The 70,397-nt window shown below is 41.7% G+C and overlaps 6 protein-coding genes and 1 pseudogene across 11 annotated transcripts; 5 read left to right on the top strand and 2 right to left on the bottom strand.

Annotated features, from left to right (window-relative positions):
• Positions 1–9,756: 9,756 nt before the first annotated feature.
• Positions 9,757–16,190, top strand: LOC4330142 (kinesin-like protein KIN-7C). Its single transcript, NM_001416788.1, has 14 exons — positions 9,757–9,993; positions 10,523–10,821; positions 11,385–11,474; positions 11,562–11,662; positions 11,746–11,859; positions 11,946–12,027; positions 12,115–12,182; positions 12,517–12,582; positions 12,676–12,800; positions 13,291–13,618; positions 13,839–13,940; positions 14,028–14,732; positions 15,045–15,340; positions 15,451–16,190. Exons 2-14 carry the CDS (start codon positions 10,575–10,577, stop codon positions 15,779–15,781), a joined length of 2,655 nt encoding a protein of 884 aa, NP_001403717.1. The 5' UTR covers positions 9,757–9,993; positions 10,523–10,574; the 3' UTR covers positions 15,782–16,190.
• Positions 16,191–19,908: 3,718 nt separating this feature from the next.
• Positions 19,909–20,870, top strand: LOC4330141 (RING-H2 finger protein ATL74). Its single transcript, XM_015769564.3, has one exon. The coding sequence runs from the start codon at positions 19,992–19,994 to the stop codon at positions 20,583–20,585; it is 594 nt and encodes a 197-aa protein (XP_015625050.1). The 5' UTR covers positions 19,909–19,991; the 3' UTR covers positions 20,586–20,870.
• Positions 20,871–28,455: 7,585 nt separating this feature from the next.
• LOC4330140 (magnesium/proton exchanger 2-like) lies at positions 28,456–32,572 on the top strand. The gene is made up of 9 exons (XM_015768748.3): positions 28,456–28,847; positions 28,928–29,103; positions 29,189–29,307; positions 29,422–29,570; positions 29,674–29,795; positions 30,439–30,655; positions 30,746–30,875; positions 30,983–31,045; positions 32,285–32,572. Exons 1-9 carry the CDS (start codon positions 28,487–28,489, stop codon positions 32,517–32,519), a joined length of 1,572 nt encoding a protein of 523 aa, XP_015624234.1. The 5' UTR covers positions 28,456–28,486; the 3' UTR covers positions 32,520–32,572.
• A 643-nt stretch (positions 32,573–33,215) lies between these two features.
• On the top strand, positions 33,216–42,184 carry LOC4330138 (palmitoyl-acyl carrier protein thioesterase, chloroplastic-like; annotated as a pseudogene). The gene is made up of 12 exons (XR_010739313.1): positions 33,216–33,894; positions 34,020–34,204; positions 34,616–34,741; positions 36,717–36,835; positions 37,109–37,166; positions 37,268–37,493; positions 37,993–38,575; positions 38,679–38,812; positions 40,599–40,712; positions 40,851–41,037; positions 41,179–41,247; positions 41,623–42,184. The product of XR_010739313.1 is annotated as a palmitoyl-acyl carrier protein thioesterase, chloroplastic-like (transcript).
• A 751-nt stretch (positions 42,185–42,935) lies between these two features.
• LOC4330137 (pentatricopeptide repeat-containing protein At2g26790, mitochondrial) lies at positions 42,936–49,448 on the bottom strand. 5 transcript variants are annotated; one of them, XR_010739312.1, is made up of 7 exons: positions 49,224–49,448; positions 45,781–48,375; positions 45,317–45,583; positions 44,656–44,786; positions 44,482–44,553; positions 44,256–44,389; positions 42,936–43,411 (listed from the first exon to the last, which is right to left on the bottom strand). XR_010739312.1 is itself a non-coding variant. In XM_015769904.3 (7 exons), the coding sequence occupies exon 2, from the start codon at positions 48,304–48,306 to the stop codon at positions 45,844–45,846; it is 2,463 nt and encodes an 820-aa protein (XP_015625390.1). In that variant the 5' UTR covers positions 48,307–48,375; positions 49,224–49,448; the 3' UTR covers positions 42,936–43,411; positions 44,256–44,389; positions 44,482–44,553; positions 44,656–44,791; positions 45,317–45,583; positions 45,781–45,843. The 5 variants fall into 5 exon arrangements, 4 of the variants coding, with proteins under 4 accessions (XP_015625390.1, XP_015625392.1, XP_015625391.1 ...); XM_015769904.3 differs by having other exon boundaries at positions 44,656–44,791; XM_015769906.3 differs by having other exon boundaries at positions 44,656–44,735.
• Positions 49,449–54,105: 4,657 nt separating this feature from the next.
• LOC136355155 (uncharacterized) lies at positions 54,106–57,335 on the bottom strand. Its single transcript, XM_066307411.1, has 3 exons — positions 57,100–57,335; positions 54,714–55,566; positions 54,106–54,606 (listed from the first exon to the last, which is right to left on the bottom strand). The coding sequence occupies exons 1-2, from the start codon at positions 57,134–57,136 to the stop codon at positions 54,743–54,745; spliced, it is 861 nt and encodes a 286-aa protein (XP_066163508.1). The 5' UTR covers positions 57,137–57,335; the 3' UTR covers positions 54,106–54,606; positions 54,714–54,742.
• Positions 57,336–62,146: 4,811 nt separating this feature from the next.
• LOC4330136 (putative inactive kinesin-like protein KIN-7B) lies at positions 62,147–66,308 on the top strand. The gene is made up of 9 exons (XM_026023097.2): positions 62,147–62,162; positions 62,306–62,367; positions 62,687–62,752; positions 62,846–62,970; positions 63,461–63,788; positions 64,009–64,110; positions 64,198–64,902; positions 65,215–65,510; positions 65,621–66,308. Exons 1-9 carry the CDS (start codon positions 62,147–62,149, stop codon positions 65,949–65,951), a joined length of 2,031 nt encoding a protein of 676 aa, XP_025878882.1. The 3' UTR covers positions 65,952–66,308.
• The last annotated feature ends 4,089 nt before the right edge of the window (positions 66,309–70,397 follow it).

Genomic DNA, 70,397 nt, shown 5'->3' with positions numbered 1-70,397 from the left:
ATAATGGATAATAGAATTTATCTTCCCTTTAAATAAGTTACGACTAGTTATTACATAGGTGGTGTTTGGATACAGGGACTTAACTTTAGTCCATGTATTTAAACACTAATTTAGAGTATTAAATATAGACTACTTACAAAACTAATTACATAAATGAAAGCTAATTCGCGAGATAATTTTTTAAGCCTAATTAATCCATATATTAGAGAATGTTTACTGTAGCATTACATAGGCTAATCATAGATTAATTATGGTCAATAGATTCGTCTCGCGAATTAGTCTAAGATTATGAATGGCTTTTATTAATAGTCTACGTTTAATATTTATAATTAGTGTATAAACATTCGATCTGATAGGGACTTAAAAGTTTTAGTCCCATCTAAACAGGGTCTTAGACTGCAAGTCGAACGACTACTTATCATAAAATCACACCTTGATTAAAATACTATTTGAGTATCCGTATAAAAATAGAGACAACACATTAATAATGGTGATAATCTGCATAGCCCGTTATTTATGACCATCAACCTACAGGTTATATATAGTACTTGTTTTTCATAAACTGTAAAACAAAGTATCAAAATCAGCACTTTTTTTTATTAACCGAAGACGCATGCCACGCTCGCACACCCAAAAGTGCGTCCCATAACACATGTTAAAAGAAACGAACGGCATATCCATAGCATCGCTGATTTCCTATTGATATCACACTCAAGTGTGTATATATTTGTGGGCACCATGATTTAAACCCTAGTAAGTGAAGTCTCGCAACCACGATTACACCACCACAATACTGGTGCTTCCCCAATTTAGTTATCAAATTTTCAAATTGGTTATGTCAGATGAGAGATTATAATCTATTTATTGTAAACTATCTCAGGGGCATGTTGGATATATGACAAAATTGAACGGTAAAACCTAATTTTGAATTGTTTTAATTGTTTTCATTGTTTTTAGTATTTACCCTTGATATTGATAACACTAAAAATAACAGTATTGACTTAACCTAAAATTATTGTCTTCACTTAAGACACTTAAGACACATGTTTTGAATTAAAAGTTGCAGCCAAAAGATATATTTGCCAAACAAACACTTAAACATTAGATTATAAAATCACACACTTGGAATCATCTCCTATTCCTTGCATGACCAATTCTTCCCTCTACCCCCAGGGTCACGGTAAAATTGATGGTGTACATCAAATCTATACCATTACTTATCGTAGTCATCGTCAAAGTTATATCGGAGGGGAATGTGTAGATAACATATTCTGTCAAAGATAGCATGTAATACTCTATTTTTGGCATTGTCTCCTCTATATTTGGTGTGTAGGGGTTGTATAATAAGTCCCTTAATGACCTTCCATCCTTTGTAAGTTTTCTGGATGTTCCTAAGCCTAGTTATTTCATTAAAATCGACCCGCACTGATTGTGTGTGAGCTGAGCCAATCTCCTTCTCTTTCACTACGTTCACAAGGTATTAGAGCATGATTGATCTTGCCTGCTTCCTTCTCTCATTCGTCTTGCACCTATGGAGAACTCTTCCACTCAGCTTCCCGTGGGAGGCGCCACTCCTCCTCCTCCTTCTCAAGACACCGTGGCCAACCTTGTCATGGTGCTCGCAGTCGCCCATGTTGTGTCGTTGCCGGCAAACAAGAGGATCTCCTCGCCACCATAGCCAACATACAAGCGGCCTAAGATACCATCATGGCAACAACACATGCACAAGCATCAGGCATATCCTCAGCCATGGTGATGGTCCCCGCTGCCCATACTGAATGTGTTCATTGGCACGGCAAATGCACCCTCTCCCTTGACGATCGATGCCCTCAGCATCACAACGTAAAGACGCATGTACCCGTTATCCTCGACATGAAGAGTTTGAACTACACCAAGTGGAGGATATTCTTTATTGTTGCCTTCCTAGGAAAGTTTGGTATGCTAGGTCACGTGCTCAACTCTCATCCTCCTGTTGATGCCACCAACACCTGGTGGACTTTACCATTTTCACCGTACTCTACTACTCCATCTCCCGTTACTCCTTGACATGATCATGGAGCCAACACAGACGACCTGCGATCTGTGGGTCGCCACCAAGAACATCTTTTATGACAATCGTGAAAATAACCACAACCGATTGATTGAAGAAACCATCAATTGGGACATCTTGTTTTTGCAGTTTTTCATGGAAGATGTTCTTGATAGTGACCCTTAGATCACGAAATGTATATGTTGGATCCATGTTGATGTCAAGGACATCGTGGAAGATGGAGTAGTAGAAAAGGCGATGAGGATGGGTATGTCCTCTTGCACCCTGTGCCGGTTGCATCTATTGGAGGAGGAAGTTCGAGCACATGAAGTAGCAGGCAAAACTTGTCGAGGAAAGAAAGGGAGATTTCCCTTCACTTGGTGTAGTTTGGACTCTTCATGTCGAGGACAACAGGCAATTTCCTCTCGATGTTGGAGAGTTGAGGGTGCTAGCCATCTAGGTAAAGGGTGTAGATGCCACACTGGCTAACACGTTTGGCATGGGCAGCTGGACCATCAGTCCACCATCATGGTTGAGGAGATGCATGGCGCTTGCGCCTAGCTTCATACAGTGGTGGCATCTTGAGTTGCATGCTCATTGGTTAGGCACTAAGGAAATCCTCTTGTTTGCCGAAATACCGGTGGCGACCGCAACATAGGTGGTTGCGAGTGCTGTGATGAGGCTTTCGCAGTATCTTGGGGAGGAGGAGTGGACGTTGTCGCCGTTGGGAAGCTGAATGGAAGATGTCTTCATGGGTGCGGCGGAAAGATGAAGGAGAGAAGGAAACACGTGGAATTAATTTCGCTCTAATATCATGAGAACATAAAGAGGGAGATTGGCTCAACTCATACAATCAATGCGGACCGATTTCATATAAACCCGACTTAGGAAAAATGGGAAACATTGAAATGAATGAAAGGTGATTACGAGACTTAATATACAATCCATGGACATTAAATATAGAGGATACAACGCCAAAAATAGAAGATTACATGCGATCTTCGACAATAATAAATCCCATATAGTCTTGCTACAAGACCGAGTTGTTTTAAATTTTAGTTTTTAATTACCTTGGCAAACTCATTTTATTTCTTAGTTAATTCTTGGGGGAACACTAAACTCAAAATATTTTCACGCTAATGGCTCCCGTTTCTAAAAGGTTTAATTGGCTCCATGCCACTACAAATATGCTATATTAGATAAATGCCACTACTGTTAACGATATTGGCTACGTGCCACTGAAATTTTGGAAAATTGGAATCATGCCACTCCGTCGCATTTTCCATCAAAAATCTCCGTTAGTCTCATCTGCACGCGGGGAAGATAAAAGAGGGAGGATGGAGGAAGATGGAACTGGCATGTGGGTCCCACGTTAGGGGTCTGACGGAAAACGCGACGGAGTGGCACAGTTCCAATTTCTCCAAATTCTAGTGGCGTAGCCGATTTCGTGAATAGTAATGACATTTATCTAAAATGGCATATTTGTAATAGCATTGATCCAATAAAAGGGATGATCACATATATCGATTCAGATTCAGAGCTCACAAATTTAACTGGGAACTTCCATCAAGAAGAGGAATGTTGGCACGTGCCTTTCTCTGATATTTCTATCTTGAGCGAGAGAGATGTGCCGTTCAAGCGTTGGCGTGCAGTTCGGCGAGAACCCAGCAATTTAACCGAAAAGAGAGATCAACACACCCAAAAGAGAAAGCCACCCACTTTTTCTTTATCGAGAAAACCGAAAAACAAAAGCCGGCTGGCTTTTTTCCTCTTTGGAGCTCGTTTTCCGGGCTTCTTTTCCATCGCTTGCAAGGCACATCCTCCTAGCTATCGATCGTGTGACGCTGTACTGGATTGCATCATCGCTCGTGAAAATTGCGATGCTGGGAAGAGTAAAAGTTGACGGGAGGTCGTTCGTTCGGTGCCATCAAAATCTCGCTGTTGTTTGCCGTTCACACCAAGCAAGACACGAGTAGCAAATGGTTTCTGTGTAGGACTTGGGAGTTTCATTGTATCGGTAGCTTTGATGACATGCACGGATGTTGCCACCCTACTGCACGTACTGTTTCTTCTCGCTACGGTCTTGTTGGTTAGGGAATCAATACCATCAATTTATGATATGGTAGCACCAGTGAGTACGTGTGGTAGTGTATACTGGAGTACTATTGAGATGTTTTGTGTTACTCTTTAGATAATAAATCAACCAATGGGAAAAACCGTTGTGGGGAGATTGGGATGGACAAACTAATACACTGACTAATACTTGTCTGATCTTTTTATAGGGAAAAATAAATTGCTCAATCTTTTAGGGCTAAAATTTACTTGCTCAATCTTTTAGGGCTAAAATTTAGTACCACAATAAAAAACGGTTAGTACTTTTTTTACACTATAAATTACATATAATTACATCGTAAATTTAATACATACACTGTACTCTACTATGGACAAATCAAGACAGTAAGGGAAAAATACAAAAGAGATAGAAACATATGAATACACCATAGGCAAGCAACAACACGTGAATACACCATAGGCAAGCAACAACACGTGCCCAGTATGAGAAAAGGCTTAAAAAATTCGACTGAAATTACTCGATAAATGTGGTTGCAGTTTTCTGTCGAAACCGATCTTTTTCAATGGAAGAGATTTGCTCAATCGTGTGCATCAGCTAATGGATCGGACAACCTGTTAGGCCCGGCTGGGCTCACAAGAGGCCCGTGAATTGGGTTAGCATCGACAGGGTTCAGGTCCTCAGGGTGGAGGACCATTTACCAATCAAGTGGGCCTTCTAAGGCTGGCCTGAGCTTGTTGCATAACTGGGCCGAGCCCTGCTGTTGTCAGCCTACGCTGTTTTATAAGAAGCGAGACAAAACTGAGACAAGAGTTAAAATAAAGTTTAGCGATCTTATCGAAATAATTCAGAGTCTCCCCGCATAGAAGAAGAAATAATTCTGAGTAATTACTTGAACAGTTCAACTAAATCAGTCAAATAGAAAATGTTATTATGGTTCCAATTCTGCTGGATCAGTTCATATACCTTGCCGGAACTTGGAACCAACCTACGAGGTAACTTTTTTCTCCAGGGATAAGATTTGATCATATGAATCATGAATGGTGTTCCAAAAAAAAAAAAAGATTTGATCATTTGAACATTAGAACATACGATGCAGTACGCACACTCTGTACAGCAGTACAGGTGAGCACCTTCCAACTCGGGCCACAGCATATGATACCACCAGATTACCAGTGCTACCGACGGGCCCCGCGTGCGTCTGCGGCAAGGCGGCAATCTCCTCCGTGCTCCAAGACCAAGCAGTACTGACTGCAGAGTAGTAAAAACAACAGAAAAACGCACGGCGTTCTGCCCAAACCTGGCGCGCTAGCCGCTTGGACACGGGCACGGACACGGACGGACGGATCGATGTTGCAGGATGCGGATGTTCCCCGCGTGCTTAGCTTCTCGGACTCTCATCTCTCTCACGCCTAGGGGTGGACAAAAAGCTCGGGCTCGTGAGCTCGGCTCGGGCTTGGCTCGAGCTCGCAAAGCTCGGCTTGGCTCGAAAAGAAAACGAGCCGAGCCCGAGCCGCCTCCAGAGCTCGTTTGTAAATTGAGCCGAGCCCGAGCTAGCTCGCAAGCCGCTCGGTAGGCTTGTCAAGCTGGTGAAAAAATGACATTGGCCCATTAACAATTCCCCATCCCAGGCCCAATGAAAACCCTAACCTTCCCTTGCTACAGAAACTATTCCCCTTCCCACTTCCCAGTTCGTCGCCGCCGCTACTCCATCGCACCGAGACCGAGTCCCTCCCTCTGGGCGGCGCAAGGAGTTGCCGGCCGCTGGCCCGCCGCCTCCCTCCCAGTCCCTAGCAGAAGCGCCGGCGCGCCGCTCGACGCGGCAGCCTCAGTTCCGCCAGCCAGCCGCCTCCCTCCCCTGCGCCCTGCGCGGCTGCGCTGGCTCCGGCCTCCCTCCCCAGCCGCCCAGCGACGCTCGACCCCAGTGCCATCGCGGCGCCGCCTCTCTACCCTGCACCGCCTTCGGCCTCCCTCTCCTGTGCTACCCGCGTCCCTGACTCGACGGTCGACGCCGTCCATCACCTCGCCGAGACGCCAACCGATCGATGACAGTTCACACAGCGACGAGCCTAGGATGAAGAGGTTCGTGATGTATTTTCTGATTTTTGTGATTCATTTCTCAGTAGCTGTGTATATGCGTGATGAATTGATGTGTATATGCGTGATGAATTGATGTGTATGTGTGCAGTGTGTGCTATTATCAATGATTCAATCACAGAAAGGTTGAGGCAAATAGATCAAAATTGTTATACCTACACTAATATACTATACTTAATTCGAGCCATATGTTTTGTGTAGTAAATAGAATCTGTAATGCACACTTGCTGTTAACTTGCTGAAAATTGATTGCACTATTGTTGAAGTATTTACTTGCTGTTGTGCATCACAAGCTGGCTCGAGCTGGCTCGAGCTTTGAAACGAGCCAAGCCGAGCTGCATTTTTTGCTCGTTCTCTTTATCAAGCCGAGCCGAGCCGAGCCTGTTCTTGACCAAGCTTTCACGAGCCGAGCCGAGCTTGGCTCGGCTTGGCTCGTTTCCACCCCTACTCACGCCCTGACGGAAAACACGGGCAGATAGTTAATCAGTTGCCACGTACTCCCTCCCTCCCATAAAAAAACGAATCTAGTACTAGATGAGACACATTCTAGAACTATAAATCTGAACATATGTCCAGATTCGTAGTATTATAATATGTCAAATCCGGTACTATATGTTCAAATTCGTCACATCCGGTACTAGGTTGGTTTTTTATGGGACTGAGGGATTATGACCTTATCTTGTCGCTTATGTTTATGCATATTAGCGAAATTTAAATTTGGAGTTGATTTAGAGATTTTTTTTCATCGAATTTATTTTTCAACCTTTGATCTTAGATCGTTAGGAACACGTATATAAAATTTTTATTCTTCGTTTGTAAATACGCTGTTGTAAGCGAAATCCAGCGAGTAGCTCCTGTATGTTCCTTTTCATTCGCCAAAAAAACGAGGGTTCGTTATGGTCAGCCGGCCGAATTGGGCAGCTGGCAGCCGTTGGAGTATAGTATTGTGCTTGCCGACATGGCTTTGTGGAACTCGGTAGACTTTATAAGTATATCCTGAAAAGAAACTTCCAAGCAAAATATAGGAGACTAATCATGTCAGACCAAGAAAAGTACAAACGCGAGAGAAAATCAGGAGGTTTAATACTCCTATTCTTTTTTGAGAACCTAATACTCCTATTCGACAAGGTGCTACAAACGGGTACGTCTAATGGGCGATCGATCACCATCAGATTCGCTCCCCACCCCTCCCCCTCTCTTTCTCTATCTAGTTTCCTTTTTTTGGCACCACATTACTTTCCTATTTTAGTAATTTATGCATCTAAAGTTTATACACCTCAAGTTTATACATCTAAAGTTTAGAGACTAAAAGTTTATAAGTCAAAAGTTTATATATCCGATTCAAATATGAAATTGAATTCAAATATTTTTCATATATAGTATTTCTATATATCTAAAGTTTATACACCTAAAGTTTATAGAGCTAAAGTTTATATACCCGATTCAAATTCAAATTTGAATTATATCCGATTCAAATTTAAATTTGAATTCAAATATTTTCTATATATAGTATTTCTATACATCTAAAGTTTACACACCTAAAGTTTATAGACCTAAAGTTTACGTACCCGATTCATATTTGAATTTAAATTTGAATTCAAATTTTTTATATATAGTATTTCTATACATAATTTTTTCTAACTTTTTATTTTTTTAAAAAAATTATGGAGATGTATAAACTTGAGGTGTATAAACTTTAGGTTTATAAATTTACTAAAATAGGAAAGTAATACGGTGCTAAAAAAGAAAATCAGGTGGAGTAAGGGAATCAGAAATTTGATCGCCCCTAGCGATCCCTAGCGATCGATCGCCAGGTAGCATTCTCGGCTACAAGCTGACTCCAAATTTAACTACCAGGGCAGGGGCACTCAAGATATGCAGTCATGTTTAAAATATTCAGATCAGCACCTGATTATAGCCGTTGGTGAGTGGTTGTCGTTCAAAAGGCCAACCTGGGGACATGATGTTTAGGATTCCAGATCGCAAGGTCGTCGCACACGTGAATTACTAGTAGCTACAGTTCATAGTATAGTGCAAGTTCCTGTGTGAAATTCGGCTTCTGTACGGTCACACATTTGAATTTAGTTTTCACAACGGTAATTTAGGAAATGCACTGGTCCTTGCGGCGTGTTAAATACCTGAATGTGGCAAAACACCCCGTGCCCGTCATGACTCGGAATTACTCTCTGCATTGATGATCTTCAGCAAAGTACTTCAATTATGTGCGATACTCGCCAGTATCCAATGTGATGTCCAAGGTACTGTGTATAGTCCCCGCATTTAATAATATCGGTTCATCTCCTTGGAAGTACCCATTCATATATATTACGAAATTTTTAACTCTATGCTAATTTGACATAAATAAGTTGGTAAATGCCAATGAAACTGGATGTTCATTTGGTTTGTTGCCCAAAAATTGCCGAGGCCAAATTATTTGCCAAGAAAAAAAGGGGCTAAAACAATTTCCCAAAGTTTTGGCAACAAATGGACCACCGACACTCTACCAAAATTTCGACAACACCGAATCTTGTTACTAGCTCTTTAATCGAATAATTTGCATTGACATTATATTTCATCTCAAATTTTGACTACTTCTTCTAGGAAAAAACAATTACAAACACTTTAAAAATATGTTATATTATTGAAGTGTCATTTCACATATATAACAATACAATTTCCAGTCATCGGAACCTAACCATTTAAAATTAATTTATAGTCAAAGTGAGATGTCAATAGTGTTTTTTTTGTCCATTATCGTTTTCTTGTAGTTTTTTTTAAACTCCATTGTATGTGCATGGTAGGTTACATACAAAAATTGTGAAATAGAAATAGTAGCTATACTTCATACTTTCTACGTAGTTGATATTCACTGGTAGCAATTACTATTTTAAACCATTTTAAATCCTATGTAAGTATGACATCATCTATAAAATAAATCATCTTTCTCATATTGGGATTGTTTGGCTGCCCTTTATTTGGTTGTGGCTATAGCTATCGCTAGTAGATTGCTAGTAGCCATGGCTGTGCGCCGCAGCCGTTTACATTGTGTGCAACAGTAGTAGCTGTTTGAAAACTTGCAAATTGATGTTTTTCATCCCCTCCTTATCCCTCGTACTAAACAATTGAAGAAACACATAATATGTCGATGCCGAAAGGACAATATAAGTAAAGAAAATGTCATTTTCTAAAAAGAATTAAAAGTAGCATTGTAAAATAGACAGCTCATGTTACTATGCCGTATGGCACCCTGTATGCTCCAAAAAAAACGTACATGGGCTCCACTCAACAACCCTATTCTCCATGGGGTCTCGCATTCAAAAACACCCACCAAAGAACAATCGACAGAGAGAGCCACAGAGCCATTGAAAACAACCCCAGGGGAAGAGAAGACAAACGACTCAGCGCAACGGTCTCCTTGGGTTGGAGAAGACTCAAACAAACAAAAAAATCACCAAAAAAAAAAAGAAAAAAACAAAGTACTACTCCTCCACTGTACACCACCGTCTCTTGCACTCCTCTCGCCTCTCTCTCTCTCTCTCTCTCCCCCCACAAATTCAACAAGATCGTCGTGGGGAGCACAGCCCGCACGCGGTGAAGCGCCCGCTCTCTCTCCATCCACCACCTCCAACCTCCCCCAAAACCTCCACCTCCACCGCCAAATTCGCGAAGGAGTTCAAACACTCGAAGGGCCATGGCTGCCGCCGCGGGGCTCCGCCGCTCAACCGTCACGCCGCGGGGAGCCGCCGCCGCGTGCCTGCGTTTTTCCGGAGCCGGCCGCCGCCTTCGCCCAGCCTCGGTAACGGCCTGCTCCCTCCCTCCCTCCCCGTGGGCGCTGCTACTCGCTTGAGCATTGCTGGTTGGTTGGCGAGTTGTTCGGTGATGTTGATCTCTGGCCGGGGGGTACTGTGTCGGCTGTTAGGTCTGGGTGAACTGGTTCATGCAGATCTGTAGTACTATTAATTAGTTTGGGGATTTCGCGAGAAGGATGATTGGTAACCTGAGCAGGAGCTGGGTGGGGTGGTGGTGGTGATGGATTTGATTTGATTAATCGGTGGTTCTCAAGTTGTATCCGATTATCGGACGTGCTAACAACTGTACTAATTACGTGCGTAATTACTTCGTAAGGGTCCACAGAAATGCTTGCCTTCTCCTCCACCCGCTGCATCAATCTCGTCAGCAGCCTTGCCCCGCACTCAAATTCACAGCAACAGGACGAATTCGTGCATCTCGTCCCCGTTGGTGGCTTGGCTTGTTGTTCCTTTTGGTTTTTATATGCCTTGCTTCTTGGTTGGGTCTGTTGTATAATGGTCCCGCACTGCTTGCAGATGGTGTAGGAGAAAAGAGGGATAGGAGAAGGGGGGAGTGAGCGGGAGAGAGATGGGGGCGATTGGAGGCGACGAGCTGGTGCAGTGGGACAAGATGGGTGCAGCTGAGGCAGTCAATGGCGGCTGTGGAGGCGCCGGGAAGATGGATAGGATACAGGTGTTGGTGAGGCTGAGGCCGCTGAGCGAGAAGGAGGTTGCTAGGAGGGAGCCAGCGGAGTGGGAGTGCATCAATGACAGCACTGTCATGTTCCGGAGCACCTTCCCTGACCGACCCACGGCGCCAACAGCATACACGTTCGGTGAGTTTGCTGATACAATTGTTGCAGATGGTCATTGCTTAGATATTCTTGTGTTGGAGAATAGTAGATAACATTTGTAATCATGGTTCATGGAACCTTCAAACAAGATATTGGCTTTGACTCTTTCACAATTGTGTATATTCGTCATATTACAATTCATATCATTTGTCATTGACAGTTTGAAGCATTTTGATGTACAGAATTGCTATGTAAGGTTATTTTGATAGTACAGTAGATTGGTAATGCTGTTCTCTAAAACTAACTTGTCACTGTAACACAGTGTTTCGTGGATTAGTAATATTAGAAGAATTATGATTGATGCTGGTTAAGTAAATGCAGTCCAAGATTGCAGGGAATGGTTGTGGTTGGTTGCCCAGATGAGAGCCCACCTTGTTAAAGAAACTTTATTGAGATTGGCTTCATTTTAATAATTTATGCCAGAGGCACCATCCTAGATAATTGTGTTCTCTTTGGTGCATCATGTCACCTGGAATTTCCTGATTCAGTCCTCCAAGTTAAATTCTGGACCCTGCATGATTAACATAAGCATCCTTTCATTGCAGATAGGGTATTTCACTCTGATTGCAGTACCAAAGAAGTCTACGAGGAAGGGGTGAAGGAAGTTGCCCTCTCTGTAGTTAGTGGCATTAACTGTGAGTGCAAACCACACACGACACATACCACAATTTCAAAATATGTTAAGACATTTGAGCTAAATCAGAGTGCATTCCCTTTTACAGCAAGTATTTTTGCATATGGACAAACCAGCAGTGGAAAGACATACACTATGACTGGAGTAACAGAATATACAGTAGCAGATATATATGATTATATTAACAAGGTAACCAAACTTCCGTCCATCTTCTGATCCCATGTCAGAGTTTGGTCGTATTTTACAGTCTTCAAATGATCTTTTTTTTTCAGCATGAAGAGAGAGCCTTTGTGTTGAAGTTCTCTGCGATTGAAATATATAATGAAGTTATACGGGATCTTCTTAGTGCGGAAAATACCCCTCTTAGACTCTGGGATGATGCAGAGGTGAAAAAAGGGCTCCTTATTATCCTTGATAATTATTATCCTGCAATGTATTTGCTTCTGACTTTATTATGCTATTTATTCAACAGAAGGGCACCTATGTAGAGAATCTTACAGAGGTTGTATTAAGGGATTGGAACCATCTCAAGGGACTTATTTCTGTGTGTGAAGGTGCAAAATTGATTACTTATAGCAGGCATACATTATTTGTAATTGGTGAAACCGTTTATCTCACATGTGCTTATGTACTTGCAATAGCTCAAAGGAGGACAGGGGAGACCTTCTTAAACGAAAAAAGTTCTAGATCCCATCAGATACTTCGATTGGTTTGTTCTTTACTCAAATCTATGAATTACTCCCTCCGTCCCAAAATAAGTGCAGCCATGGTTTTCTGCGCCCAACTTTGACCGTTCGTCTTATTTGAAAACTTTTTTAAAAAAATTAAAAACAGAAGTCACGAGTAAAGTACTATTTATGTTTTATCATCTCATAACAATAAAAATGCTAATTATAAAAAAATTTCAAATAAGACGGACGATCAAAATTGGGCGCAGAAACTCATGGCTGCGCTTATTTTGGGACGGAGGTAGTACTTTGGTATAAATTGTTATCTTTGAGTCTATGCTTCATTTTGGCTGATGTATTTGTCAAGCAATTCAGACAGTTGAAAGCTCTGCTCGCGAGTTCTTAGGAAAGGACAAGTCAACTACACTTGTGGCTAGTGCAGTAAGAATAACATCTTACAAGTCTATCATGGAGTTCTTTTTATTGGAAAAATTAGGTGCATGCATTATTCATTCTCCATTTCTCCCCATGCAGAACTTTGTTGATCTGGCTGGAAGTGAGCGTGCATCTCAGGCATTGTCAGCTGGCACAAGACTGAAAGAAGGTTGTCACATTAATAGGAGTTTGCTTGCCCTTGGCACTGTCATTAGAAAACTGAGGTCCGAATCTCAACTTGAAACTGTGCAATTTTATTTAGTTCAATCCACATTATAGGAAAATTTGGTTGTCTTATTTAGAGAATAGTTTGTTGCTTGACAGAGTATGATTTTTTAAGGATGGCTGTAGTCATGTAGCTCCATATATGTTTTGATTTCACACTTGTCGCTTTAGAGAATTCTAGGAAAGATATATATTTGGAGCATGTATTATGTGCACAGAATTTGTGCAAAAATATTGTTAGATATGTAAAACATAAAAAGGCAATAGGGTTGCATTTGTTTGATAACAGATAATATATATCATTTTATTTTGTGTAGTACATGTCATGTTTTGCACAATTTTTTGTGTGCTGACATATTTAAGCATGCTTTATGCATATGTATTTTCTTTTGGGATTTTATATAGTGTACAATAAAGTGGGATGTTTACAGTAATGTTTGCTTGGAATTTCGCCCAAGTGATATCAGTTATATCTTTTCATTAATGCAGCATGGGAAGTAATGCACACATACCGTATAGAGATTCAAAGCTTACACGCATACTACAGCCATCTTTGGGAGGTAATGCAAGAACTGCAATTATTTGTACACTGAGCCCTGCCACTAGCCACATTGAGCAATCAAGAAATACTCTGCTATTTGGGAGTTGTGCAAAGGAAGTAGTTACAAATGCTCAGGTTAATGTGGTCATGTCTGATAAAGCACTGGTTAAGCACTTGCAAAAGGAACTTGCTAGATTGGAGAGCGAGTTGCGGCATCCAGTTCAGAGTTCCAGTCTCGAAACATTATTGAAGGAAAAGGACAACCAAATCAGAAAGGTAAAGTTACCTGTCACTTTTCTTACCTCCCTGTTTTCTCCTCCACGGCTCATACTGGAATTTGCAGAAAACTATTGTTTTTGTGTGCATCTGGTCTATCTTACTTGCTGCCACTTTTGCCTTGTCCATTACGAGTATTTCCACACTATTCTACTTGACAAAAAAAGTTTGTTGTTTCTGTTGCACACATCCATAAAATTTCATGTCATGTCCATTGCAGATGGAGAAAGAAATAAAAGAACTGAAGTCACAACGTGATTTGGCTCAATCCAGGTTGCAGGATTTGCTGCAATCTGTCGGTGATCATGACCTGAACCGTCAAGTATATTCTCTGCCATGACTTCTGAAATTTAGTTTTGTTTCATCTCGTTGTTCCGGCAGGGTCATGTTTGTTTTGTTTATATTTTAGGTTCAAGGAAAGCATTCAGTCAGAAGCCCTCCATCTGTTGGAATGCCCCCAAGCGTCAGCAGAGATGATAGTTCTCAGGTCTCTCATGATGATTCAGATCTTTACAAGGAAGTGCGATGTATTGAAAGCAATCGGACAGGAGGAAATGACCAGTTGGACTTATCAGCTGGTGAAAGTAGTAGCCCACAAGATTCAAATATGAATTCTGGTTTGCATGGAAATGATTCAAATGCATCAGTGAATTCTAGGCATTCAAGGCCCTCTGGCGAAGCTCCTATTACTTTGGAGGAACACTTGGAGAATATTAGAAGGCCTTTTGTCAGTCTAGCCAAAGATCTAGGATCTTCAACACGTAACTCATCAAACTTAAGAGTAATTGGTAGAAGCAGGAGCTGTAGATCACTGACAGGTTCTACTATGTTTGACGATATGGAGATGGATGATTGCACTCCACTAAATAGAAGTTTGGTGGAGTTCCCAGGAAGACCTGTGGAATCTCATAGAAGAGGATCTGCACTGCACTATGATGCAGAGACCGACACACTTTCAAGGGCAGGATCCATGAGTTCTGAGATCAGCACTTTTAAGGATGCAAAGACAAATGGGTCTGTTGCATGCGATACAGAATTCACTGGTATTGGTGAATTTGTTGCTGAACTCAAAGAGATGGCCCAGGTTCATTATCAGAAGCAGTTAGGTGACCAGGTATGAAAATATCTAATTAGCTTTGAGGGCACTTAGCTCTGCAGTTCATTTAATTATTGTTTTATTCAAGAAAAATGTGATTATGTGATGCTGGTTTGGAAAATACATGCTTATATATAGTATTGCTTCGGTTTAACATCCTGGCTCTTGGGACTCTATCATAGAATTTCAACAATTTCTCCCACCCCTCAAAAGCCACATACCATTAGCATTCCAACTAATAATCTAAAATAAATAGTGTTTTCTGCTGAATACTTCTTTTTCTATGCTTCAGCAAGTAATTAAATTATTGGCATTTCATCCATGTTTTAGAATGCAAATGGAAAGAGCATCGGATTGGACCCGATCGAGGGTGTTTCTCAGTCACCTTCTCGATGGCCTTTGGAATTCGAGAAGAAGCAGCAAGAGATCATCGAGCTTTGGCAAGCTTGCAGCATTTCCTTGGTCCACAGGACTTACTTTTTCTTGCTATTCAAGGGAGAAGCAGCTGACTCGATCTACATGGAAGTGGAGCTTCGAAGGCTATCATTCCTGAGAGATACATACTCAAGGGGGAGCACCCCTAGCAATGCGATAGTAGGCAGCCTGAGTACTTCCCCTGTTGCGAGGTGCGTAAATTACTCGTTTCCATTCATTCACTTCTTTTGTGCCATAACCTTAAAATTAGCGCCAAACCATCACGAGCAACTCATAAGCCCCGTGCTCTGCTGTAATGCAGCGCAAAGAAGCTGCAGCGGGAGAGGGAGATGCTTGCCAGGCAGATGCAGAAGCGGCTGTCCACGGAGGAGAGGGAGCACACGTACACAAAATGGGGTGTCTCGCTGGACTCCAAGAGGAGGAAACTGCAGGTCGCTCGCCGCCTCTGGACCGAGACGAAAGACCTGGAGCATGTCAGGGAGAGCGCGTCCCTGGTCGCCAAGCTGATCGGGCTCCAGGAGCCAGGCCAAGTTCTCAAGGAGATGTTCGGGCTCAGCTTCGCGCCGCAGCAGCAGCCGACCCGGCGGCGATCCTCCAACGGCTGGAGATACGGGATCCCTTCGTTCGCCTGATTTGGATCGACCACACACGAAACAAGGCTGACACGACGATGCGACTGACCAAAGGATCTTTTGTTTTTTCTCCTTTTATTTTTTCCCCTTTTCGATCTTGGTGTATCTGCATGTTCTGATTGTCCATAGGATTTTAGGAAGCACAAAATTGATGGTGGCGTCCGTTTGCGCCCTTTGTGTTGCCGGCCTCGTGCATGTTTCTGCCCAGCCGCCGCCGGTCTTTGATTGCTGCTGACATTATATCGCCGCAGAGCCAATCGGTGTTGTGTTGTATAACGTGTGCTAGTTTCTCGTATTTTGCTTGTAGATCCGCTTGATATAACTGTGCTTACTAGAAATGCCGAAGAGAATGCCGCATGTGACTGGAGTGTATTTTTACAAGCTGGAGTAGGTTTTACTCTCTTTGGTTTGATAATTCTTGATGAACATGAGAACAAACTTTTATAACTATCAATGGCTTTAAAATTTATTTTGTTTATAATCACTAGAATAACATATATAGATTTATTTCACAAAGTACTATAATAAAAATAAAAAAATGTTTATTTATTGTATATATTATAAATAGAAAAATATAGTTAAAAATATGTTTTAAAGGCCGTTTCATTGTTCAAAATATCAAGAATTATGAAACCCGGAGAATTAATCTTTACGGCATCCACATTTTGAGGTTTTGAGGCAATAGTACCTCAGCCGGATGTCTAATCCATCGTTTTTCCATACTATTTCAGCGGGGGTTATCGACCTTCACGATATTATGGGTGTTGCTCGGTAGCTGTGAAAAACCGTATAAAATTCGTCAAAATTTTAAACAAATTATTTTGATCTGACAGTGGTTCCATAGTTTTGAGATAGTTACTCGCGATTTCAGACGGTAACCACATGGTAAGCTGCGGTTATTGTGAACTGTTTGGAAGGGGAAAAAAAAGGGAAAACGCAGTAGAAAATCAAGAGGAAATTTAGGATAACTACAAGAATACTCCCTCCATTTCAAATTGATCTACATATAGTTTTTTTAGGTTATTTCTAAATGATATACATATTTGTGTTCATTCATTAGGTCTATTTGTTATTTGTGCATTGGAGTAAATGGACATTGATGCATGCATCCATGCACACAAGCATTTATAACCCACATGCAATATCTTGATTTGCTATTGGCTAGAAAATAGTAGGGATGGTGCATGCATTGAGTTTGTTGCTAGAGTAAATATAATATGAGAGAGTTATTAGCTTTTCTTGGTCTTGGTGTACCTATAAAATATGTAGATCAATTTGGAATTGAGGGAGTATGTTGGAGGCATTTCGAACATATAGAACTACGTATTGATGTAATGTAAGAAAATTTGACATGAATTTTGCTATACTTTTTACATTCCAGCAATAAAGAATCTTCACTATTCCTTTTTCTTTTGGTCATTTTTAATCCATTATTAGTTTGGCTTGAGAATATGGGGTTGTTTAGTTGTGCTACTTGCCGCTGCATTACACTTAGGGGTGGCAACAGGGCGGGGCAGGGTCGGGTTGGGCTGGAATGCCCCCGCCCCCATCCTCCTGTAGGTATCCTCAGCCCCGGTCACGCGAAGGCAATCAGGTGGAAAACATCACCCGTCCCCGTAGGTGACCCGCATGGGTGACTTGGGCCCCGCATCACCCGGATAAAGATAATACTCCATAAAAATAGGACAATGCACCTAATAATAATATGATAAAATTTCAAAATTTCAATAGCAATGTATACTCATCGGTCAGTACACAAATACATAAAGCACATGATCAAGGTCATATGCATACATCATATGGTCTATCTTCTAATTGAAATGATGCATAATATGGTCTATCTTCTAATTGAAATGATCAAGCACATATACATACTTGATACATCATATGGTCTATCTTCTAATTGAAATGATGCATAATAGACAATGATTAGCACGAGGCAAATTGGACAGCGGCTGGCTGCTTGGTGACTCGGCGACGACGAGTCGATGTGGAGATGAATCGACGACGAGGCGATGTGGAGATGAATTGATGCAACGAAATAGTAGACGGTAAGAAGGGGGTTGGTTGAAGTAAGGAAAGAGATAAGGGTCGAGGGAAACTAGCGTCTTGAGCTTTTATATGTCAATTTGGAATGAGTTTAATGGGCCTATATTATTGCAATGGGCTACTTTCAGAGAGGTACTCCTTCCGTTTCACAATGTAAGTCATTTTAGCATTTCTCACATTCATATTGATGTTAATAAATCTAAACAGACAGACAGACAGACAGACAGACAGACACACACACACACACACACACACACACACACAGACACACACACACATATATATATATATATATATATATATATATATATATATATATATATATATATATATATATATATATATATATATATATATATATATAAATTCATTAACATCAATATAAATGTGAAAAATACTAGAATGACTTACATTATGAAACGGAGGAAGTAACTCACATCCGGTGCCCCTTCGGGTTACCCGTGGGTTAATTCCGATCCCCACCCTCGCTCACCCGCAGGTGAAAATTCTCCCCCGGCCCTGGCTCTAACGGAAAAATTGCCACCCCTAGTAACAGTTACAGGAACAACATCCACAATGAAAAAAAAAGAACTACAACTGTGCAGGTATAACTGTTACGGCTGTGTTAATGCAACTAGCATAAACGATAAGAGTCTATTATGTTAACCTTCTCTCTTTTTTATCACAAAATTTGTATAAGTAGTACTTACAAGAATTTTTCCAATTTCTTTTTTGAAAATTTAAATTTAGATAAAATTTATCAAACCCTATAGCCGATTACCCCTACCTTAACTTTACGGAACGCACGGTTACCTCACGGTAACCGGTCGGCTGGGAAAACCATGGTCCAATCTGATCAAACTGGAGTCTGTCTATACCAAATTACCAATTTTTCCTGGCTTGATCGCTTTGTTTTATGAAGAACGCTGGCAACGCTGCCAAGTTGGGTCATTGGGCCCCGCGCCTGGGAGTCATGATACTGGTTCATGCCTTTGCGACGCCCAAAGATAAATAAAGCTGCGTGCCTGCCGTGCCATGCACACAGCAAACACGGCGCGGAGAGACTCCCCTGCTCACGAACTCACACGAGTCACGAGCGCTGCCGCTGGACGATATCCAACCCTCCTTCAACTTCAAGGTCTGGGGGATTGGGCCAGTGGGGTGGGGGGGGGGGGGGGGGGCGCAATGGGCCTGGCCGTCTCCTTTTGATGGGTTCGATGAGGCGAAGACGACGAGGGACCTAAAAGTTGGAGGACTACTACAACATGGCCCTATGGACGCAGTGGATGGTCCCGTAGGACCTTCTTGTTCTTGGTACGGGACGAATGGCATTGACCAGAGTTAACTATTGCCGTTTGTTGGTTTAGGAAAGTGGTATTCCTATTTCCTAGGATTTTGCATCTTGATTGATCACTAGTGCCATTATGCTATACCTACGGTTTCGTTTTTTCTACTTTCTAGCATCATGCACCGGGACAATCATGCTTTGGCTGTACTACCGCGGTAGAGTATAAAATGTATACTCATGCTTGAGCATGTAGGAGTAGAAAAATGTAATGTTAGACCCATCTACTCCCTCCGTCCAAAAAAAAAAAAAAGGCAAACCGCGGATTGCGTGCCAACGTTTGACTGTCCGTCTTATATATGAAACTTTTCTATAATTAGTATTTTCATTGTTGTTAGATGATAAAACATGATGAATACTTTATGCGTGACTTATCCTTTTATTTTTTTTCATAATTTTTTCAAATAAGACGGACGGTCAAACATTGAACACGGAAACCAGAGATTGTCTTTTTTTTGGGACAGAGGGAGTAGGCCTCTTACAAAATGAACAAAAAAAATTCTGATTCCTATTAAACGAACTGATTGCCATAAAAACTTCAGGATTTCATTCATGCCCTCCGGCGACCTTAAAATGGCGGCAAAATTTAGGAGTAGTAGATGTTGAATTTCAAAAAAGAAAAAGCTGTAAAATTCGTGCCTGCCAAAGCGAAGCGTGGGGTCTGGGTCGAGTTACCAGTTCTGGAGGAAAGAAAAGAAGCGTACAAAAGGCCACGCATAGCGACGACGACGACGACCATTCCGAAGCGCGGACAAGGACACCACCTCCTACCGTCCCACTCCCACGCCGCGACACACGCCACTCCCCGAGAAAGCCATGACGCGCCGGGCCAACCACACCGCCTCGCCCTCCGTGAACGCCACGACGGCGGCGGCGGCGGCGGCCATGATCACCGCCACCCCGTCCCCGCCGCCGAGGCTGCCGCTTCCCAACCCCGGCAATGCCGACGCCGGCGCCGGGGCGTGGGGCCCCTACGCCAGCTCGCGCGCGTTCTTCTCCAACGTGGCCACCATCCTCATCATCCTCGCCTGCGTCTCCCTCCTCGCCTTCTGCCTCCACGCCGCCGCGCGGTGCCTCATCCGCTGCCTCGCCCGCCGCCGCGACTCCGGGGCGCCGGCGCTGGCGCCGGCGCTGGCGCAGGCGCAGCCGCCCAAGCCGTCTTCCGACGACGGCGCCAACACGGGTAGCTCGGGGGCGGCCAGCGCGGCGTCGGGGGTCGCGATGGTCGGCGGGTGGGCCGAGGCGGAGTGCGCCATCTGCCTGTCGGAGCTGGCGGACGGCGGCGGCGAGCGCGTCCGCGTGCTCCCGGCGTGCGGGCACGGCTTCCACGGCGCCTGCGTGGACGGGTGGCTCGCGGCGCGCGCTTCCTGCCCCACCTGCCGCGCGCCGTCGCGCGCCGGCGAGCCCTAGCCAGACAACCGACCAGGTGGCCGCTGCTCCCTCTTCAGTCTTCCCTGCATGCCTTCCGGCTTCTAGCTTTGCCGCCGCCGCCTCCGGCCGATCTGCCGGTGACGCAGACACGAAGTGACAACAAAGTACATTACGCTGGAGCTTGTTCAGCTAGCTCTGTGATGTTCATCGAGTACAGATTACAGAGTACCACCTAGTACTACTAGTACCTGTTCTTCCATGGTTCGTGACAATGCTGCTCGTCGCGTCGTCCATATGGATTAATGAAGGCATAATGCTCTTCCATTCGCATGGTTTTTGTTGGTTTTCATCCCAATTCCCAAGCTCGATGTTGCATTCTCGCAATCTTGGTCATGCATGCGCCGCTGCAACAACCCGCTGGGGGGGGGGGGGCGTGCAAAAGCCGGTGATTACGCCGGCGCCAGTGACAAACTGACGAAACGCCTGCGGGCTGCAATTGCAAGCACGCATGGAATTGGAATCAGGTCGCTGGAGACGACAAGCGTAGGGCGTTGTATAGGCGCCGTAGGCTGGTGACGCGGGAATATTAAGAGGAGGTACAATAGCAGGCTATAAGTCACCTACAAACATATTTTAAAAAGATAAATTATTTTAAAAAGATAAATCAGGAGAGATAAAAGCAGCGGGCTACAGATTTATAGCCAGCTGTAGCACAGACTCCAAGACGCAGTGTGTCTATAACATGTGGGACTAGGTATTAATAGTGCAGTATGTAACTATTGTATGAATGAGCTATTAGATTGGCTATAAATGAATTGGAGCCGGTAGTTGGCTATACTATTGAACTTGCTCTAAGTGGGGGCAGTGTGTGTGTGGTTGGGCTCTGCCGCGGCAGGAAGCATCGGTCATCGTCGCGGCCTGCGACGTGGCGTGGGGTACGGTCTCGGCTCGGGAGCCGCGCCGTTGTGTCCGGTAGCCCAAGTCGCCGAGGCGGCGAGGCCCGAGTGCCCGACCGCCCGAGGGCCAGCAACAGCAAGGCGTGACGATCTCCTCACCGAACGAGCGGACAGGACAGGACAGGGGAGGACACACTGCTGACTGGCTGACTGCTCCATTGTTGCCGGTGTCCTAGGAGCTGCGAAGCCTGAAAAGGCTATGGTGTCCCACACCCCCACTGTAGGAGTACTGCCTTTTGTTGCTTCTCTTTTCTTCGTTCTCTGCGTGCTCCCTCTGTACTTTCACGTCCAAAAGCTATTGTCTCTGAGGGCAGCGATTTTTACTTCGATTGCTCAATCGGGAACGCAAGGGTCTAGCTGTGTTTGCAACCCCATGTTCCCCCCATGTTCCTAGCCCCTCTTAATTGTTTTCCGCACGCGCGCTTTTCAAATTACTAAATGGTGTGTTTTTTTGCAAAAAAATTCTATACGAAAGTTACTTAAAAAATCAAATTAATCCATTTTATAAAAAATAGTTAATACTTAATTAATTATGTGTTCAAAGGCCGCTCCGTTTTACGTGCAGGAGGGATGGTTTTCCATCCTGCACTTGCGAACACACCATTTGTCAGTTTTTAAAATCATGGTAAATCTCATGATAATCGAATGCATCTTTACGATAACCACATAGTTATTGCGATAACCACCTTACCGTGAGATGGTAGTAACCCCACCCAAAACGGTTTAGTGAACCCTATCTATGACTAAGAATAAGTTCATTTTAGGGTGTGTTTAGTTCACGCCAAAATTGGAAGTTTCGTTGAAATTGGAACGATGTGATGGAAAAGTTATAAGTTTATGTGTGTAGAAAAGTTTTGATGTGATGGAAAAGTTCGAAGTTTGAAAAAAAAGTTTGGAACTAAACTCGCCTTAGGTCTCTTAATTTGTTGCCGTAATACTAGATATGATGTGTTCATCAACTCCCAAAACTAGCGTAAATAAGATCCTAAGGTTGTTTGGATGACGGTTTCGTCTGACGTGGTGCCTACGTGGCGTTAATGTGGCACTTAAAGTTTTTTAAAAAAACTGTAAGACCCACATGTCAGTGTTTGGTTAAAAAAAAGTTGCAGTGGGACCTACATCATCAACCCTCTTTATCTCTCCCTTCCTCCTCTTTTTTTTCCCTTATATTGTCGACTCATTATCGGCGCACGCATAATCGTGTCGAGAAACCACAAGCCAACAACGCCGCCACCACCATCGTCATGTCCATCCATCTATGTGCCCACGCCTTCGCGAGAACCAACTGCGCAGCCTCTTCGCCTCCACCACGACCATCTCCCCGTCGCCCGCGGCCAACGCCCTCCACTCCTTCCTCGATGTTGGGGCCGGACCGACCGGCCACCGTGCTCCTAGGACTCTCCTCCTCCATCTCCCGTCTCGCCTTCTCCTGTCGTGGTCGATCGCGTGGCTCTTGCCTACGCGGGTGCCCTCTTTGCAAGCGCCGCAGCCGCACCCTCCCTCTCCGACGTCGTCAAAGCTGCCGAAGAAGCGTCTGAGAGCATCCTACCAGCCGCCCAACACCGTGCTCATCATCAACACCTCCAACTTTCGCACCATTGTGTAGGAGTTCATTCTCCGCCTGTGTTGTTCGATTACTTCCTTTCCTCTCCCTCTATCTTCCTCTCCCTTCCCATCTCCATTAGGGCGGCACGCAGCGGGCGGCGTGGAAAGGCACGGCGGGAGGTGTGGAGAAGGGCGGCAGCCGAGCGTCGCCCGTCTTGGCATCTGGGCCCACACTATCGACGAGGTTCACTCCTAGCCGTGGGAGAAGCTCGAGTTCAACATTGCCCAATGGATTCCAGCCTTCTTCCCTCATCAGTGCGTAGGAGAGGATGAGGCAACCAATGGTGGGGAGCGAGCATCCCACACCCGTCGGCAGGGTCGGCAACAGCTGCAACGTGCGCTGGTGTCGGGGACAATGAGGAAAGGGAGAGCAAAGGGGAGGGAGAGAGAGAGCGTAGAGGAAGGGGTGATGAAGTTGGTCTCACAATAATTCTTTATTTTTAATCTAACACTATCATGTGGGTCCCACCCATTTTTTATGATTGCAAGTGCCTCACCACGTGGGATGAGGACCCAGTCAAATCAACCATATAAACGTCACGTCATCCAAACCATCTTGGGGTCAAGTTTGCACTGTTTTAAGGAGTTAAAGGACATGTTATATCTGGTATTTCGGTTTAGGGATGAACTTAAGACTCGGCGACAAATTGAGGGATATAAAGTGAATTTATTCCCTATATGACTATCGTGTTTAATGCCAAGTGTGCTTCAGGCCCAATTGGGCCCATGGACCAGCTTAAAGCTAATTCCTCCTCTCGACTGAGCCGTGTGAGTTGTGACTTGTTGTGTGACCCATGGTGGACTCATAAGCCAGTGCAGGTTGGAAGGAGTGTGGGCCTATAAAAAAAGGGAGACCACACCCTTTGTTTTGAGTTGTTGTCTTGTTGAACCGGTAAAACATGTAACTATGTTTGGTCATGTTTGATTTAGATTATTGTTGATCGCGAATTATCTATCTGATTAAGAGATAAATTGAATATTTAATAAATAACTTAAAACAAGTGGTTAATGCGGTAGAAGAAATTTTTCTTTAAAAGAAAGCGTAATTTGTTAAGTATGGAGCACATAATCAGTTTGATTAATTCGGTGAATAAAAAGAAAAAAACACGACCAACGTGGAACATAAGCGCAGCAGTGGAAAAGCTTGCTGAGAAAAAAAAAACAAAAGACTGAAGATGTTCTTTCATTACAATATTACTCATTCTTTGCTTTCCTGAGAAACTCGAGAGCCTCAGCACAAAGTTTCAGCCGTGCTCTGCGTGTTGCGATGGTCACGCAACTAAATAAACGATTCAACACGTCGTCAGAGGATGAGGAAGGGGCTTAAGAGCCTGAAACGTTTGTCACACCGCCGTCCAACTCTACACCCGTGTAGTCGTGTACTACTACCACTACTGCTATCCCTAGCAAAGGAATTTGGATTAGGCATCTGTCAACTGTCAATATTGGCAATCCACTCACTCAAGTTAAAAAACACGTCGTTTTGGATATTGACACGATCTTTAAGATGCAACTTTGATCTCCAAGCCTATATGTGTTGTCATTCTGTTGCTTTTGGCCAACTCAAGTGTGTTCAGAAATAAAGCTATTATATTTGAACTCTTTTCTTACATTTGGTTTCCAATTTTCCCGGTGCAAAACCCTCTTTAAACTGCTCTGTAAAAATATTGTTTTGGCAGTACTGGTCTACTGGACTCTCTAGGTGCTTTCCATGAACATCTATTTGTTTTCTACTTGCAAAAAGAACCCATCAGGTACATGAACTCAACACCACCAATTTTATATTTGGCACACAGCTAGCTATGCTACAAATATACTCTCAGAAAGTCAAAACAGAAAAACAACCAACAAAGTTGATTATTGTACCCATACTCATTTGACGCCAAACAATAAACTATAACAACAATCTCAATCACATAGAAGTACCATATTCTCACATCCGTGTCAAATTTTATGAATTAGAGGCATTTATATATATCCGGTGTCTAAAACTTCAAAGCACGCAAGTAGGCGGCAGTACTCCGTTTTAAGAGACCAACAATAGTGTCTTGCGATTCTTCACACGCCAAAGCAACTGTAGGATATGTAAGATAACCCCCGGGAATCAATGGAAAATATTCATCCATCCCTTTGAAGCTTCCTCTTCTCCATTCCATCAAACAAGCCCCTAACGCGCATACCACGAACGTGCTCCGTTGCAGGATATGGTGATGCCAACGTCGCATCTTTATCTCTTCCAGTAAACGAAGCTTCAAATTCGAGATCAATATTACCTTTTTTTAAAGAATAGATCAATATTAGTATTGATCCGGTTTTTTAGAGAAGACTTAGCAACACATGAACTTCCTATTTCGAATTTGACAAGAATTATGCTTGCATAATCAAGAAACTAAATAAATGGAAAATACTGGTGATGTGGGGTGGAGTCATCCATGACTCTACTCATACGGTTTATATCCTAGTGTCCATGGGTATTATGGACACGTAGCTGGGGTTTCAATAGGATTTTGGTGAGTTTAGAGATGTGCTAAATAAATACTACTTTTTCCGGGCTGATAATACTTATCGTTTTAGACAAGTGTGAGGTCAAACTTTAGAATATTTGATTATGAATCACTTTTAAAATATTTGTCAATCAAATGTGATGACTACATGTATAAATTAGTCTTAAAAATACTTTAATAAAATCATATATTTGTTAACACTTTTATATATATTATAATGAAAAAAAGGTCAAATTGTTTTTTTAGAGATCGTGCTCTTGTCTAAAATGACAAATATTATCAACTCGAAGGGAGTAACTATTTTCTGATAATTTTATGTAATTTTGGTGACATAAAAAAGGCAAAATTTGCTACAGGACACCCAAAATTTGTGTAATTTGCTGATAGACATCGTGAAAACGTGTTACGGCTGAAAGACACTCTAAAAAAATGGTAGTTTGCTGGAGGACACTTCCGGCTCAATCGGAGAGAGAAATTTTTCAAAAAGACAAGAATGACCCTAGGGACAAAAGCTTTTTGAGGCGAGACCAAAGTGAAAATAAAATAATGGTGTATGCTAGTGATGTACTTTGGGCTATGGCGAATTAGTCTAAGATTATGAATGGCTTTTATTAATAGTCTACGTTTAATATTTATAATTAGTGTCCAAACATTCGATCTGATAGGGACTTAAAAGTTTTACTCCCATCTAAACAGGGTCTTAGACTGTAAGTTGAACGACTACGTATCATAAAATCACACCTTGATTAAAATACTATTTGAGTATCCGTATAAAAATAGAGACAACACATTAATAATGGTGATAATCTGCATAGCCCGTTATTTATGACCATCAACCTACAGGTTATATATAGTACTTGTTTTCCATAAACTGTAAAACAAAGTATCCAAAATCAGCACTTTTTTTTATTAACCGAAGACGCATGCCATGCTCGCACACCCAAAAGTGCGTCCCATAACACATGTTAAAAGAAACGAACGGCATATCCATAGCATCGCTGATTTCCTATTGATATCACACTCAAGTGTGTATATATTTGTGGGCACCATGATTTAAACCCTAGTAAGTGAAGTCTCGCAACCACGATTACACCACCACAATACCGGTGCTTCCCCAATCCACACGCTATTGTTTCATCCTGATATGGAGACAAAATATTCCCAAGAAATTAAATTACATTATTGTTGCATTCCATTTGGCTTCAAGGCTTAGCTACTTCATCGTTTCTAGCGCACTGCATTTACATTTATACATGCTAAGAGCTAATCAGGCTCTACATTTATACATGCTCTTAGGTTGTATTCCATTTGGCTTCAAGGCTTAGCTACTTCATCGTTTCTAGTGAGCACTCTTCCTCGACTGCTAAAAGAGGCATATTTTGAAAAAAAAAATCATAAATATTTTTTAAAAATAAAAAAATAAAAATATTTTCATTAATAATTAATAATCAATCAAATACATCTCTTCGCCTGAGATGTACTAGAAATCTTAGCACGAGACTTAACCGCCACTTCTTTTACAAGGGAAAGGGACTACCAGAAACTGCTGAAGAAGCCAAACAAGCAACCCCATCCTTCCCTACAAATACCCCAGCCAAAAAAAGGTGCTTTGATCACTCCTAGGTGCATTCCAATAATAAAGATTTCTTCCATTGTAACTAACACATCGTTTCAATAAATAGAGGAAGGCCTACACCTACAGCAACACCTCCGGTTGCTAAGAAATTGTTCAAGGATGGTGCCCAGCAAAAAGGCAATGACAGGTTACTCCTCAAACACAAACTCACCTATCTACACATAACAAATTAGCAATTTAAAGGCATTCCTAACCTCACAGCTCTTAATTCATCTACACAGTGAATGAGTTGTCGACGTGCAATCCATCTCAAGACTTTTGCTTATATGTACAAAGCTATGTCCCAGCTAGAAGACAGATGGCAGTTGTGAAATTACCCAGGACTAAAGAACCAAGATCTTTTGTTCATGGCTTTTTGTCATGATTATCATTGTATATAAGTGTTGCCTTATCTACCTTCCTATATCAGAATGCTGATGTATTGGCAGAAAATGCTAGTAAAGTGATAAGCATACCTTTTCACCCTGTTCAGCTCCATAACCACTATAACCATCAACTGTGGATAAAGCATGTGCTCTCTGCATTTACAAATAGACCCATCAAAGATCAATGTTTATTTGAAAAAAAAAAGAACTATAATACAGAAAATGCAAAAAAAAAAAAAGAAGAAGAAAAAAGAAAAGGAGGATGATGATTTCTTAGTTTACTCCTAGGAAGATGCACAGCCACTTATAAAAATTAGGTGTTTAGTTCTTTGTTAAGAGACAAAGGATTAGTGTGAGGATAATTACGATAAGCCTGAGTTAAAATTAAACACAATTGTTAATTTAATCTAAACTAATTTGTAAGCAATAAGCTAATCTAGCTTGCCATGATTGTTAATTCACGCCCTGTATGAACTATGAATAAGGGAATAACTTTTGTGTAACAGGAATTCAAAGTACTGTATGTCTCACAGCAGCCTATTCTGTTCTATTGCCACATTGATGCAACTTTTAATATTCACTGGTTTGCAAAAAAATCATCACCACATGCCTTCTTCTAACTCAAATAGCCTAAATGCTGCAATCGCACCTTTTCTCAAAAAGCCAAAAAAGTTCTTTTAAGCTTGACACTTTATTAGTTGCTGAACTAGGTAGGTTGTTACTGTACTGTAGTAGCCATTATTTTTTCCTGTTCATATGCTAACATTTTGTTGATGTTAGTATTTCTGATGGAAACTGGCATTTGTGTTATAACAGGAGCTGGGAGTACTGCAGTTCTCGTCTTATACTAGGCTACTAGCACTCCTCTGATCTGATGGCCAACATTAACATGGCAGATACTGCTCCTTCCTGTGATACTTACCTGTTGTTCAATGGAGAAACACTGCTTCCAAATGGTGTCCGTGCGTTTATTTATACCGTTGTCCTCGCGTACTGTTTTATTGGTCTATCCGCGATCAGTGGCCGGTTCTTCAAATCGATGGAGAGCATCATGAGACACTCCCGGGAGGTTGTCACAATAGACCCACACACAAATGCTACTATTGTCAAGCATGAGAAGGTGTGGAACTACACTATAGCGGACGTTGCTCTCCTCGCATTTGGTACTAGCTTCCCTCAAATTTCACTAGCAACGATTGACGCAATCCGAAATCTGGGTCAGCTGACAGCAGGAGGTATACTTTGATCACCTCGTGCAAATGTTTGTTCCAAAGCATCCGCAATTGTATCTAATTCGGTTTCTTTTGATTTGCAGGTTTAGGTCCAGGTACCCTTGTGGGTTCTGCTGCATTTGATCTGTTCCCCATACATGCTGTTTGTGTGGTTATGCCAAGGGCAGGCTCTAAGAAAAAGATATCTGATCTCGGTGTTTGGTTAGTTGAGCTGTTCTGGTCATTCTGGGCATACATTTGGCTGTATATTATATTGGAGGTAAGCCATACATTCTCATCCTGCTATCTAACTATAAGCACTAAATCCAGCATTAGGTCATATTAGTACTTTTCGCTGTATACAGGTGTGGACACCTAGAGTGATCACCCTCTGGGAGGCCTTGCTGACAGTACTGCAATATGGACTGCTTCTGCTTCATGCATATGCGCAGGATAAGCGCTGGCCATATGTGTCAATCCCTTTGTATGGTCCTAATCCCTTAAATAATCGTTCTTTTTATCTAATATATTTCCTGTGGCCATGTACAAATTAAGGATGCACTTTCCTGATGCTTCTAGTTTTATTTGCTGAAAACAGGGCAAGAGGTGACAGACCTGAAGATTGGGTTCCGACGGAAGATGCTTCAGTTGATTATGACGATAACTATGATGGGATTGGGGACATACTCCCTGGCCAGAATGAGGATATTGTGGATATATTCTCAGCGCGTTCTTACAGTAATGAAGGTAATCAATTTCTGTTTTTTTTTCACTCACTATTTTCTTTACTTCGTGTAACAATTCTTCGGGGTTCGAATTATTCTGAAAGTAGTTTCTTATTGCCTTTCAGGGTATCACCATGTTTCAGAAAAGGATGTGGAAGAATCTCCAACAGGTCTTACATTAAAGAACAAATGGGAGGATACTCACTGGTTTTCTATTTGGTGGCAACAATTTGTTGATGCTGCAACGGTAATTTAATTCACTATCACTCTATATATTATACCTTGCCAATGCCATTTCCTGTTTAAATTAGAATTAATGCTCAGTTATTAGATCAAAGTAGTTTGGCAAGGATACTTTTGTGAGGGGATACTTGTAAAACTTAATTTTGCAAGCCAACAAGGACATAACAATGACAAGATATTTTTTTAATGAGAGTTATGGTGGATTGAGAAGGATGTTCTAGACTTTATAAGACAACTGCAAAACTTATTTCTAGTTACGCATTCAGTGGAACTACAGGGGTGTACGACTTGGATAACTTATACAGTCAGGAGAGCTTTATCTGTTGAATATCGTCACACCAAATCAAATTTTATGCCGCTCTTGTGCTGTATTCTTGTGTTATTGGTTTACCATTTTTAATATATCACCAAAGGCAAAATAGAATAGTAAAGCATATTCTTTTATCTTTGTTTAAGAGTGTTTACCACAAGCCTAACAGTGTACAGCCTTCAGTTGATGAATCCTTCTTAGCAGATTTTAACATTGAATTGAAACCTAACCCGCACTCGTTTTTAAGTCTTTGAAGTACATTGATTTGACCTGAAAGTAACAAAAATTGCTACAGCATTCCCATTGGTTATAAGTGATTTTGTTATTATGTGAGCAGTTGGAGAGTTCAGTGTCAAGAAAGATGGATTCTACCTGCTTGAGTGTCATCGGAATCTCATGGAATTTAATCATTGCACCTTGGAAAATGCTATTTGCTTTCATTCCCCCTTATGAAATTGCTCATGGCTGGATCGCTTTTATTTGCTCACTAATCTTCATAAGTGGTATTGCTTATGGGGTTACTAAGATTACAGATCAGATAAGCTGTGTCACAGGTTGGAACATGCTCCTGTACAAGTTCAATTTATCATCTGTCAAGGGTGTAGCTGCTTGCTTGCTGATACAAAATCTACTATCCTGTGTAGGAGTAAGTCCATATGTTATAGCATTCACAGCACTGGCTGCTGGAACATCATGGCCTGATCTAGTTGCAAGCAAGATAGCGGCTGAGCGTCAAATCACCGCCGACTCCGCAATTGCCAACATCACTTGCAGGTACATTTCTGCACATCTCCTCTCCAATTAGTTGTTCATGCCTACCTTCAACCTTTTGTAAATTTATCTTATCGAGGCGGGATAAACGGTATATCTTATTTCCGCAGCAATTCGGTGAACATATATGTCGGCATTGGTGTTCCATGGTTGGTGGACACAATGTACAACTATCTATTATATAATTAAAGAAATAGAAAAAGGAGCCTCCACGTTCGCTCTCATGGTCTAGAAATTCTCACATTAATCGGAGAAAAAGAAAAAACAGAGTCCATATAGAAATACAATTTAGAAATAGCTAAAATTCAGAATTAAAAAAAATAAGGAATATTAAAAGAGGAGACTAGAGTCCATATAGAAATACACTTTAGAAATAGTTGAAATTCGGAATTAAAAAATAAGGAATATTAGAAGTAGAGTATAGAGTCCATATAGAAATACAATTAGGAAATAATAGAAATTCTGAATTAAAAATAAGGAATATTAGAAGTAGATTATAGAGTCCATATAGAAATATAATTAAGAAAAAAAATAGAAATTCGAAATTAAAAAATAAGAAATATTAGAAGTAGAGTATAGAGTCCATATAGGAATTTAAAACTAACTAAAATTTGGAAAAAAAAAGAAGCCTCCACGTTTGCTCTGATGACATTAATCAGAGAAAAAGAAAAAGCAGAGTCCATATAGAAATACAATTTAGAAATAGCTAAAATTCGGAATTAAAAAATAAGGAATATTAGAAGAGGAGACTATAGTCCATATAGAAATACAATTTAGAAATAGCTGAAATTCGGAATTAAAAAATAAGGAATATTAGAAGAGGAGACTAGAGTCCATATAGAAATACAATTAGGAAATAACTGAAATTCGGAATTAAAAATAAGGAATATTAAAAGTAGAGTATAGAGTCCATATAGAAATACAATTAGGAAATAACTGAAATTCGGAATTAAAAATAAGAAATATTAGAAGTAGAGTATAGAGTCCATATAGAAATACAATTAAGTAAAAAATAGAAATTTGAAATTAAAAAATAAGGAATATTAGAAGTAGAGTATAGAGTTCATATTGGAATTTAAAACCAACTAAAATTCGGAATAAAAAGGAGCCTCCACGTTCGCTCTCATGGCCTAGAAATTCTCACATTAATCAGAGAAAAAGAAAAGGCAGAGTACATATAGAAATACAATTTAGAAATAGCTGAAATTCAGAATTAAAAAATAAGAAATATTAGAAGAGGAGACTAGAGTAGTTATTACACGTTAGTAGTTTTGAAAAGTTATTGCAAAATTTAAAATTATGTTGTCATTGTAATATATTTTATAATAATATAATGAGAAAAGATATATGCTTTTATATGAGAGAAAATATAATGATGCTAGCCGCGCAATGTGCGCGGGCCACCATGCTAGTTTTGTCTACAAGAAGCCCCTGTACATAGACAATGCTGCTGGCCTCAGCTTCTCCCTTCTGGTCTTCTTCGCGACGTCGTTCGGTTGCATCACGGTTTTGGTTCTTCGTCGCGTCATACTTGGCGCCGAGCTTGGTGGCCCTAGGATGTGGGCTTGGGCAACATCAGTGTACTTCATGATCCTTTGGGTTGTTTTTGTTGTACTTTCATCCTTGAGAATCTCTGGAGTAATATAGACTACCTACAAAGTATATATATAGTTGCAGTTCTTCATTCTTTTCTATATCTATCTCTTATGGTTTTCTTTTTATATATGCATAGCCTTTTTTACACACAAGAAATATAGAAGGCCGGCCAAAGTTAGTCATTCTATAGGTACTGTACATATATACATTACATGTGCTTGATCGATGCATTATTTTTGTAAGCTGCTGCATATTCATATAATGAAAAGCTTTTCTGCCTGAGAAAAAAAAAAGAGAGATGTGCCACTGATTACAATATTATGCTCTTTCAGAGAGTATTTTCACCTCAGAAGAGATTTTTTTTCTTCTTAATCTTCATGACAACTGTATGCCTTGTTTCAAGAAGGCCGACCAATCGAGCTTGATGGAAGTCTCGGAACATCTTTTGTGGTTTTGCTAGATTCAAGACCTGGAGTCAATTGAACCAATGGATTCAGCGTGCTCCTCATCCAAGATACTCCGTATGCTGTTATTGCAAAGCTAAACAAAAGCATGACATCCTATAATATAATACTATACAAGTGATCCCCACTTAATGCAGTTATTAGGATTTTGCTGAGTTCTGGTGAAGCCACGTCACTCTTTTAATCCCAGCCGTTCGATCAGGCGCTGCAAACGGTCGGATGCGTTCTATCCTACCCTAACCGCTCTGCCTTCTTCTCCACCGAGCGCAGATTTCTCCGCCCCGCCGCCGCGCGCGACTCCTCCCTTCCCCATCCTGCGCTCGCTTCCTCCACATCGCGCGCTCCATGTGCGGGCCCGACGCCGACCGCTCGCTTCCTTCCCCAATCGCGCGCGCCAGGTGCGGGCCCACCGCCGGCAGCTCTCGCATCCTCGCGCCGCTTCTCCTCCAACCCTCTCCCTCCCGGCGCTTCTCCTCCACACCCCCCCTCCGGCGCTTCTCCTCCCCCTTCCCCTCCCCCCTCCCCTGGCGCTGCTCCGTTTGCTAAATATCGATGATAAATATTTAGCTTTCTCCTGATTCCATTCCTCCTCTTCATGCTAAATATCGATGCTTTCTCCCGATGCTCTGCGAGTATCAAGTATGCAGGCTTTCAATCCCGGCGCGGCGCTCACCACGATATCTTATCATTATCCAGTACTCATGCGGATTATCAGGGCTTTCATCAATTTCCCGTCCAATTCATCTGGTGGCTCATATGGATTATCCGGGCATTGATTTGATCTTTCGATTCAGAAAACATTGGTCGATCTTGGCTGGGAATGAGATCTATATAGGGCATATATGCAGGGTAAACAACTAATTTGTCCTCCGTCAACATGATTTCATTTGCAGCTCCTGACATCAGGCGATTGGTGTCTTCCTGGTGTTTATCTTTCCTACTCCCATCAGTATTTGGATGAGGTACATTTTCTCTCCCCTTATTCTCCTACGTTGAGTTCATTGGCTCGATCCCAAATTTATCAGCTTTTGGTTAAGCTGATGTCTATACTGTACTCTCTTTTTTTTTCTCCCCTTACATCAAATAGCGAAGCTTTAGGTATTCTTCAGTCTGCCCCATTGGCTGGAAACTATATTGGGCATATTACAGGGTTCATGGTTAATTTGTCCTTCGGCTACATGATTTGATGGTAGCTTCAACATTAGCCGATTGCATGGTGTCTTCTTTGTGTTTACCGTTCTTAATCCCATCAGTTTTCAAGTTTTTGATCAGGTGCATGTTTTCTTCCGTTCTCCAATGCTGAGTTTATTTTCTCGATCCCCAAATTGGAACATAGCTATTAGGTGAGTTGATGATTGTACTCATTTTTTTCTGCCTTTTTGTAAAATAGCATGCATGTGTTCTTCTGATTGCCCCATTTTTGGACATATAACTTGATAATATCGCTATGTTTTATCTTTTGTAATGTCACTTACATGATCGATCTGACCCTAATTGACGAGGTAAATTTTGATTAGACATTTCTACCTTTGTATTCAATTCTGTTCTGATTCCTGAAGAGAATTTTACGTTTCCAAGAAACGATTGCTGACGATAACTTAGTTTTCCTCTCCATGAGAGTGATACGGAAAATTTCAAGGCTGCACTCCTTTTCTGCTTATCAAATAATTTTCTATCATGCAGAAAAAAATTCCACAGGTGAGAATTCGATCCAGTTTGCAGCATAGCGCAATGAATAATATGTGATTTTACCCCTTTTCAGACCTTATATATGTCAGCTACTATAAATCAACTTCATGATTTCATAAGGTGATTTTCTTATTCTATTCCTAGATGTGTTAGTCATGTAGTAGTATTTCATAGTTATATAATAGACCATATAAGCTTAATCTCTACATAAATATATTTATCATCCTTTGAGCCAGTGAAGTTAGCAGTATGAATTAACGTGATGATTTAAATGTTGGCCGAGGAAGTCTGATGTACGAGTTAAACATGTTGATTGAGATGTTCTCACAAAACTTCACTTTTTTTTAATAAATTTAATTCTTCGAACAATTAATTTATGAGAACATTGATAATACAATCTGCTAACTGCAATTTGTACTTTGGCTAGCCCGTGATTGCTAATGGGTAAGATTATTGCATAATCTTTCTAACCTCCATGTATCCTGTTTTGACTGTTAATGACTAATTTCTTAGTGGGATTTACAATATTTGATTTACATATTATAGTTTTGCAACTATGTTATACACCAACATTCCGCAGCAACGCGCGGGGTATCATCTAGTTTCCAAGATTTGTCATCCCATATGTGCAGCATAAAAGGCAAATCAGCCCTGTTTGACATGGCTCCAATGCTTAAATTCTTTAGAGAAAAAACAGACTTTGTAGATTAAATCAAAGTGGCATAATCTTTTTATTTTGATAAAAATATTAGAAAATATCATACCCTAATATTCTTAGCATAGTACTCCATTCATCTCACTTATTAAGGTACGATCAAACTTGGCATAGTCTTCAAAGGCTGTGTTCTTTCCCCCATTTTCCTAACCCATCTATCTCGTTTTCCGCGCACACATTTTTCAAACTGCTAAACGGTGTGATTTATGCAAAAACTTCTATATGAAAGTTGTTTAAAAAAATCATATTAATCCATTTTTTAAAAAAATCAGTTAATACTTAATTAATCATGCAATAAAACGAACTTCATTTTGCGTGCTGGGGAGGAGGGGCTCCCAACCCCTCCTCCGAACACAGCCAAAAGCTACTTTTGGACTTTAAATTTGTCATATATTATAATGTTTCTAGTAACAAAACCATAGTCATATGAAAGTAAATTTAAATGATAATCCAATGATATTATTTTCATCAAATAGAATTTAATTTATAATAAACTATTTATTGATAAAATATTCAGAGAGTTGAATATTAAAATACCTGTGTGCCTTAGTGAGTGGGCCAAATTAATTAATGGAGTAGTAACAGCTTTAACCAAAGAAATTTCAACAATTTCCCAAGCTAGAAAAAACCCAACTCCAAAATAAACTTGAGTTAGAACTGTGTTAAGCACCTAAATTGTAATACCTGTTACTCTCTCGTTCTCATTCTATATTTGTCCTAAGTTAAATATATCTACCTTTTTTTATCTGTCCTAAGTTAACTATGTGTATGTCTATCTTTTCTACTACTCCCTCCGTTTCAGGTTATAAGACGTTTTGACTTTGGTCAAAGTCAAACTGCTTTAAGTTTGACTAAGTTTGTAGAAAAAATAATAACATTTTCAACCCAAGACAAATTTATTATGAAAATATGTTCAATTATTGATTTAATGAAACTAATTTGGTATTATAAATATTATTATATTTATATATAAACTTAGTTAAATTTAAAGTAGTTTAAGTTTGATCAAAGTCAAAATGTTTTATAACCTGAAATGGAGGGAGTAAGTAATTTGAAACGAAGAGAGCAGACAAATAATAAACTAGTAAAGCCTGTGACTTGGGTTCTAGTCATTGATCGTGTACATGTAGGTCTTGTTTAGATCCCAAAAAATTTTAGCCAAAACCTCACATCAAATATTTGGACACATGCACCCCTACCAGTGTGTGGAGGCATTGCATACACGAAACATGGAAAAGGAATCAACTTGAGAGGTTAGACCTGCTAGCTCTACTAGGTCTGGATGGTCATGCATTTTTTTTTGAAAAAAACCACGCTGCAAGCTCGACAGCCTCAACCTCAATGGCAACCATGACAATAATATGCATGACAATGGTGTAGGAGAAAAGACACGTCGATAACCAAAGGGCGCGGCTGCGCATACAAAGGCGGAGAGAAGGAACGATGGTGGCTCAAAAAGAAAGAGCGTCGGTGGCAGTGGTGCGTGGAGCGACACTAAAGTTAGTGGTTGCTGATGGTCTCACACAATCCCTAATCGAAATATTTATTTTTTTTCACTTAGTATTGCTGATCCGTGGGCCACCAGCCAATCATAAAGAAAAATGTTGAGATAAAAGGTGGAGTATCTTCCCCTTCCTTCCCTTTTTGACTCGAAAAAAAAAAGCGTCGGTGGCGGCCGTGCGTGTAACAACACTAAAGTTAGTGGTTGCTGGTGGTCTGACACAATCCCTAATCAAGTTTGATAATAATAATAATTTATTTCCTCTTATTAGTATTGCTGATGCGTGGGCCACCAATCAATCGTAAAGAAAAAAAATGTTGAGATAAAAGGTGGGGGTATCTTCTCCTTCTCTTTTTTTTTGGCTAAAATAAAAGTGGTTTCTGGTAGTCTGACACAATCTCTAATCGAAATATTTATTTTTTTCTCTTAGTATTGCTGATACGTGGGCCACCAGCCAATAATAAAGAAAAAAAATGTTAGAGATAAAAGGCGGAGAGTATCTTCCCCTTCCTTTTTTTTGGCGTAAATGAAAGAAAAGAGAAAATCTCCCGTCGTCTCCTTCCTTGCGCCAAGAAAGACGAGCCGCGGCTCAACACCGGAGGGGAGGGGCGCCGATCTCCATCGCCAAGGAGAGCAGAGCAGGGGAGGGGATCCTGGTGAGCCTCCTCTTCCTGATTCATCTCTCTCCCATTCTAGCTTCGGGGGACTACTTTTGCCTGGAATTTGCTCGCGTTCGTTCGTGCGTTCGTTCGTTAACCCTAGCTTCTTCTCTTCTAGATCTGGAGGAAGCTCTTCTCCTCCTTAATTTCAGAGCCTTAATACAAGTAGTAACAGTTTAACCTCCCCCATGTCCCAAGTTGGATCCGCCCCTGCGAGTTCCGATATTGGGTCCTCCCAATTCTCAATGCCATTTTGTTCATCGGGGGGCATATGGTTCATTTTTGCCTGCATTGATTCAAATGTGGTTTCGAATCGTTTGTGAAATTCGCGGGTGTACTTGTTTATGATACATGAGGCCTTTTTTCCCCCATGAGGAGGCAAACTTTTTAGTGGGTGGATCCACTAGTTCATGCCTCAATTTTTTTTCTCCTCTTTTAAGTTTTCCAAAGAGCTACATTGTTGTAAAGTGTCTGATACAATTGATTGTTTATTCAGGTTAGCGCTTTTGGCGTGTGATTGATTTCTAAACGAATTTTGGGCCGTGAGGGGAAGTTCAATCATGGCAGGGTCTCTTGCCGCCTCAGCATTCTTCCCAGGTCCAGGCTCATCTCCTGCAGCATCAGCTAGAAGCTCCAAGAATGCTGCTGTTACCGGCGAATTGCCGGAGAATTTGAGTGTCTGTGGCATTGTCGCAAAGCCTAACCCACCTCCTGCAGCCATGCAAGTAAAGGCACAGGCTCAAACCCTTCCCAAGGTTAATGGTACGAAGGTTAACCTCAAGACGGTGAAGCCTGACATGGAGGAAACGGTGCCTCACAGTGCTCCAAAGACGTTCTATAACCAACTGCCGGATTGGAGCATGCTTCTTGCGGCTATTACAACCATCTTCCTCGCCGCAGAGAAGCAGTGGACACTGCTTGATTGGAAGCCGAAGAAACCTGACATGCTTGTTGACACATTTGGCTTTGGTAGGATCATCCAGGACGGTATGGTGTTTAGGCAGAACTTCATGATTCGGTCCTACGAGATTGGCGCTGATCGTACAGCTTCTATAGAGACATTGATGAATCATTTACAGGTAAGTGGTTGCACATTCTGTTTTTAGTTTCATTTCTCATTTCAGCATTTTGTTATAGATTCGTATGTCTCTTTCAAGCTGGCAATTATTTAAAATTTTGCAGGAAACGGCTCTTAACCATGTAAGGACTGCTGGTCTTCTTGGAGATGGTTTTGGGGCTACACCGGAGATGAGCAAACGGAACTTGATATGGGTTGTCAGCAAAATCCAGCTTCTTGTTGAGCAATACCCCGCATGGTACTTTTTTGCAAACCTTTGCTCCTCTTGATATATGTATCTTTGGTTTCTTTCTATCAATTCCTTACTCTAAGTTGTCATTTAATTTTCACATTTTAAATTACTTCATATTTGTTTTGCTTCTTTTACAGATATCGTTTTATGTACTACTTTACAGCTGTGTGTCCTTTGCATATTTGTTTTTATTTGTTTAAAGAAGATTCTTACACAAGCAACAGTAGTATTTAGCTCAATATTTACTTTAACATGGTTTATCATATTGTTGTGTGGATCTCTGGTCTGATTTCTCCATACACTGGTTGGTTGATGAAAATCAAGTGAATCTTTTACTTGCTCGTAAATTTCGCTGCTGCAGGTTTGCAAGAATATGGGTTGAAGTTTTTATACTGCTATAGAAGGCCATGTTTTTCTTTGATTTCCCGTGATAGGCCTCATGTTTTGGAGGTTCTGTTATTCCTCCTTGGTTGACTAAGAAATGTGTAGTAATATCAGCTCCAGTTTTGTTGGATCAAGGATAGATTTTGTGGCAAACTAAATTTTCCAATTAGGAAGAAATGAATATATTCCTACTTAAGTGGGAGGAGCATGCACTTTGTTTCCAATTGTCGAGCCCTGATTATAACACAAACTATCAAGTTATTTCTTTGCATTTAGAAACAGGATTTGCATCTTGGGTAATCCTCATTAAAGACATAATCTAGCTTTAGTACATGCAACATAAAAGTTATGATGCCCCAAGGCCTTTTTGGTACAGCACTGTAAGTCTGTAGCTCTCCTTGCTCTATGTTGTCCTCAAAAGACACAACATCAGTTAAAAGAACAGTAATCTCTCCTTTAGACGTCAATTATTAGTGGAGTAGTAATTTAGATCCAAGAGCAACTTCATTTGTTACGCCTTATTCATTGCCCAAAGCTGCCTCATTAAATGATGTCTTCTCTGTGCTTCCTTGGATCTTGAATTATGCTGAGTGGGAATGCCAGAACGGGCATGTACTTACGTTTTCCAGCGATAAGCTCCGTTTTAAAAATAAATTAGCAAGTGATTTATTTGCATTTATAAACAAAAATTTACCACTCGGGTAGTTCATATTAAAGTTATTGTCTAGCTTTATTACAAGCAGCATGAAAGTTACGATACCCCAAGGCCTGAGTTTGGCAGCACTTAACTCTGTTGCCCTGTTTTGTCTTGAAAAGTATAACATCACTTAGCAGGACAATGCTCTCCCGAAAACATAACTGATTAGTGGATAGAGGGAGAGGTTTAGTCCCAATAGATAATTGACTGGTTACTTCATATTCATTGCCCAGAGCTGCCTCATTAAATGTTCTGTCCTGTGCTTTCTTGGATCTTGAATTAAAAGACGTCTGTACAGGGTACCACACCTCAAGGGATCACAATTCAGAAAGTTTCCCTTTATTGGGCTGCAGTAAATGATTCCATCGTGTAGAAAAGAACAAAAGCAATTAATGCTGTGCCATATCATGGGAGAAGCTAAGGACCGATCTAGAACAGTGAACTTTTGTTGAACAGCATCTGTCAGTTTAAATTTCTAGGTGGTCATCATTCATCAAATAAGTGGTGCTAGTACTACTATTCACACGTTATGTTTAAATCCTCTTGTCAACTGTGTCAACAAGTGGTTGAAAACTTCTTTTTTGGGGTTTTGAGTTAGAAAAATGGAAGTGCAATTTCAAACTGTTTTTTTAGTTCAGATACAATTGCCGATGTCTTTCTGTGGATCAAAAAGAATGACAGATGTATTGTACCAACCTGCTATGGTTTTAGGGGAGATATGGTTCAAGTTGACACATGGGTCGCTGCTGCTGGCAAAAATGGCATGCGTCGAGACTGGCATGTTCGTGACTACAACTCTGGCCGAACAATCTTGAGAGCTACAAGGTTTGGGCTTCAACTGTATTCTATTGCAAGAATCATCTGTATCATTTTTTTTGTGAGGACATCCAATCTTGGTATTTCTGCTTGGTCACATCATTGATAATCACTAATTGTGCTCCTTTTCCAATCCATTTGTTGCAGTGTTTGGGTGATGATGCACAAGAAAACTAGAAGACTTTCAAAAATGCCAGATGAAGTTAGAGCTGAAATAGGCCCATATTTCAATGACCGTTCAGCTATAACAGAGGAGCAGAGTGAAAAGTTAGCCTAGACAGGAAATAAAGTTGGTGATGATGCTACAGAGCAATTCATAAGAAAGGGGCTCACTGTAAGTCAGCTAGACATGGTTACATACTGAATTATCATTATGCCTCAACTGCTATCATTTATCTAAGAAAAACAGTAATAATTGATCTCACCCCTCATTTATTTTAAATGATATTTGATGGACTCTTGTTTACTGCAACAGCCTAGATGGGGTGACCTCGATGTCAATCAGCATGTGAACAATGTTAAATATATTGGGTGGATCCTTGAGGTGGTTATTCTTGTCCCTTATATTCATTGTTTAGAGAAAAATAATTTGGCTTTATCCTTTTATATGGTACTTCCTTTGTTTCACAATGTAAGTCATTTTAGCATTTCCCATATTTATATTTATGCTAATGAATCTAAATAGATATATGTGTCTAGATTCATTGGCATCAATATGAATGTGAGAAATGCTAAAATGACTTACATTATGAAACGGAGGGAGTAGTTGTTAGGGAACCATTTTATGTAGTACTTGCAATTATTTTCTAGAGATTCTGATCTGACCATCTGTATTGTTGATATTGTCATTAGTCTTACATCTGGTCAGTCAGAAGGCTTTCAAACATGTTTCTGAGTTCTTTCTAATTTTTTCCCCCAGAGTGCTCCAATTTCAGTACTGGAGAAGCATGAGCTTGCAAGCATGACCCTGGATTACAGGAAGGAGTGTGGCCGAGACAGCGTGCTGCAATCACTTACCACCGTGTCAGGGGAATGCACCAGCATTGGCGCCGACAAGCAGGCTTCTGCCATCCAGTGCGACCATCTTGTGAAGGCTGACATTGTGAAGGCACACACAGAGTGGCGACCAAAGCGATCGCATGCAGCAGCTGAGAACGCGTAAACAAACAAACCGACGAAAATCTGTGGTAGGGAGAATATCAAACTTCCCTTGCCTCTGTTGCCCTGAAGCTGATCTTGAAGTGTGAGTTGTATTCTGTAAAAAATTAGTAGTTTCCATAGTGTGAGGTTGGAGGGGAGGTGTTGGTGCTTGCCTACTGTACCTGCTACATCTATTATTTCTTGATTCTTTGTTCGCTTTTTTTTTTCTTTTTTGTTTTTAACCCCTGTGGAGATAAGACAGGTTTTGAAGTGTGGAAGAGGTTGTTTCAATCGTCTAATTGATTCAACTATTCAGCAAGTAAACTGCTCCATGGAAATTTCATCGTTTGGTTGGAGCTTGAGAAATGTTGCTACTTCCTCCGTTTTACAATATAAGATTTTTGCCTACATTCATTTAGATGTTAATGAATCTTAGACATATATATATATGTTTAGATTCATTATATACTGAAAAGTCTGTTTAAAGTCTGTTTAGATTCATTAACATCTATATGTATGTGAGCAATGTTAGAAAGTCTTACATTATGAAACGGAGAGAATAGTTGTTTAGCTTCATCTAATTGCATACAAGTTGATTTTTCATGGAAAATCTTTTTTTTTGTGTCAACTTGTTTAGATTCAGATGATTTGCATAGAGCGACTGACTTGCTTTTGGTTGAAATTCAGCAAGAACAGTGGTTGCTCAGGCTGTAGTATATTCGAAGGTGGACTGTTTGATCTGCAGGCTATCCTAACACTCTTTTGCCTGGGAATGATTTCAATCAACGTTTAACACAGATCTCAACAGCCACATGTAAAACCAAAATATTCAGTTTGAGTAATATTCAAATTCCTCAAATATGCACTACCAGGGAATTGGTAGGGCTGTATGGGCCACACAAAAGAATGCAAATAATAGCTTAGCATTACTGAAAAGGAGGAACATCTTAACCATCAAATATAATACATCCTATAATAATTTATAATACGCCCTATAATTTTCTACAACCATAGCTTTATATACAGGAAAGATACAGCTGCCATCTACACACAAGCCCCCAAAAACTAAGGATTTTGAAACAAAAGAAAAGCTAGAGAACCATACATTTCATTCATTGAACACTTGAATGAGAGAAAAACTGAGCCTAGTTAATCAATCCAAGGCATATAGCTAAACATTCTAATCTTGTTGGTACAAATCGTAATTACACATAAACAGCAAACTTCAAGATTGATTTTGGTTGAAAAAACTACATAAAAAACTACATAGATTCAACACTAGACCTAGGGCAATGAAGATTCCCAGAGCTTATAACCTGCAGCGATCAAGGGACTTATAAGTTATAACCCGGCCAAAAGTAAAATAAATACTTCTGCGTCACCCCTTGCTTCATCATTGTTCTTCAGCCACAAGTCGTTTTGCCGGCAGGATGCTTTTGTTTTCCACTTTTCATTGTGCTGCCATTGTGACAGGTACTTCTGAAGGAATTATGGCTTGCAATGTAGACCGAATTAGAACCAATTATCCCTAAGGATAATCGATCAATTAAAGACTCTTTGATGAACTCCTGCATGGCAAAAATAACAGCGGTCAACTTCTGTTTTCCCCGTAGCCATTAACTATTAACTTTATAAAAAGAACTGTAACAAGCTTTACTCAAATTTCGAACTGAAGTTGGCATCTGTCTTGTAAAGTTTTGATTTGACCTACATTGAACTGAGACTGCATTGAACATTGATGACATTATTTCTGCTACACCAACAATGATGGCATCAAAGGTCGAATTTGCTGGCAAAGAGGCACCTAATTTTCTGCAACACTAACTAGAATTTTCTCCTAGACAATTGCTGTCAGTAAAGGACTCATGATTTGCAACATTCCATCTGCATACAGGTTATCTGTTACGGATGTTATGGGATCAAATACCATAGGTGCAGGAAACATTGGCATGGTGCGTTAGATATGTTCATAATTCTAGTCCTAGCTTGATTTATGTATTCTATTTGATATTCCTAGTTTGTGTCAGATTCCCTAATTATTAGATGCCACCTAGTACATAGAGGTTGTATACACTTTGGAAACTTAAACAATAAGGATATTAGAGAAGGGCTTTGCCCACCAAAGTCGCCAATCAGAGCCTCGACCACGCGGAGAAACCAGAAACTTAAGGGCAATCCGCTCCATTGTTCCTTTGTTTTTAATAGAGCACAACATTACTATCCAGCTAAACATACTTGCTATATCCATTATGCTAGAAGGCAATAGTAACAATCTAACAAGACACACTAAATCATCAGTAACAAGAAAAAACAAGCAAAACCATGAGGGAAGATTATCCAATTCTACATTTCATGAAAAAAATGTATTCCTTCACAGCTCACTAGTTATCCACAACAGAACTGAAACCTTACCACATCTTAAACTTTCAGAGACTGAGCAGCTAATGCTTTCCAGAATTCCAGGCAGGCAAAAAATCTTCAGGTGGAAGATTTGTAGGTTCCATGAATTAATTCAATACAACAGGGAATCGAAGTTTGACATTAACCTGGATACAAGCAAAGTCTGTTACCTTCTGAAGGAAAAGAAAAGGTTAAAAATTTGGACACTCAGAAAAACATGATGAGATAAGACAATTACTAGTGCCGTTCCAAATTTGACAAATCACATCTCTACTTGCACAGAGACTCACAACCTAAGTGGAACTTGGACCTAGAGAACACAACATACAAGGAATGAATGAAATTAGGAATGGGAACATGAAAAAGCACTATATTCAACGTATCTTTTAGAGGATACTTCATCAATTAGTACCTGTGTTCTTGAGGAACAGTATCTGGAACTGAAGAGAGTTCCCATTTTGAATGTCTAGGGAGGTAAAATCAGAGCCTGTGCTGACAAAAGAGATCAAATCCCCAGTAAAAAAGAAGACCATGACAAGCGCGCTGCTCTGCTTTTAATCCAACAAAACAAGGCCAAGTAGGAAAAAGAAATCCATGAAGCAGGTTTAGGCAGGAATATATAGAACATACTAATAAAATAATGTGAGTGGATACATTTAATGAAGCAAAAGTACGATCTATGCAACCTGAATGAGCGTCCTCCTCTATTTTGTTAGCACGCTTGAAACTTCTCAATATTGAAAATTGGCTGAATAGTGCAGAATTGACAGAGTATACCTTATCCCCGAGACTAAAAAATAATACTCCCTCCGTCCCAGAATATAAGCATTTTTAGAGTTGGACACGGTTATTAAGAAAGTACATAGAATTAAATACATGAGGGTTGTGATTGGATGAGAAGTAGAGATAGGTAGGAAAATTGAACGGTGGAGGATTGTGATTGGTTGAGAAGAGAATGTTGGTGTAAAAGTTGTTATATTTTAGGATAAATTCTAGAAGCTAGAAGTTGTTATATTTTGGGACGGAGGGAGTACCTCTTAAGGAACAAATACTGTAACAAAATACACTAGTACCTGAACTGAGTTCAACTGTCCTCAAGGGTTGCTAGGGTCAAGTCACCTACTAGACGTTGATTGGCCTCCAATCCTTTAACAAGGCCATCAATTGCACGAAGACTCAGAGATTTGCAAGGAGGTCTGCTTGAAAAGCAGACTGAGATGTAGGATGCACAACCTCTTAATGTTGGTATCTGAAATGTTCTTGACTTTTCTCTCAACAACAGGAGCCTCATTTTCTTTGCGAATTTCTACAGAAAGTTCTTCATCATCAATGTTGACCTCCTGAAAATCATAAATTACTTGATCAGACTCACAAGCTATGCCCAGTATATTTCACAATTGTTGGTACTTAGTTCCCTGTCAAGTGTAGAAACACTTGCAGAGAATTGTATATACTGCTGATAAGATTATACTTGTGACCAATTTTATAAGCAGAGAAGAGAAAAATCCAATTAACTAATGATTGATAAAAGCATCACCTTGCTGTTGACATAGGTGTTCTCAGTAGAAAGAATTTACTAAACATGGTACCACAGAGGGAATCATGCACAGAACTGAATCTTCCTAGACCTCAAGGAACTCTGATTTAATACTGAAAAGGTCAATTCATCTGGTTCTATTCCCTTGTCAATCATTTCTTGCAAAAGATCTTCAGCCTTTGATATTTCCCCTTGGCTACAATATCCATTTATAAGAGCTGTGTAAGCATAAGCATCAGGAGTAAGTCCTTTCTGCAACATCTCATCAAATAGTTCCCGGGCTTCCACTAGATATTCAGCTTTGCACTTTCCATCAATCAACACCGTGTAACAGGGTACATCAGGTTCAATTTGCATGTCTTTCATGGAACTTAATAACTTGTTATGATTCGCTCTAAGAAGAAAGCTCCTTCTCTCTTTAGCAATCCCCTCCCAACCTTGCTGAAGGGTCTCCTTTAAGTGACCATCCAGTAGAACTGTATATGCAATCACATCAGGCTTTATGCCCAAGTTTGTCATTTGAACAAACAATTGACAAGCTTCTTGCAGACGACCAGCCTTGCAGTAACCATTCATCAGTATAGTGTATACAATAACATCAATAGAAAGTCCTCGCTGAACCATATCATGGAACCATAAGTGAGCTTTGTCCATATCTCCATTCTGACAATAGATTGATATGAGTTTGCTATATGAAATCACATCAGGTACAACATTATGTTCTAACATAATCTTACAAACATTTGAAGCCCCCTGGACATTTCCAACTCTACAGAGGTCATTTATCAACTTAGAACATGAAAAATGATCCACAAGATTTCCTTGTCGAGCAACCCTTACAAAAAGCATGTAAGCATGATCAGTCCAGCCTGAAAGCAAATAGCCACAAACCATCGAACTGTACATCACTTCGATATGATCAATTCCTTTTTCTTCTACTACATTAAATAGAACCTCTGCTTCACTAAGGTTGCCTCCTCTACAAAATCCAACAATTGCTATACCGTAGGTGAGTGAATTAGGCTCCAAACCGTGATCTGCCATACGGTCTAGAAGATCAAACACCTCCATAACAAGACCGCTCTTGCAAAACCCACTAGCCAATATGTTATATGTAACTATATCTGGCTCAATATTGGCCTTCAGCATTTCCTCAAATACCTGCTGTGCATTTTGCATTTCTCCCTTCAAACAGTAACCATTGATTAGGCATGTGTAGTGAATTTTGTCAGGTGTCAAACCCCCACACTTCATTTCATTCAGTAGCTTAACTGCCTCGTTCATGTTCCCATTCTTGCAATAAGTATCCATAGCAATGTTATAAATCACCTTGTCAAGATGAAGCCCTGAATCTTTAAATTTCAGGAAATACGCGATTACTTCAGATGTCATGCCTAACTTCCTGAAGCATTGCAGAAGGTAACTCACAATGTGGCAATTTGTCTCAATACCATGAGAAACCATGGCTTCATAATGATCCACAGCCTTTATTAGGTTGCCCATTTTGCAATAACTCTGAATCAGATAGCTATAACCATATACATCAGGGTTGGATCCTTGTCTGGCCTTGTTTTCCAAGAGCTTTTCCGCCTCATCCAATCTCATTTCTTTGCATAGTCCATCCATTACCATGTTATAAGCCATGGCCTCAACAGGAACCTTCTCCCTATTAATCTCTTGTAGAATAACATAAGCTAAATCATATTTTCTGCAATCACACAGACCAATTAGAAATGACGAGTACCCACGTGCATCTGGTTTCACTCCCATTTCAGTCATCTCGGCCCAAACTTGCAAAGCCTCATCCACTTTCTTTGCTTGAAAAAGTGACCTAGTGACTATGGCAAATGTATAAACATCGGGAGTCAGCTGAAAGCACTTCATTTCATTATAAGCTGCGAGAACCATCTCATATTCACCAGTCTCAGCTATAAATTTGAGAAGCAGGTTCCAAGTCCAAACAGATGGGACAACTCCAAGCCTGCAAATGCCACTAAATAAGCATATGGTTGCTTGTACATCATAGCAAGTGATGCATGCCTTGATCAAGCAATCAACCATGAACGAGAGTGAACATGGAGTAGCACATGTTCTTCTGTGGTGATCAACAAGGGGCAAAATTTCAGGACCACTAGCATTACTACTTGAAACAAGCTCAGAGAACAATGAAACTAACATCTTCCCCTGGCGTGAGTGGGATAGAATCTGAATCATCTCTGAGTAGGTTGAAAAGTCATGATTAAACCCAATGCTCTGTGTATCTTTAAAGTAGGCAAATGCAATGGCAGGTCGTCTCTTTAGGCAGTGGAGAGTCTGTACAACACTATCAGAGCACAAAGTGCGGGATCTTTTCCGGGCATGTTGAGACGGAGCACAATTCAGTTTTTCATCATCACTAGAGCAGTCTGATTGAACTGAAGCTGAAGCTGTCAGTACAGAGAAGGGGCAGGAAGAGAGTCCCAGGGGGGGAATTCTCAGGTGTCTGCACCATTGGAATACATATTTGGACTGCCGGCACAGAACCATGTGCAATATGGAGAAGTATACAACTTTACATAGGGCTCATCATTGAGAAATGAATTCGGCTATTGCCACCTGCACCCATAAGATTAATCTATCAGACCTTGAATATATGCTAATGATACGAGCTTAAAACTATGCAATATGTGTACCTCAAAATAATTATAAAAATAGATAGAAGAAGCAAAACGTTCTGTTCAATACCTAGAAGGAATAGTTGGCGAAAAGGAAATTTGAGGGGCTGTAAATAACTCACTGCAACTTTGCAATTTAAGGAATCATAAGTGTAAGAAAATCAGTTTTAATTCCTCATGAGAAAATTTTGCTCTTTTTTTCAACGAACACTGAAAAAGCTTTTGTGCGTTGATATATCAAGAAGAAGAAAAATACTTCATCGGTTTCATAATGTAAGACTTTCTAGCATTGCCCACATTCATATATATGTTAATGAATCTAGACACACATATATGTTTTGATTCATTGACATCTATATGAATGTGGGCAATGCTAGAAAGTCTTACATTATGAAACAGAGGGAGTACCCAGCAATATCGCAAGAGGAGAGCAAGAAAACCAGGAGCCACTTCTTGAAGGAGCTAAAATGTATGTTATGAGAGGATTTTAGCAAACTAAAGAACATATAAGTCAGTGGCGGAGGACAAAAAAAAAATCGTATATGAACTAGCGCATATAAGGTCAGTGGCGGAGGACAGAAAAAAAATTAGGTGTGGCACATGAACTAGCGCGCGAGAATTAGAACAGAATAAGAAGGGAAAAAAAAAAGCAATATCAATTCACGATATTATACGACGCAGCATTATCCATCACGTCTACATTAAGCATAGCAACAAGCACTAGTCATATGAGTTCACAATCCATCATCCCAGTTGCAAAGGTTAAATAGACGAGAAACGCAACAATACCTCAACATTCCTAATCTCTCCTCTTCCTCTCCTCCTCTTTAGCTTGTTGCCTGCCTCTGCCTGACTTCAGTCCCTGTTGGTTGGTGGCTGCCTCTGCCTTGCTCCCTGCGCTGCGCCGCGCTGCCAGTGCCGGCTGCCGCGCCGCCGACCCGCGCGCGCGCCCGCCGCTATACGCCCTGCCGCGCCCCTCCTCGCGCACGGGCACAGATTGGGGATGGGAGAACTGGAGAAAGGGGAAATTTGGGTTTAGGGTTTCCTAGTCAAAAGCCCCATTTACACAAAAAAGACAAGCCCAATGGGCCTAATAGCTTGGCCTGCTTCGCTCCTCTCGCGCGGCTGCGGCTCGCGCGCTCTCTTGTCGGCGCGGTGTCCTGCTCTCGGTCGGAGGTGCTGAGCAAATCGTTCAGTTTTGCTATAAGGCAATGTTTGTCAAATGGGAAAGGGAAATAATTTTCCACCCATTTTTAAATACTAGCCATTCATTCTCGCTCTTTTATTTAATCCAAGAGATAATCTTTTATATGCCAATCATTCACAATTTCTCCTGCATCCAATATTGTCGCATATTTTCAGAAGCACTATATTTGAGCCATATGCCGATAAACCAGACTGACAACATTACACATGTATTACTGTCATTGCAGTCACCTCAGACTAGATACCAGTCGTTTGGACCAGAAGAGCCACCCTATTGCTCTCATCCTGGCACCATACCATGATGCAGGATGTTGCTCCAGATACTGGTCCTGAAAAGTTTCAGCTTCCAAGGCATCTAGATTGACCAATTTCTTAGGATTATTTGTTGGTCTTCATTCAAATTTGTTCATGAGTGGCATGGCAGCCATCAAGGAAGATCCATGCTTTTCCTTGAACAAAATTGATTGCAGCAATACATGACTTTCACCATCAGAACTTCAGTGCAGAGTTAACTCAAAGTACAAGTCAGCAAGCTCATCTTCAGAATCTGAATTTGCCATATCGTCTAGTAACTGATCTAATACCCAAAGCATTCATCCCCTCAAATAACGTGGGATGCTCCCCTGGTAGAAAGCATGAGCTCTTCCCTTCACATCGATCCGACTGCACCCAGGCGTCTTCACCATGCCGAGTTCTCTCATCCTTGATCTCAACCCTGCAACACCATCAGATTGACCAACTGCGTCATAAATTCCACAGAGGGTAACATAATTGCTAGCACTGCCTTCTTCTAACTCAAATAGCCTAAATGCTGCAATCTCTCCAACATCGACGTTATTATGCATAGCACATGCAGAGAGCAAAGCTCCCCACACGCTAGCAGAAGGTTCCATGGGCACATACTAGTCCTCGGTTTTGCGGGGGTTCACCCGTATTCGATTTTCGCCGTCCGATCCACCGCCTTCGCCGCCCAACGCATCCACGCCGTCGCCATGTTTCGCGCCGCGCACGAAAACGCCGCTCTCGCGGCCGCTAGCCAAGCAGCAGCTCGCCCCCGCCTCCCAAACCGACATTGCCTCCACTATAAAACCCAAGCCGCGCCCCAAACCCCTTCTTCTCTCGTTTTCACTCGCTTCACACCCACCGCGCCATTGCCGCCGAACCACCGTCGCCGCCTTATTGCCCCTGCCCTGCTCGCGCCGTCGCCATTCGTCGCCAAGCACCGGGGAGGCCGGTGCGTGCGTGGGCGCGTGACGAGGAGCTCCGGGCGCCACCTCTCCCTCTCTTCTTCCCCGGCCGCGCCCTCTCGGTGCCGCGCCGCCTCGCCGCGACTCCCTCCGCATCACCAACGCCGCTCCCCTCTCGTCGGTGAGCCCCCACCGTGTTCTTCGTCTTGCCGAACGCTGTGCCGCGCCCACTGCCGCACGCCATAGCCCGCCGCACGCCGCGCCGCGCCCGCCGCCGCTCGACGTAGCCCATCGCACGCCTTGCTCTGTCCCGGAGGCCGCCTCTCGTCGCTGCCTCGTTCTAGCATGTCCCCGTCCAATCCGACGCCGGGAACGCACCCCTCGAACACCGGAGATGCTCCCGCCGCCATAAATCGAGCTCTCGCCGCCCCGTTGCTTTTTCCCCTTTTTGCTCTGCCTCGCCGCCGCCGTGGTCTCTTGGGAATTAGACAGTCTCCATATCAGAAACAACCTGCTGATATGATTCATGAGATCAAATGAATTTGAGCATTGCTCATCATATGAGCACGGTGTTTCATCCCATATGATTAATTTAACCTTTAATCTGCCGAGCATATGGTGCAGACCCTCGCATAAGTTCACCTGCATAGCTGGATGGTGTTAGGTTGTCTATTGGATCACCTAGGTTTAGATCTAGTCGGGTGGTTCTATTTGCGATGGATGATTGAACAAAAATAGAGAATAAGGGAAAGGGTTTAGGGATGTGACCGGTTGACGCGTTGGATGAAGAGGAAGTCCCAGCCATCGTCGTTGTCGTCGCTCTGCTTGACGTGGGCGGCGGCGGCGATGGCGGTCGTGACGGCGACGGTGATGCGGTTGCAGCAGCGACGGTGTCAACGACGAGGCGTGGCGCGGCGGTGGACTTCCCGTCACTGGCTGCGCCCCCTCGATCGGTTAGGGTTTATGGGGTGGAGTGGCGGCGGCGGCGACGAACCTCGTTCCTTGTGTCCTTCTTTCCGTCCCGTCCTCCACCCCTCTTTATATGGCACAGTGTGACGGGGGCCCACCAGCCATTGGGCTGGGCGCCCCCGATCAGGGCGCGGGTCAAGGCCCCCTTGAGCCGTTGGGCTCAAGGGGAGGGAGATCCATCTAACATTCTCCCCCTTGATCTCACTATTTCCTTTAGCTTTTTCTATTCCATCACAGATTTACATATAGAGCATGTTTCATCGTCACGGTTAATTACCGATGGATTCGACAGCCACTATACACATCTCTATTCAGAAACAGATACTTTAACTTTTGGGCCCTATAGTCCAGGATTCATAAGGCTTCCCTTAAAACCCATGCATGCTACATGTTCCTTGAACATGTTGGGAGGTAGGCCTTTCATGAGCGGATCCGCGAGCATCCTTTCTGTTCTTATGTGCTCGAGACTGATTGTTTGATCCCGGACTTTGTCTTTCACAACATAGTACTTTATGTCAATGTGTTTGGCAGCACCACTTGACTAATTGTTGTGAGAGTACATTACTGTGGATTCTTTATCGCAGTATAACTTTAGTGGTTTCTCAATACTATCAACCACCTTTAAAACCGGGTATGAACTTCATTAGCCAGTTCACCTGCCCCGTAGCCTCATGGCATGCTATAAACTCGGCATACATGGTAGACCCTGCAGTGGTAGTCTGTTTTGAGCTTTTCCATGAAATAGCTCCTGCTGCCAGGGTAAACATGTATCCCGATGTTAACTTTGTATTATCTTTTGCAAAGTCAGAATCCGAATACCCCACTATCTGGAGCGATTCTGCTTTTCTGTAAGACATCATGAGGCCTTTTGTTCCTTGCAAACACGCAAGACTTTCTTTACCAATTTCCAGTGCACTGGGCCTGGATTACATTGAAATCTGCCAAATAACCCGGTAACAAATGCCAAGTCAGGTCGTGTGCACACTTGCGCGTACTGTAGGCTTCCTACAGCTGACGCATATGGCTTTGTTTTCATTTTATTGAGCTCATACTGATTTCTGGGACATTGCGATGCCCCATACTTTTCGCCTTTGACTATAGGAGCAGGTGTAGCACTGCATCTGTACATATTGAATTTCTTCAACACCTTTTCTATATATATGCCTTTTGAGAAAATCCCAATGCATACTTTGTTCTATTTCGGTGAATCTCTATGCCCAAAACATATGAAGCCTCACCGAGGTCTTTCATGTCAAAGTTTGAGGACAAGAATTTCTTTATTTCCTGCAGTAGATTGACATCACTACTAGCCAGTAGAACGTCATCTACATACAGAATTAGGAAAATGAGTCTCCCATTCTTAACTTTGAATCAATACAGTTGTCCTCTACATTCTCTTGAAAACCCAAATTGCTTTATTGTTCCATCAAACTTCAAGTAGCATTGTCTCGAAGCTTTGCTTTAACCCATAAATGGATCTCTTTATACGGCATCCCATATTTTCGTTTCATTTCATGACGAAACCTTTCGGTTGTGCCATGTATACTTTTTTTTCTTCAAATCACCATTTAGAAATTCCGTTTTTACATCCATCTGATGTAATTCCAAATCATAATGTGCCACTAGTGCCATTATAATCATGAAGGAATCTTTACAAGAGACTGGAGAAAATGTCTCATTGTAATCTCTTTTCTTTGCGTGAAAACTGTTGCCACAAGTCGCACTTTAAACTTTTCTATATTCCCTCTGGAGTCATATTTGATTTTGTAGACCCATTTATAGCCTACTGTTTTGGCTCCTTTAGGAATTTCTTCTAAATCCCAGACATCATTTAATTTCATTGATTTCATTTCATCTTTCATGGCTTCTCATGGCCTCTTCATATGAGATGGGATCATCCTCCATATGCGACTCTTTCAGGCCTTCTAGGGGCCTCCTATTCTGGCACATTATCTGTTTGAGGCTGTTTCATCTCCTCCTCTGATGTGGCAATAATTTCTGTTGAATCCTGTAGAACAGGTTCCTCACTTTCATTCATTGTTGCCACAGGAGAGATAACAACAGGTGTTGGTACCGCAACGGCATGCATTGCTGGCACAACATTAGCAGGTAGAGAGAAGAAAGGTTCCTGAGTCGACGGAGCGGGTACAGACACCCGCCTCTCCTCAAGATCAATTTCTCGAATTACCGAGCTCCCCCTAATCATTTCGTCTTCCAAGAAGACGACGTGTCCCGTTTCTACAAACTTTGTATAACTGTTTGGACAGTAGAAACGATGACCCTTTGATCTTTTAGAATAGCCAATAAAATGGCAGCTTACTGTTTTGGGTTAAATACTTTATCCTTTGCAGGACTCCCCCACACACGGAGGATCCATAGCTCATACGGTGTTTTGGGCACCGATGCATTCTATGCATTGTATGCATTGTTCTAAAACTGAGAACTCCAATGGAGGAAGAACTACATTCTTAACCAGTCTCTCAATTCTCCCCCTCGAAATATGGCATAAACAACACTGCCATAATTTCGATGAGACATCAGAAGTTCGCTTTCTTTTCTTTTGTCAACGAGGACACAACATTCACATTTGCCATTTCCAAAATGGCAATCATATCTATCAAAATCCAATTTGGATACACTTATTATCAAGTTTCTTTGCAAAGAAGGAACATAAAAACGTCTGGAAGTAAAAGTGTGAAGCCATTCGCGAGTTCTAGGCGAAGATCTCCAGCCTCAACTTTTGCTTCAACTCCATTGGCAACTCTAATGGATCTTTCACTTCTTTGCATAGTCCTCATTGAACGGAATCCCTTTAAACAATTACACACATGAATAGTTGCTCCAGAATCAATCCACCATGTGGATCTAGAATAACCAATCATAATGAGATTCTTTACAAATGTAATAATGTTCTCACCTTTCTTTGCCATGATCACTGTCAGGAAGTCAGGATGATCTTTCTTGGAATGTCTTTTCTTGCAATGTAGACACTGATCTTGTCTCAACTGTAAACTGTTGCTTCTGAGGCAGATGCTGAGGCTGTTTTTCTTTTGAGGAGGGTGACCTGTGGCTCTTTTCCTTGTTATCTTTGACAAGGTTAATGGAGTCACCATTGGTCTCTTTGTGTCTTTCCTCCTCTTGCACACAATTAGAGATGAGCTCTTCAATATTCCAATTCTCTGTACTTATTTTGTAGTTGACAATAAGGTTGTCAAAGTTCTTTAGCAATGAGGACAAAACCAGATGGACCAGAAAGTCATCTGAGATGCCCAAATCTTTTTGCTTCAATTTGGAAGCCATATTGCTCATCCTAAGAATGTGGTCTTTTACACCACCTCCATGGTACCTCTCTGTAACAAGCTGCTTTATCAGCTGTGTCGCATAAAACTTTGAAGAACCACTAAACTGGCTCTTTATACTTTCGAGGTACTTAGAGACAGTGTCATACTCTGGGATTGAGCCCAATATGGTTGGCTCAATCGTGTTCTTTACCGCAGCCAAACAATTCTTGTTGGCTGAAGACCATTTCGCATGTTCAATGTCATACGACATGATGAGGGAAGCATTGTCCCTCTCTCTCTTTTGCCATTCAGCATCTGACTCTTTTTCACCTCTGAAAATTTCAGCAGGTTCTATAGGACATGGGGTAGTCAACACCCAGTCCACCTCTCCCAAGATAAAAGCAAGGTCGAGTTCTCTTTTCCATTCTTCGTAGTTATCTCCTTTCAGGGTCGGAATATCTTTAATGTAACCCATCAAGGAGTAGCCACCTAAGATAATCATGTATTGTGAGAACAAAATTAACATTAAAATTATTATGTATTAAGTCTACATCACCGTTGGGCAGAAAATAGACATAACACATAAAGCCATAACTATAACATTGCAATTATCAACGTTGGTCAGAAAAATTACAACATCATAGCACATAATTAATGTTCCTAAAATTAAAATCTCCCGTTGGTTCGAAATTTAATTTTAGAAACACTAATTTTCATTAATTTCATCTATTTGCAGCGGAAGATCTATATACAATTCATATAAATTGTAACAAAACTCTGTTGTTTACGCTCTGTAAAATTCTCCCGTTGGTTCAAATTTAAACAGAGATAAAACATGTAAAACAATTCAAAATTCTATTGTAATTTGCATGAAAAATACAAAATACATGTTCAGAAGCATTTCTCACATTTATCTATTCTCTAAACAATTTTCACGTTGGTTCAAATTGCTTAGAAATAAACACAATCATTGAACATATTGAAAATGCTTCCTTCGGCCGAGGGACTTTTATTAAACTTCCTTTCTTTTGATTCGGCCCCGAGGGACCTAAAATGAACTTTTTCGGCCTTTGCCAGTCGGCCCACGGCCGCCTTGCGCGCGGGCGGGCGCCCCCTCCCCTTTCCCCAGGCCGCAACCTGGGCCTGGGCCGGGAAAGTGGCTCGCCGTGCGCTCCCACATGGGCCGATTTCGGTCCGGCCGCCGTCGGCCGTCCGATCGCTAGGGTTTCGATCGGACGGTCGCGCGGGCGGATCGGGCAAACAAAACCGCCCCCGCCCGCCGGCGCCGAAACCCTAGCTCCTCTTCTCTTCTTTCTCTTGCGGTTGCACGGAGCGGCGTCGCCGTCGCCGAAACCCTAGCACAGCGCCGGCGGCGGCATGGCGACACGGCGGCGCCGTCGCACTCCCCTTCGCCGATGCGCGCACTCACTCAAGGGTGAGTGCGCCGCCGTCGAGCGGTTGTGCCGCGGCGCCCTCTCCTTTCTCTTGCGGGCGTGCGCCGTGCCGAGCGGCGTCGCCGACGCCGGCAGCCTTCGCGCCGCCGCGCCATGGCCGACGCCCTCGCGCCGCCACGCCCTCTATTCTTTTCTCTTCTCCCCCCCCACCGTCTCACCCCTCCACGCGAGTGAAGAGTGAGAGACCGGCGACGACGGAGATGGTGGCGCCGCCGCGGGCCCCCTCGCCGGCGCGCGCGTGCACCCGCGGGTGCGCACGCGGCTGTCGAGTGGCTCCTCGGCGGTGCCTCTTTGCCCCTCTCCCCCTCCGTGGCCGGCGTCAACGACGGCCGGCGACGAGGTAAGATTAGGGTTAGGGTTTCGATCTTTTCGATCCGTTGGATCGTTTGCTTTTCTTTGCCTTTCTTTTGCATTTCTTTCCCCAACCAATCTAAACTCTAGGGTGGCTCTGATACCATTGTTAGGTTGTCTATTGGATCACCTAGGTTTAGATCTAGTCGGGTGGTTCTATTTGCGATGGATGATTGAACAAAAATAGAGAATAAGGGAAAGGGTTTAGGGATGTGACCGGTTGACGCGTTGGATGAAGAGGAAGTCCCAGCCATCGTCGTTGTCGTCGCTCTGCTTGACGTGGGCGGCGGCGGCGATGGCGGTCGTGACGGCGACGGTGATGCGGTTGCAGCAGCGACGGTGTCAACGACGAGGCGTGGCGCGGCGGTGGACTTCCCGTCACTGGCTGCGCCCCCTCGATCGGTTAGGGTTTATGGGGTGGAGTGGCGGCGGCGGCGACGAACCTCGTTCCTTGTGTCCTTCTTTCCGTCCCGTCCTCCACCCCTCTTTATATGGCACAGTGTGACGGGGGCCCACCAGCCATTGGGCTGGGCGCCCCCGATCAGGGCGCGGGTCAAGGCCCCCTTGAGCCGTTGGGCTCAAGGGGAGGGAGATCCATCTAACAGATGGCCCTCCTCCATCCAAGAAAAAAGCAATGTATATGTACCCCGATTGTGTGTGTGTGTGAGAGAGATGCGCAACCAATTTGGATTAAGAGGACGAATTGAAGAAGATATGTTTTGTGCAGTAATAAATTAAAATGAGAAGGTAAAAGTACTGGAGGACCAAGAAACTAGGGAACCATCAAGACTACTCATCCATCCACATAAATAATTATCTATCACATAGTCACAATGTACTTATATTTTGCATTAACCCTTCTCCTTCCTTTTCTATTCCCTCTTCTTTTTCCGGTGCTTCGGTCTTCTTTGTCGGTATCCGATCTGACCGAACACTGAGTTTGGAAAATTTGACCCAGTAACCTATCACAGGTCCAGGAAACAGAACTAAGCCCATCAGCTATATACTCCCCACCCTATTCCATCCTAATCCTAGCCTCCAACATTAGCAGCTCATGCATCAGCACGCCCCCATGTGCCCGTGTGGCCACTTTTACCACCGCATGCCAGTCGCCGCTACTGCACCGGATTAAGCTCCTTTAGCGTAACTTCCACTAATTTGGTGGCCACATATTTTCTCATCACCAAATTATTAGAGTAGCAGCAAAAAGGCTAATATACTAGTACATATAATGGTAACCACAAAAATTAAATACAGAGAGAAAGAAAATACAAAAAAAAATTGAATAGAGGACAAAAAGGACATATGAGCACTCTACCTTTACCAAAGCACATTTCACACGCTCAAAAAAACTCCAAACTTAAGCCTTCTCTATCCTGAAATTAAACCATTTCATACAATCATACTTACTATACTATACTATACCAAAATATAACTCATATATATAGGAAAACCAGGGTAAAATCAAAAGCTAATCCCAATATAAGTAACTTCCACTAATTTGGTGGCTGTCTTGGGTCCACATGTCAGGCACGGTGAACAGTGACATCAGAAGATCCTCTCCCGCTGCACCACCTCTGCCTTCACCATGCTTCCCACCCCCCACCCCACATCCTCCTAGCAGTCGTCACCGTCTCCTATCCCAACAGAGGTGGTTGATGCTGCCAAGGTCATGCCAAATCTGGCTGGAGGTGTCACCTGGTGAATTTCCTCCCACGACGAAGTTTGCTGAGGCGAAGTTTTGGAGGATGTGGTTGAAATCAGCAGCGAGCTTCTCCCGGACAGAGGATGCAGCTCAGCACCACGAAAGTTTCCTATAGCTCATACATATTTTTTCTAGTGTCCATCAGCTGTGTCACGTTTTTTGCGGTGTCTCACAGCCAATTACACGTTTTTTTGAGTGTCATGTAGTAAATTTTGCCAATTGAACTTCATAATGTCCCGTAACATCAGCCCCGACCGGCCTACATCAACACAGATCCAACGGCCTTTCAACCTCAAGCACGGGTCTTAACACAAATCCAATGCACAAAAATCTGACTGAAATCTAGTACTAACTAGAAATATGACGACACAATTAGGGTGTGTTTGGATAATGAGAAATGAGGGTTGAGATTGGGATTGGAAAATAAATGAAGGGCTTGGATTAAGAGAGAATCCCTTATATGCCACTCTAAATTAATCGGCTCCCTTATATACCACTTCAAATTGGCTTCTCCTTTTTATGCCACCGGTTCAAGTTTCTCCTCCCTTTTATGCCATTGCCATCAGTCCACTGTCAGTTGACCGTTAACTTCATTATAAGCCACTCGACTATGTCCTGTATTGCTCTTCTCGCGCGCTAGTTCATGTCCCTTTTCGTTTAAGAAGTCTAGTTTACCCCGGCGGTCTCCACGGTGTCTAGTATTCCCTATCTTGTTATCTTAGCTCCACTCGACTATGATATGGCTTGAGAATTATGCTAGAATATTTTAGAGCAATCTCCCTGCTGATATGAATCATATCAGAAGGTATACAAATAACATCATATATAATTAGTTTATTTTATATGAAATATATTATAATTTATAAAAATATTTAAAAGTTTAAATAATATTAATAGTGTGGACTAGTGTTAAGAGATGGACTAGTATTATATTAAAATCTAGAAAGGTATATTGAAGGTTGCAGCATCAAGTCCGTGAAACTTCTTACAAACACTCTCAAGCCACCACATAGACATCCTATAAACGCTCTCAAGCCGCCATGTGGCATGTGGTATTTTAGTAAATTAAAAAATATTAAAAATTTCTAAAAATAACCCACCATTGATTTTCACTTAAATCAGTGGGCCCATTATTTATGCCATTAGATCTGTTATAGATAACACAAAACTAATTAAATCTATCAAAAGAAATCAACTATCCTCCCACCCCTCCAGCCGTACGTGCGTATATAGTATGTACGTACGTTTTACTCCTCCCAACATATTCTCAAGTTTCACCACCTGCCGCCTACCTCTGACAAATCCGTGGGATACACAACAAACAAAGATAATCTCTAACCTAGACACCACGCCATAGTTATTAGTTACTAGAGCACTTAGTATGGATAAGGCCAGTGACCGGCATTTGCATAGCAAATTTCTCTAGTCCTATAAAAATTGATCTTCGTTTAATATAGCTTTGATAGGACCTGAATAGATTGAGAACTCTGCTTGGTTTCTGATATGGAGACTGTCTAATTCCCAAGAGACCACGGCGTTTAAGATTTGAAAAACTATACTCGCCTGATTCACAATACATCAGCATATCGTGAATTATGCCCAGATTTGAAAAACTATACTCCTTAATTTGAAAAATGTCGGGAAATTAGCATCAGTGTTCCATCGGTTAAGTGGTTCCCTCTAGGTTTCTTTCCGAGACAAAAACCCTAGCAAGCATCTCATCTTTTCCATCACTCAAGTTTTTAGGGATTAAACATGATTTTTGATAGTTAGCCTTTAATCTAGTACCTTGAGCAAAAGATTGAAGCAGAACTTTTAGAGTAAAAAGCTCCTTCCCACAATCCTTAACATAGAGCTATAGCCGGAACTTCTCATGTCTAGATCCCGTCCGCAGGTGGTGACGATCTTTGGTGAACGTCATTTAAGTGTATCCAAAGCAAAAAAAAAAAAAGGTGTATCCAGGCTTGGTTTAAGCACAGTAGGTGGCAAAATTACCAGTACTTACAGGAAATAAGTTAAATACATTTAGTTATTTTGTGTGATTATTATCTAAAAAAAGTTATTTTGAAAAAATAAACACTCCAGCGGTCTCCACGCCTGAGAAATTAGTATTATCGTTTCTAAAACCACTTTACAATAGCTTCCATTGTAAGGTGGTGTACGAGTCATGGAATATACGAATACGCTATACCTTCATATGTACAATAAAGCTCCATATACGATAAGAAAATCGATAAGAGATTATGGAAATAATTTTTACGGCAAGTACATAGCAGTGTACTACTCGAAAAAGGATTGAGACGGTACCATATCGTGCAACATTCACATGGATGATAGAACACTTTCAGAAGCATAAGAACTTAACATTTGCCTTCTACATCACTACGTTCAGTCAAAAATTTATGAACATTGCTGCGTATTTCATGGAAGCTTAGCAAGTAGGTAGTGATTCGATTTTGGCACAATAAACAACCTTTTTGTTCCTACGCTAAGGCAAATGCAAGAAGAAAAACAACACCTTTGTCCGACCCGTCCTCCTGCTCCAGGCACCAGAGCACGAGGCGGCCGTGGGCATCGGCCTGCATGAGAAGAGGCGCCACCGCGCCACCATGTCGAACACCCCGGCGGTCTCCACGGTGTGGAGCACCCGGAGCCTCCGGGACGCGTCCTCAAAGGATCCTTTATTTTTGAGATCTTTCAGATATGATTCATATCAGCGTGTCCTGTCTAGTATTGTGGCTACCGAGAACTAAACGCCTACAATCGCATCTTCCTAGGGACTGATGTAGAGAAAACTCCTATTGGCCGAAGCCGGTATTGCTCTTATTCATCATAATCATGGTGGAGCAGGCAGAGTCATTTTACATGCATATTAATTCATATGATTAGTAAACGAAGAGCAAACCAGGAAATCGATGGCATAAAAATCTGAATCCATGATCCTACCTGGCCACCGCCATCGCGCGAATGGAGGATGGCTCTCTCCCCAACCGTCGTCTTCTCCTCTTCTTCTTCGGCCGCCACCGTCGGCGCAGATCTGGGTAGCTCCCACCCCATCTGCCGCCCATGTTGTCCGTAGCGTTTTCCTGGCGGTGACCTCCAGATTCCTCTTTTCTCCTCTGGTCTAAGTCTCTAAGAGGATTACCAAGATATTAACAATAATTCAACAGGTAAGTATCACAGGAAGGAGCAGTATCTGCCATGTTAATGTTGGCCATCAGATCAGAGGAGTGCTAGTAGCCTAGTATAAGACGAGAACTGCAGTACTCCCAGCTCCTGTTATAACACAAATGCCAGTTTCCATCAGAAATACTAACATCAACAAAATGTTAGCATATGAACAGGAAAAAATAATGGCTACTACAGTACAGTAACAACCTACCTAGTTCAGCAACTAATAAAGTGTCAAGCTTAAAAGAACTTTTTTGGCTTTTTGAGAAAAGGTGTTCACCACTTCACCACCAAACCAAACAGGAGTGGTCTGGCAGGCTAGTAAACAGTGCAAAGGTAAAAGACCTCGTGAAGAAAAATTGAATTATTCCAATCAGATCTCGTTGCCATGGAGAGAAAAATTGGTAACAGGGGAATAAATTTAGATATATATATATCAAGTGATCAAAAATCCTGAATTACATGAGAGCAATACAAAAAAAAAGTTTGTGTCATACTTCGATTATAAGCTGCTGGCGCAGACGAGAATATTCTATACCTCCTCAAGCAAATTTTGGGGAGACCTTCTTAAACGAAAAAAGTTCTAGATCCCATCAGATACTTCGATTGGTTTGTTCTTTACTCAAATCTATGAATTACTCCCTCCGTCCCAAAATAAGTGCAGCCATGGTTTTCTGTGCCTCTTATTTGAAAACTTTTTTAAAAAAAATTAAAAACAGAAGTCACGAGTAAAGTACTATTTATGTTTTATCATCTCATAACAATAAAAATGCTAATTATAAAAAAATTTCAAATAAGACGGACGATCAAAATTGGGCGCAGAAACTCATGGCTGCGCTTATTTTGGGACGGAGGTAGTACTTTGGTATAAATTGTTATCTTTGAGTCTATGCTTCATTTTGGCTGATGTATTTGTCAAGCAATTCAGACAGTTGAAAGCTCTGCTCGCGAGTTCTTAGGAAAGGACAAGTCAACTACACTTGTGGCTAGTGCAGTAAGAATAACATCTTACAAGTCTATCATGGAGTTCTTTTTATTGGAAAAATTAGGTGCATGCATTATTCATTCTCCATTTCTCCCCATGCAGAACTTTGTTGATCTGGCTGGAAGTGAGCGTGCATCTCAGGCATTGTCAGCTGGCACAAGACTGAAAGAAGGTTGTCACATTAATAGGAGTTTGCTTGCCCTTGGCACTGTCATTAGAAAACTGAGGTCCGAATCTCAACTTGAAACTGTGCAATTTTATTTAGTTCAATCCACATTATAGGAAAATTTGGTTGTCTTATTTAGAGAATAGTTTGTTGCTTGACAGAGTATGATTTTTTAAGGATGGCTGTAGTCATGTAGCTCCATATATGTTTTGATTTCACACTTGTCGCTTTAGAGAATTCTAGGAAAGATATATATTTGGAGCATGTATTATGTGCACAGAATTTGTGCAAAAATATTGTTAGATATGTAAAACATAAAAAGGCAATAGGGTTGCATTTGTTTGATAACAGATAATATATATCATTTTATTTTGTGTAGTACATGTCATGTTTTGCACAATTTTTTGTGTGCTGACATATTTAAGCATGCTTTATGCATATGTATTTTCTTTTGGGATTTTATATAGTGTACAATAAAGTGGGATGTTTACAGTAATGTTTGCTTGGAATTTCGCCCAAGTGATATCAGTTATATCTTTTCATTAATGCAGCATGGGAAGTAATGCACACATACCGTATAGAGATTCAAAGCTTACACGCATACTACAGCCATCTTTGGGAGGTAATGCAAGAACTGCAATTATTTGTACACTGAGCCCTGCCACTAGCCACATTGAGCAATCAAGAAATACTCTGCTATTTGGGAGTTGTGCAAAGGAAGTAGTTACAAATGCTCAGGTTAATGTGGTCATGTCTGATAAAGCACTGGTTAAGCACTTGCAAAAGGAACTTGCTAGATTGGAGAGCGAGTTGCGGCATCCAGTTCAGAGTTCCAGTCTCGAAACATTATTGAAGGAAAAGGACAACCAAATCAGAAAGGTAAAGTTACTTGTCACTTTTCTTACCTCCCTGTTTTCTCCTCCACGGCTCATACTGGAATTTGCAGAAAACTATTGTTTTTGTGTGCATCTGGTCTATCTTACTTGCTGCCACTTTTGCCTTGTCCATTACGAGTATTTCCACACTATTCTACTTGACAAAAAAAGTTTGTTGTTTCTGTTGCACACATCCATAAAATTTCATGTCATGTCCATTGCAGATGGAGAAAGAAATAAAAGAACTGAAGTCACAACGTGATTTGGCTCAATCCAGGTTGCAGGATTTGCTGCAATCTGTCGGTGATCATGACCTGAACCGTCAAGTATATTCTCTGCCATGACTTCTGAAATTTAGTTTTGTTTCATCTCGTTGTTCCGGCAGGGTCATGTTTGTTTTGTTTATATTTTAGGTTCAAGGAAAGCATTCAGTCAGAAGCCCTCCATCTGTTGGAATGCCCCCAAGCGTCAGCAGAGATGATAGTTCTCAGGTCTCTCATGATGATTCAGATCTTTACAAGGAAGTGCGATGTATTGAAAGCAATCGGACAGGAGGAAATGACCAGTTGGACTTATCAGCTGGTGAAAGTAGTAGCCCACAAGATTCAAATATGAATTCTGGTTTGCATGGAAATGATTCAAATGCATCAGTGAATTCTAGGCATTCAAGGCCCTCTGGCGAAGCTCCTATTACTTTGGAGGAACACTTGGAGAATATTAGAAGGCCTTTTGTCAGTCTAGCCAAAGATCTAGGATCTTCAACACGTAACTCATCAAACTTAAGAGTAATTGGTAGAAGCAGGAGCTGTAGATCACTGACAGGTTCTACTATGTTTGACGATATGGAGATGGATGATTGCACTCCACTAAATAGAAGTTTGGTGGAGTTCCCAGGAAGACCTGTGGAATCTCATAGAAGAGGATCTGCACTGCACTATGATGCAGAGACCGACACACTTTCAAGGGCAGGATCCATGAGTTCTGAGATCAGCACTTTTAAGGATGCAAAGACAAATGGGTCTGTTGCATGCGATACAGAATTCACTGGTATTGGTGAATTTGTTGCTGAACTCAAAGAGATGGCCCAGGTTCATTATCAGAAGCAGTTAGGTGACCAGGTATGAAAATATCTAATTAGCTTTGAGGGCACTTAGCTCTGCAGTTCATTTAATTATTGTTTTATTCAAGAAAAATGTGATTATGTGATGCTGGTTTGGAAAATACATGCTTATATATAGTATTGCTTCGGTTTAACATCCTGGCTCTTGGGACTCTATCATAGAATTTCAACAATTTCTCCCACCCCTCAAAAGCCACATACCATTAGCATTCCAACTAATAATCTAAAATAAATAGTGTTTTCTGCTGAATACTTCTTTTTCTATGCTTCAGCAAGTAATTAAATTATTGGCATTTCATCCATGTTTTAGAATGCAAATGGAAAGAGCATCGGATTGGACCCGATCGAGGGTGTTTCTCAGTCACCTTCTCGATGGCCTTTGGAATTCGAGAAGAAGCAGCAAGAGATCATCGAGCTTTGGCAAGCTTGCAGCATTTCCTTGGTCCACAGGACTTACTTTTTCTTGCTATTCAAGGGAGAAGCAGCTGACTCGATCTACATGGAAGTGGAGCTTCGAAGGCTATCATTCCTGAGAGATACATACTCAAGGGGGAGCACCCCTAGCAATGCGATAGTAGGCAGCCTGAGTACTTCCCCTGTTGCGAGGTGCGTAAATTACTCGTTTCCATTCATTCACTTCTTTTGTGCCATAACCTTAAAATTAGCGCCAAACCATCACGAGCAACTCATAAGCCCCGTGCTCTGCTGTAATGCAGCGCAAAGAAGCTGCAGCGGGAGAGGGAGATGCTTGCCAGGCAGATGCAGAAGCGGCTGTCCACGGAGGAGAGGGAGCACACGTACACAAAATGGGGTGTCTCGCTGGACTCCAAGAGGAGGAAACTGCAGGTCGCTCGCCGCCTCTGGACCGAGACGAAAGACCTGGAGCATGTCAGGGAGAGCGCGTCCCTGGTCGCCAAGCTGATCGGGCTCCAGGAGCCAGGCCAAGTTCTCAAGGAGATGTTCGGGCTCAGCTTCGCGCCGCAGCAGCAGCCGACCCGGCGGCGATCCTCCAACGGCTGGAGATACGGGATCCCTTCGTTCGCCTGATTTGGATCGACCACACACGAAACAAGGCTGACACGACGATGCGACTGACCAAAGGATCTTTTGTTTTTTCTCCTTTTATTTTTTCCCCTTTTCGATCTTGGTGTATCTGCATGTTCTGATTGTCCATAGGATTTTAGGAAGCACAAAATTGATGGTGGCGTCCGTTTGCGCCCTTTGTGTTGCCGGCCTCGTGCATGTTTCTGCCCAGCCGCCGCCGGTCTTTGATTGCTGCTGACATTATATCGCCGCAGAGCCAATCGGTGTTGTGTTGTATAACGTGTGCTAGTTTCTCGTATTTTGCTTGTAGATCCGCTTGATATAACTGTGCTTACTAGAAATGCCGAAGAGAATGCCGCATGTGACTGGAGTGTATTTTTACAAGCTGGAGTAGGTTTTACTCTCTTTGGTTTGATAATTCTTGATGAACATGAGAACAAACTTTTATAACTATCAATGGCTTTAAAATTTATTTTGTTTATAATCACTAGAATAACATATATAGATTTATTTCACAAAGTACTATAATAAAAATAAAAAAATGTTTATTTATTGTATATATTATAAATAGAAAAATATAGTTAAAAATATGTTTTAAAGGCCGTTTCATTGTTCAAAATATCAAGAATTATGAAACCCGGAGAATTAATCTTTACGGCATCCACATTTTGAGGTTTTGAGGCAATAGTACCTCAGCCGGATGTCTAATCCATCGTTTTTCCATACTATTTCAGCGGGGGTTATCGACCTTCACGATATTATGGGTGTTGCTCGGTAGCTGTGAAAAACCGTATAAAATTCGTCAAAATTTTAAACAAATTATTTTGATCTGACAGTGGTTCCATAGTTTTGAGATAGTTACTCGCGATTTCAGACGGTAACCACATGGTAAGCTGCGGTTATTGTGAACTGTTTGGAAGGGGAAAAAAAAGGGAAAACGCAGTAGAAAATCAAGAGGAAATTTAGGATAACTACAAGAATACTCCCTCCATTTCAAATTGATCTACATATAGTTTTTTTAGGTTATTTCTAAATGATATACATATTTGTGTTCATTCATTAGGTCTATTTGTTATTTGTGCATTGGAGTAAATGGACATTGATGCATGCATCCATGCACACAAGCATTTATAACCCACATGCAATATCTTGATTTGCTATTGGCTAGAAAATAGTAGGGATGGTGCATGCATTGAGTTTGTTGCTAGAGTAAATATAATATGAGAGAGTTATTAGCTTTTCTTGGTCTTGGTGTACCTATGAAATATGTAGATCAATTTGGAATTGAGGGAGTATGTTGGAGGCATTTCGAACATATAGAACTACGTATTGATGTAATGTAAGAAAATTTGACATGAATTTTGCTATACTTTTTACATTCCAGCAATAAAGAATCTTCACTATTCTCTTTTCTTTTGGTCATTTTTAATCCATTATTAGTTTGGCTTGAGAATATGGGGTTGTTTAGTTGTGCTACTTGCCGCTGCATTACACTTAGGGGTGGCAACAGGGCGGGGCAGGGTCGGGTTGGGCTGGAATGCCCCCGCCCCCATCCTCCTGTAGGTATCCTCAGCCCCGGTCACGCGAAGGCAATCAGGTGGAAAACATCACCCGTCCCCGTAGGTGACCCGCACGGGTGACTTGGGCCCCGCATCACCCGGATAAAGATAATACTCCATAAAAATAGGACAATGCACCTAATAATAATATGATAAAATTTCAAAATTTCAATAGCAATGTATACTCATCGGTCAGTACACAAATACATAAAGCACATGATCAAGGTCATATGCATACATCATATGGTCTATCTTCTAATTGAAATGATGCATAATATGGTCTATCTTCTAATTGAAATGATCAAGCACATATACATACTTGATACATCATATGGTCTATCTTCTAATTGAAATGATGCATAATAGACAATGATTAGCACGAGGCAAATTGGACAGCGGCTGGCTGCTTGGTGACTCGGCGACGACGAGTCGATGTGGAGATGAATCGACGACGAGGCGATGTGGAGATGAATTGATGCAACGAAATAGTAGACGGTAAGAAGGGGGTTGGTTGAAGTAAGGAAAGAGATAAGGGTCGAGGGAAACTAGCGTCTTGAGCTTTTATATGTCAATTTGGAATGAGTTTAATGGGCCTATATTATTGCAATGGGCTACTTTCAGAGAGGTACTCCTTCCGTTTCACAATGTAAGTCATTTTAGCATTTCTCACATTCATATTGATGTTAATAAATCTAAACAGACAGACAGACATGCATACATACATACACACACACACATATATATATATAAATTCATTAACATCAATATAAATGTGAAAAATACTAGAATGACTTTCATTATGAAACGGAGGAAGTAACTCACATCCGATGCCCCTTCGGGTTACCCGTGGGTTAATTCCGATCCCCACCCTCGCTCATCCGCAGGTGAAAATTCTCCCCCGGCCCTGGCCCTAACGGAAAAATTGCCACCCCTAGTAACAGTTACAGGAACAACATCCACAATGAAAAAAAAAAGAACTACAACTGTGCAGGTACAACTATTACGGCTGTGTTAATGCAACTAGCACAAACGATAAGAGTCTATTATGTTAACCTTCTCTCTTTTTTATCACAAAATTTGTATAAGTAGTACTTACAAGAATTTTTTCCAATTTCTTTTTTGAAGCGTCTGAGAGCATCCTACCAGCCGCCCAACACCGTGCTCATCACCAACACCTCCAACTTTCGCGCCATTGTGTAGGAGTTCATTCTCCGCCTGTGTTGTTCGATTACTTCCTTTCCTCTCCATCTATCGTCCTCTCCCTTCCATCTCCATTAGGGCGGCGCGCAGCGGGCGGCGTGGAAAGGCACGGCGGGAGGTGTGGAGAAGGGCAGCAGCCGAGCATCGCCCGTCTTGGCATCTGGGCCCACACTATCGACGAGGTTCACTCCTAGCCGTGGGAGAAGCTCGAGTTCAACATTGCCCAATGGATTCCAGCCTTCTTCCCTCATAAGTGCGTAGGAGAGGATGAGGCAACCAATGGTGGGGAGCGAGCATCCCACACCCGTCGGCAGGGTCGGCAGCAGCTGCAACGTGCACTGGTGTCGGGGACAATGAGGAAAGGGAGAGCAAAGGGGAGGGAGAGAGAGAGAGCGTAGAGGAAGGGGTGATGAAGTGGGTCTCACAATAATTCTTTATTTTTAATCTAACACTATCATGTGGGTCCCACCCATTTTTTATGATTGCAAGTGCCTCACCACGTGGGATGAGGACCCAGTCAAATCAACCATATAAACGTCACGTCATCCAAACCATCTTGGGATCAAGTTTGCACTGTTTTAAGGAGTTAAAGGACATGTTATATCTGGTATTTCGGTTTAGGGATGAACTTAAGACTCGGCGACAAATTGAGGGATATAAAGCGAACTTATTCCCTATATGACTATCGTGTTTAATGCCAAGTGTGCTTCAGGCCCAATTGGGCCCATGGACCAGCTTAAAGCTAATTCCTCCTCTCGACTGAGCCGTGTGAGTTGTGACTTGTTGTGTGACCCATGGTGGACTCATAAGCCAGTGCAGGTTGGAAGGAGCGTGGGCCTATAAAAAAAGGGAGACCACACCCTTTGTTTTGAGTTGTTGTCTTGTTGAACCGGTAAAACATGTAACTATGTTTGGTCATGTTTGATTTAGATTATTGTTGATCGCGAATTATCTATCTGATTAAGAGATAAATTGAATATTTAATAAATAACTTAAAACAAGTGGTTAATGCGGTAGAAGAAATTTTTCTTTAAAAGAAAGCGTAATTTGTTAAGTATGGAGCACATAATCAGTTTGATTAATTCGGTGAATAAAAAGAAAAAAACACGACCAACGTGGAACATAAGCGCAGCAGTGGAAAAGCTTGCTGAGAAAAAAAAAACAAAAGACTGAAGATGTTCTTTCATTACAATATTACTCATTCTTTGCTTTCCTGAGAAACTCGAGAGCCTCAGCACAAAGTTTCAGCCGTGCTCTGCATGTTGCGATGGTCACGCAACTAAATAAACGATTCAACACGTCGTCAGAGGATGAGGAAGGGGCTTAAGAGCCTGAAACGTTTGTCACACCGCCGTCCAACTCTACACCCGTGTAGTCGTGTACTACTACCACTACTGCTATCCCTAACAAAGGAATTTGGATTAGGCATCTGTCAACTGTCAATATTGACAATCCACTCACTCAAGTTAAAAAAACACGTCGTTTTGGATATTGATACGATCTTTAAGATGCAACTTTGATCTCCAAGCCTATATGTGTTGTCCTTCTGTTGCTTTTGGCCAACTCAAGTGTGTTCAGAAATAAAGCTATTATATTTGAACTCTTTTCTTATATTTGGTTTCCAATTTTCCCAGTGCAAAACCCTCTTTAAACTGCTCTGTAAAAATATTGTTTTGGCAGTACTGGTCTA

This window comes from Oryza sativa, chromosome 2 (assembly GCF_034140825.1).
Source record: "Oryza sativa Japonica Group chromosome 2, ASM3414082v1".
NCBI lineage: Eukaryota > Viridiplantae > Streptophyta > Magnoliopsida > Poales > Poaceae > Oryza > Oryza sativa.
Note: the sequence above shows the minus strand (reverse complement) of the source record. Positions and strands in the feature narration are given on the sequence as shown.

Bases quoted from the DNA above. Each gene is read 5' to 3' on its own strand.
- LOC4330142 (NM_001416788.1), top strand. From the start codon at position 10,575: ATGGGGGCGATTGGAGGCGACGAGCTGGTGCAGTGGGACAAGATGGGT. The intron at 12,801-13,290 runs GTCCGAATCTCA...TCATTAATGCAG, and splicing joins ACTGTCATTAGAAAACTGAG to CATGGGAAGTAATGCACACA. The intron at 14,733-15,044 runs GTATGAAAATAT...TCCATGTTTTAG, and splicing joins AGAAGCAGTTAGGTGACCAG to AATGCAAATGGAAAGAGCAT.
- LOC4330141 (XM_015769564.3), top strand. From the start codon at position 19,992: ATGACGCGCCGGGCCAACCACACCGCCTCGCCCTCCGTGAACGCCACG.
- LOC4330140 (XM_015768748.3), top strand. From the start codon at position 28,487: ATGGCCAACATTAACATGGCAGATACTGCTCCTTCCTGTGATACTTAC. The intron at 30,656-30,745 runs GTTGGAACATGC...TATCCTGTGTAG, and splicing joins TCAGATAAGCTGTGTCACAG to GAGTAAGTCCATATGTTATA. The intron at 30,876-30,982 runs GTACATTTCTGC...TTATTTCCGCAG, and splicing joins ATTGCCAACATCACTTGCAG to CAATTCGGTGAACATATATG.
- LOC4330137 (XM_015769904.3), bottom strand. From the start codon at position 48,306: ATGGTTCTGTGCCGGCAGTCCAAATATGTATTCCAATGGTGCAGACAC.
- LOC136355155 (XM_066307411.1), bottom strand. From the start codon at position 57,136: ATGGCTGGGACTTCCTCTTCATCCAACGCGTCAACCG. The intron at 55,567-57,099 runs GTCACATCCCTA...TGATTATCTTAG, and splicing joins TTCATCCAACGCGTCAACCG to GTGGCTACTCCTTGATGGGT.
- LOC4330136 (XM_026023097.2), top strand. The intron at 62,368-62,686 runs GTTTGTTCTTTA...CAAGCAATTCAG, and splicing joins CCCATCAGATACTTCGATTG to ACAGTTGAAAGCTCTGCTCG. The intron at 62,971-63,460 runs GTCCGAATCTCA...TCATTAATGCAG, and splicing joins ACTGTCATTAGAAAACTGAG to CATGGGAAGTAATGCACACA.